Source organism: Pagrus pagrus (assembly GCF_965226575.1).
Source record: "Pagrus pagrus genome assembly, chromosome: 10".
Classification (NCBI taxonomy): Eukaryota; Metazoa; Chordata; class Actinopteri; order Spariformes; family Sparidae; genus Pagrus; species Pagrus pagrus.
This window is the reverse complement of record NC_140194.1, coordinates 29,199,487-29,257,755: the sequence shown is the minus strand read 5'-3', so window position 1 is coordinate 29,257,755 and position 58,269 is coordinate 29,199,487. Positions and strand designations below refer to the sequence as shown.

The following is a 58,269-nucleotide window of genomic DNA, read 5'->3' as shown; positions in this document are numbered from 1 at the left end:
TTCATTTGAATTGCATGTTAAGGAAGTGGCATGTGTTGCATTTTTCCATCTGAGAAGGATTGCAAAGATTCGCTCTATCCTGTCTTTTAAAGATGCTGAGGTCCTCATACACACCTTTGTAACATGGTTGGACTACTGTAATGTTCTTTTGTCAGGGTTGCCAAAGAAGTGTCTTCGAAGCCTGCAGATGGTGCAAAATACAGCAGCACGTATTTTGACCGGCTCATCTAGAGATGATCATATTAGTCCTGTGCTGGCCTCCCTTCACTGGCTTCCAGTGCAGGTCAGAGCTGATTTTAAGGTGTTGTTACTCACCTACAAAATAGTGAATGGTCTCGCACCAGCTTACTTGACCGATCAGGTTGACCTTTACGAGCCTGCATGCTCCTTACGCTCACTAGGGACCGGGCTTCTTAGTGTCCCGAAGGTGAAAAAGAAAAGCCTTGGTGAGCGGGCATTCTCCTTCCGTGCACCAATGCTATGGAACAGTCTTCCACAGGATATCAGACAGGCACACTCACTTGACATTTTTAAATCTAAACTGAAAACACATCTTTTCTTTATTGTTTATAATTCTTAAAACTGTTCGTTTAAATTGTTTTTATTTATTTTTTAATTGTATTTTTATCTTTTACATTGAAATTGTTTATCTTTTCTGTATTTGCTTGTGCTTTTTGCTTTTTAACCTCTGTAAAGCACTTTGATGGAAAGTGCTCCATAAATAAATGTATTATTATTATTATTATTATTATTATTATTATTATTATTATTATAAGTGCGTGTAGGGTTTGTTTTATTAATACAATCAGAAATGTTACCATAATCATTACATGAAGGGCCCTGCATACCCACAAGTGTTCTCAGTTAGATCTGGTGGATTAGTTAGGCTCAGGTTGAAGGTGGACAGAACTGTGCTGGTAATAGACACTTTTCACAGCAGACATTTTGTCTATCAAAGCAGGAAAAGCAAAGCACATTTGTTTATGTTACAGAATAAACAATCAAGAGAAACACTAAAATGTCCCGATATCCCTCACTAATTTTGAGTCGTGTATGTTCAAACGCAAGGTGACGCTGAATTGTCACCCATCCACAAGAGGGCGCTAGACTTGCTAAGAAGCGCCTCAGAATGCTACAGAAGAAATTGAGTAACCCGGAAGTGGGCGGGACTTCGGTTCTGTAGAAGAAGAAGCTAGCCGTTAGCCTCCCGGTGCTGCAGGCTCTGGTTCTGTCTCTAGCCGATCAACATGGTCCAACTGGTGGGTCCCCTCCGAAAAGAGCTGGCTGACTCCCTTTCCACCTGCAAGGTGCTGGTGGTGGGAGCGGGAGGGATCGGCTGCGAGCTGCTGAAGAACCTCGTCCTCACCGGCTTCAAAAACATCGAAGTGGTCCGTCACGCTTGTGTTTGTTTGTGTGTGTGTGTGTGTCTGTTAGCTAGCTAGCTAGCTAGCTAGCTGGCTTTGATGCTAGGTCTTTGTGCTGCCCAGACTGAGCCTAGAGGTGTGCGGGCTCGGGCTAATTCCTGAGACGTGGCATGCAAAGAAATAAAACAAGAGTGTCTGTGGCGGGTTGTTGTTATCCGCTCTGTCTCTGCGTGTATAGTTAAGGTCACAGGCCCGAGCACAAAGTAAGCCGGTAAAAATATGAGCAATGCCGCAGCAGTGTAGCTGGAGCATTTGGCGCCATTAACACAGCTAAGTTAGCTAGACAACTTCTTTGTAATGTAATGGCTAGCTAGCCAGTCGTCCGGCTAAATATTAGTACATACATCATTTTGACACCCCTGTGTTTAATTGTGTAAGGTTTTACTTTACTGCAAATATTATCACGGGTTATAAATAATGCTGGACATGTCTGAAATTTGCGTCTGAATGGGCAACACGAGTACACTTGTTATTAGTTGAGGATGTTATGCTTTCGAGGGTCAGCCGAGCCGTCAGCTGTTTGGAGGCGATTTCTGTCACTGATGGCAGAAAGAGGTTCGGGGACTTCTAGAGGTCCTTGAAGGGAACTGATCGATTGAATGTTTAATATCGACTATAACTTATTTTACAGGATTAGTAGAAAACGTAAGTTATGTATCAGATGGTGTCATTGAGGTATCCTTTACAAGAGAGCTGAGAACAAGAACCCTTCACAGACAACCAGTAATCAAGAACAACACATTTAAAGCCAGGCACATATCAATTAAGCAACAAGTGAAAATAATCAAAAACAATCACGGTAATTATAAAAATATGATAGTAAGATGATAAACTCTTAGAGGGCAATGAAAGACAGTAGCTGATGGTATGTAGATCAGTCATTTCCTTTTAAAATGTGCACAATACCTAGAACTAGTTTTGCCAAAATTTTCATGTATACTTGGAATATGTAAGTGTACACAAGTACCTGATTGTGTTAAATGAGAGCAGAGATGTGTGGTAGTTAGGAAGCTTTGGAGTTGGAGCTCCATACTTAACATCATTAGATGATTCCACCTTGTCAGAACTGCTGTTGGCTGTTGAAGTGAGATGTTTTTACATCTCTGTCATAATAAAAGTCACGAGGCTCCTTGAGAGAATATTGGAGTGAGCCCTCTGAAACTATATGATGAATCTTTAAAGAATTGATTGTGTAGATCAGTAAAACATGGCATGTCTTTGTTACTCACAATACAACTGTGTTTACTGGCAGATTGACTTGGACACCATCGATGTCAGCAACCTGAACCGTCAGTTCCTCTTCCAGAAGAAACATGTTGGCAAGTCTAAAGCACAGGTATGTAAACATCAGGAGATGAGCCTCCATCACTAGAACGTTTAGGATTGTTAATCGTGTTTGACCTGGTGCCCAAAAACATTTTTTCCCTGTTGTTTTGCAGGTGGCCAAGGAGAGCGCCTTGCAGTTTTGTCCCACTGCAAATATCACTGCCTACCATGACAGCATCATGAAGTGAGTTTCTTTCTATAACATGTTCCTTTTACTAATTAAAGAAATCGGTGAGTTGTATCACACTGAGACCCAGACTTGTCAGAAGGGGTAGATAAGGAAAACATGAAAAATAACCGCTGTATGCTTTGTTGATGGTTGTCTTTTTCAAGTTGGAACTGATTGTCTTTTTTTCTCTCCCTAACAGCCCTGACTACAATGTGGAGTTCTTCAGACAGTTTGTGCTGGTGATGAACGCTCTGGATAACAGAGGTATTCTCACGCCACCTCACTACTCTGATATTTTTATTACTCCTAAATGCCAACACATCTAAATGATGAGAAATTTTTTTTAAAAAACTTTCTTTCTCCATAGCGGCCCGTAACCATGTGAACAGGATGTGTTTGGCAGCAGACATCCCTCTGATAGAGAGTGGCACGGCTGGATACCTGGGACAAGTCACTGTCATCAAGAAGGTAGAACATGAACATCTAACCCCTAACCCTGTCCATTAAAAGACTGAAGGGCAGTGATTGACCCACTTCTCACTGTCTCTCTGTCGCCTCTTTTTCTTCCCTGTCCTTGGTCCCCAGGGAATGACAGAGTGCTACGAGTGCCAACCAAAGCCCACCCAGAAGACTTTCCCAGGATGCACCATAAGAAACACACCGTCTGAGCCTATTCACTGCATCGTCTGGGCCAAGTATCTCTTCAAGTAAGACTCAGCGTCATTATAACTAAGTACTTATATCACTCATGTGGACTTAAGTTGAAACATAGATCCATTGCACATTTAAAACTCTCAGCAGACTGAGAACACATGTTTTTTTTTAAAAACAGTAGTAATGTAGAATATATGTGATTATGTTGCAAAGGGGCTAAAACCCAAGTATGCAACTTCAGAATCGATAGAGGCCAATATTCTGTGTTCTAATGGTCATCTTGTATTGTTTGTTTCTTGCCTCTATAGTCAACTATTTGGAGAGGAGGATGCAGATCAAGAAGTGTCACCCGACACAGCAGACCCAGAGGCTGCATGTGAGTGAGAGCGTGACATTGCGTTTCTTTGGCTCTTATAGCTAATCATTTGTGACATTGTTTTTTAAAGGTCCAGTGTACAGTTGTCTCTCTCTCATGTTGCTGCTTTAGCATTTTGTTATGGACAGATCAGGGATTTCTCAAGATCCAGGTCACAGGTAATCAGAAAGCTATTGGGTGCACCTGTGATGTTCTCCCTCAGCTGGCTGCAGTCAGTCAGCTGGGAGACTATATAATGGGGTTGCAGTTCCTCTGCTCAGTTGGTTGTGTGTTTCAGGGAGTCAACACCATCACTTGGCTCTCTGCATTTACTGTTTGAAAATCTGGGTTGAGTGTTTGAGAATTATTTCTTTTGGCCACTGGCCAGTTTATATACATTTTGTTTCCCCCCTGATCAGTGACTCCCACTTCAGCTTTGGTTTTTGGGTCAATGTTTTTTTTTGTTGGTCTATCATTTTGATAGAACTGGGTGGCTGTGGGTTTTATTCCCACTGCCACCTTTTAGATATCAAGGGACCAGTTTGTTTTGACTCTTTTGTGTTTTGTGCAGAACTTTGTTAGTTTCCCAACCTGCGACCTCTGTCCTTCAGGTTTTGTTGTCTGGGGAAACGTAACAATTTATAGACTGTGTGTTTGTTTGTTTTTTTGCTGTTGTTGGACAAGCAGCTTGTTATTGTGCTAGATCTGTGTCACTTTTTCTTGTAGAAAAAGCTTAATAGTGACTCTGAACATGGCATTGCAGTTACTATCTAATCAGAGTGTTGCTTCTAAGATGACACAGCATGTTTTACGCATGATTTGTTAGCTCTTAGGTTTTAATTTTAATGGTAGCATTTTTAACTACAACGTTTTTGACTAAAGACTAAATCTGACAGTCTTTAGATTTGTCAAAATGAGCACTGCCCCTCTAAAGCCATTGTTTGGTTTGAATATTCTGGGCTGCTGTAGAAACATGGCAGTCCAACATGGCTGACCCTGGGGAAGAGGTCCCGCTCCCTCTGTAGATTGAATGTGCTCACTCTATGGTAGTAAAAACACGATTCTTAGTTTCAGGTGATGAAACATTATATAGAATATATTCCGTTTCTGTCAATGGATCCCCTCTAAATCCAACACACTGAACCTCAACTGTTAGTTTGTTTTGTGTATACAACAGAATAGTTGGTGATATAGACAGAAGTACACAACCATCCAACACTGAGGAATGTGTCTGCGTTCTGTAAACAGGGAACCCTGAAGATGCGGCAGCTCGCGCCACAGCCTCAGAAAAGGATGGAGACGTAAAGCGAGTCTCCACCAAGGAATGGGCCCGCTCCACAGGATACGACCCCGTCAAACTCTTCAACAAGGTACCAGTCAGACGAGTCGAACTTGAAGGGCTGTTTCAGAAATTCAGATTCAGACTTTGTAACATACTACAAGTGTGATGGATACAATACACAAACGCTCTGTTTACAGAGCAAATGTGCACAGAACAGCTAATTTGGGTCGCACCTGTCTTTGAAAATTATTGATCCATAGAGGCGTATTAGAGCTGATGTGATGCTTGACCATGAGATTTAAACTGTGCTAATGTATGCTTTATTTATTACATTCTCCATTGCTGCAAAATCAGAGCATTGAAGAGCATAGTTTGCATGTTCTTAACATCATTTTAAGTATGTAAGATGCAAAATTTGTACAGTTCAACCTTTTTAGCTGTAAAAAAGGTTTAGTTATTTATTTAATTTAGTTATTCTACTTCAGAAGATGACAAAGCAGCTGCAGTGTTGGAAGCTGTGTACTTAGACTCAAAAGAATTTGGTTTGTTCACAGGAAGAAAATGAGAGTTTCACACTGAAATAGGAGCACTGCATTTTGTGATGTTTGCTGTGCTGCGTACAGGCCGACCAGCTGAACGTGAAAAACATGCAGAGCTCAGGAGGGTTTCATGGCCTCTGCCCTCTGTCAAATACTTTTCCTTATTTGACCTGTTAAACTTATGTAGTTTATGGCTGTTTTTATTGTAGTCTGCTAGAGACCTGAAGCACCAAGTAGAACATGAATACCAGCTTACATGAATTAAAGACACACAACATAAATGAGATGACTGATTTAGGGAGTGAAAATCTCATTTCTGCTGTAACTCCACGGTACTAACATACAGATGGAAATGAAACTTCAGGCTACTGTTAAAATGTGCTTTACATTTGATGATGATGATACATTAAATGATGCTTGTTTTTTTTAACAAAACAATAGTTTGAGTTATTCAGCACAATATTAGTATTTTATGATAGTATCACTGCAGACATACAGTAACAAGCTTGGTTCTGATTGGCTTTCCCCCCCAGCTTTTCAAAGATGACATCATGTACCTGTTGACCATGGACAAGCTGTGGAAGAAGAGGAAAGCTCCTACACCTCTGGACTGGCTGCAGCTAGAGAACACTGGTAGGTCTGTTTTTAAATATTTATGTCAAAGACAACTTTAGCTTTTGCTAAAGTTGCCACCTTATTTCTTAACCACTCTGTCAAAATTGGCTCCAGCAACGGTCTTTGTAATGATGAGCAATAAACCCCAAATCTTAAAATCACAGCAGCATGACAAGAGGTGGAATGGCAGCTATGTGTTTGACATTTTTTGTCTGTACAATAGCTTAAAATGACAAACTACTTGTCTTTCTTGAAGATACTGAGCATGTATGTGAAATGCTAAACAGTTTAGCTTTAGGGGGAGCAGCAGGTGTGGTCAGTTCATGCACTAACAAACAGAATACAACCGGGTGTGTAACTATGTTTATAAACACGGAAAAGAGCAGTATGACAGAAAAATAAAATCACTGAAAAATATTTATCTTCTGAATTGTTCACAGATGATGTGAATAATTTTACTATGATGACATGGAGAAGACAGTCAAGTGTCACTGTCAGTTTTTCAGTGAAGACTGGAAGAACTTACTCAAGTTTTAAATGCAATATGAAACATAACTGCAGTTAGGCTAACTGATCTTCATTAATCTGTACAGAGGGCTGTACAGATTGTAAAGCCCTCTGAGGCAAACTGTGATTTGTGAATTTGGGCTATACAAATAAAATTTGATTTGATTTGATTAAAGTCTCTGTCTTGCTGTAATATAAGATGGGCAATATGTAAGAAGTTTAGTTGGAAACAAAAAAATAGCTAAAACTTTCAAAAGAATGTGAGTAAATAGCAGTTTTGACATGTTGCAGAGATATCTACTGGAGTAAGCATGCTAACCGGCTAGCCCTGTCCCAGTCTGAAGCTCCTATGCCAGTGGTGTTAACATTAACACCCCCCTGGTCCCCAAGCTCCCAGTCCGAACCGCTAACTAGTTAAGAGCAGCTGCAGTTAGCAGTTAATCTGGTGATATGCTATGAAGAAAATATAGGAAATTCACCAAGTTAGCAGAGCTTAATTAGCTTTTGTATAAACGGATTTAATCAACCAGATATAGGCATTCTCATTATTCTGCACCATTTGGTCAGTGGATCAGTTTAAAATACGACAGGGAGAAATGGCACAAACAGAGGGCCTTGTTGAGCTGCATGCAGCGAAGCTTCCTGTGATTTGTGACTAGCACACCTCCAGCATGTCATAAAGGTAAACAACTTTACCATGCGTTGCTGTGCAGTGGAAAAAACACTCCACTACTATTGAAACCCCCTCCAACTGTCAATAATTTTCATTTTATTTTATGCATGTAGGCAGCCATTGCGGGCCTGATTGAATGTCTTTTGGCTGTCTTAGGTGTTTGTGTGTCTAAATGTTCCTCCATACTTTTTGTGTATCCCAGCATGTCCACAGGAGGAAACTCCAGGTTCCGGTTTAAAGGACCAGCAGGTTTTAAGTGTTTGGGGTCACTGCCAGATGTTCCGGCACAGCGTGGAGACTCTCAGCTCACAGCTGCAGGAGAAGGGAGAAGGAGCCGAGCTAGTGTGGGACAAGGTGACGCGAACAAAATGATAGAGGACATGTTTGCATAGGTTCTGTAAAATCTGAGAAGAATAGGGGAAACAAATTATACATATATTGATGACCAAGGGGTTGTCTTCTATTGTAAGAACTAAAAGGAAAAGAAGCTTTGTTTTGTTTGTTGATTTTTGGTTTTTGGCTTGAGAATACACAGCCACAGTGAAATGTTAGTGATACACAGATACATGTAGTTGTGTGTTTTTATTGGCTCATTTGAGTTAAGTACCTTCCTCTTGTTGTCAGGATGACCCTCCAGCCATGGACTTTGTAACCTCAGCAGCCAACCTGCGTATGCACATCTTTAGCATGAACATGAAGAGTCGCTTCGATGTAAAATGTAAGTTGGTTGTCTCTATCATGCATAGGACTGTGTTTTATTTATTTTTGTACATGATCCAAATTAGTTTGGGATAATTCAATCATTCAGTTGTATTGCACATCCACATTCATATAAGTGGCCTTGGTATATTTGTTGTTTTGTTTGTTTCAGCCATGGCGGGTAACATCATTCCAGCTATTGCTACAACCAACGCTGTCATTGCTGGACTCATCGTACTGGAGGGGCTGAAGATCCTGTCTGGGGAACTGGAGTCCTGTCGCACGGTTAGTTCAACTACCAAGTGTCCATGATGGCTTAAATTAGTCCAGGGGTTGTCCCAACCTGGAAGTTGTCCATGGTTTAACAGCCACCAGTTAGCCCCGTTTTGACTGAGTAATAAGGACCATCATGCAGGGTAAAGAATTCCAATATTAAGCACTGGTAGCTTCCATGTTGTTTGCTGACATAGAAAACCTCCATATTGTCCATAATTGTGTGAAGAAAATGAAAGTTTTTGATATATTTCTATTCTTGGTTAAATATGGGTATAAACCAAGCAGCTGAACGTGTGTTGATATTGTTGCTTGCACCCTTTGATCACATATGTTCATACACATATCCTTCCTGCCAAGTCGTCTGTTTTCCAACCGTTTACATTTATCTTTGGTTGCCTCTTCTTCAGATCTTCCTGAACAAGTGTCCAAACCTCAGGAAGAAGCTTCTGGTCCCATGTGTCCTGGACCCGCCCAGCGCCAACTGCTACGTCTGCGTCAGCAAACCTGAAGTCACAGTCAAACTCAACGTCCACAAAACCATGGTCCTCTCTCTGCAGGACAGGGTAAAATGATCAGCTTGTTTTCTGCACCGACCTGCCACAATGAAAGAGCTGTTAATATTATGCATTCACAAAGATCCTCAGCACAACTTATCTGATCTTAACAACTCTTGAAATGGTTAAACATTGACAGACAGTAGCTTGTATTTCATGTACCATATGAACTACAATGCATACATTTTTGGTGGCAAGGGTTATTTCTGTTGGATTATAAATGTTGCGATGGGCTGGTGTCATGTAAGGCTGAGATGTTTACAGTTGCCCATTGAGTGGTTGTTGACTTGTTTTTGTTTTTTACCAGATCCTTAAGGAGAGGTTTGGCATGGTGGCTCCAGATGTTCAGATAGAAGATGGAAAAGGGACTATCCTCATCTCCTCAGAGGAAGGAGAAACAGAAAGTAAAGAAGAGGGGGGAATAATTGTAGTCATTCATCATTTGGACAGAAGAGGGCGCTATTAATATTAGAAATGTTGAGTGGTTTGCAGTCTTAAAAATCACCCTAACATACACAGCAAATGTGTAATAGTTGTAAATGAATGGATGTCTCTCACATGTGTAGTACTACAAACTCTTACTTGTTATCAGGTATGCCTATAACCATCTTATCTGCCCGTCCACAGCCAACAACAGCAAATTTCTTTCTGATTTTGGGATCCGTAACGGCAGCCGTCTCCAAGTTGATGACTTCCTCCAAGACTACACACTCCTCGTTAATGTCCTGCACACGTATGTACCTCTCTGTATATAAATGTATGAATGAATGAATTACACAGTTGAATGGGCCTTTTTAATTTCTTTGTTTTTTAAAGAAAATATTTTTAATGGTGATTTAAGCCAGCAAAACTATAAAGGCTGTATGTTTGTGTGTCTTCATTGGCAGCGAGGAACTAGAGCGGGATGTGGAGTTTGAGGTAGTAGGTGAGGCCCCAGACAAAGCTCCACCCCCTCAGACTAACCAGGAAGAGGTTAACAGCATCACTAACGGCAACAAGGACTCCGCCCAGCCTTCTACCTCTTCTAAAGGTCAGCTGGAGAGAAAAACTTATTTTCTGTAACGCCCCATCTTGATGTGAATCTTTGATCTAAACTGATCTTTAGCATGTTTTTGAACTAGTATCTGCTTCTCTTATCTGTGAACACCAGCAGCACCAGCAGATGATGATGACGACATCATGATCGTAGACTCTGATGAGGAGGAAATGGCTGCTTCTAGCTCCGCAGCAGCAGCGACCAGCGGCACCAAGAGGAAGCACTCCGACGCGGAAACTGGTGAGACATCCACCAAGCGCCCGCGGACGGACCAATCAAGTGCAGCAGCTGCCCCCACTGACAACGATGATGATGACGACATCATTGCTCTGGACTAACCCATCCTCCCTTGTCTCCTGAAGGACTGAACTCTTTGAACGTTTTTTGACTCGAGACTGACAGTAGGCTTAAATAAAACACCTCTTTTATGAAGAACAATTTCCTGCCCTGGTTCATCTTTGGTCAAATCCTCCCCTCAACGCTGTGTTTGTGCTTTCATACTCTTCTGACATGATGCTGTAAATAGACTCCACATTTTAAAAAGTTTTGAAAAAAACATAGAATTGCTTTTGTTATTTTTATTATTTCTGGTCCCTATAAAATGCTTCACTTGATGGTTTAAAAAAAAGTGCTTTTTTTGTATTTTTTATAAACGTACTGTATTTCTCATGCTACACAAGCCAGGGTGTTTTGTGCTTTGTGGTCAGGTTACAAAAGATTTAAAACCAAAACATTTTCTTGGGTTGTAATATTGATCTGGGTTATTTTGAAGGGACGGTAACAGACAGAGCCAGGAGACTACAGCTTGCGATACTCTAACCAGGGTGCCTGTCTGTAGGTGCTGTTGATGTCTGTGATGGGGTCGGTAAAGCACAGAGGCACTGACGGAGAGTTTGGCCACTTTGTGCCATGGGGTGTCAGTTTGCTACCTCTTTTCTAGAACTACCATGTTTTGGCTGCAAATGCGTAAACATGCCCTCCATAACACCGCCACAGTGAGGCGTCCAGCTCTTCAGATTATCAAGAAAAAAGTTACTAAGAAAGAGCCATGGAGCAGCACAGTGGTACTAACGTGGCTCCCTGTGAACTGCACTGTATCCTCAAAGCTCTGGCTAAGCACAAGCGGCTTAGATCCAGGCTAATAGTTTAATGTACACACGTTATGGTTGCTTTTTATTAGTATGACTTGGTTCTGTTTTAGCAGAGGTCACAGTTTGTTTAGACAGAACCAGAGATGTAGTAGTGGTTTGACCAGAACCAGTCATTCTTGTTCGTACTGCGGGGGTTAATCTGAAGGCAGCGGAGCCCTGCACTAAAACAACTAACGTGCAAGTGGAGCAGTTGAGCTCCTGCTGCCCTCACCAGTCTGACCCCTGTGCCAGTGTCACTGATTTCATACTTCATTGTGATCTGACTTGTTATTGAAAGCCTATGAGAGCCCTTTGGACCAATTTTGGTGAAGAAAATAAACTCAACCAATGCAGAGCTGTTTTTGTGTTATCTTGTTTATTTGTCTGTCCTTCATGTTGGTACAGAGTCCTCTGAAGTACTATAATTTCTGTATTTTTTTAATATATAACACATCTATCCCATTATTAAGACTGTATAGGGGAAATAACCTAAACAATGTTTTCTGGGCCTTTTTTAACAGTTGAGCAAGATATGAGACATCAATGTACAATACCACAGAGCTCATGAAATCATCCGACTGTTTTCTTGGTTTTTAATTATTTTAACTTGTTTATTCAAGTGTAAAAATCTTTAAAGCCTTTCTACAAATTCTTAAAGAAGTATTTCACTGCTGGACAGATGTCCCCTGCATAACACCGAGCTGTCTATGCAGAGCTGGCTCTTTTAAACCACTGCAGTACCCCTGAAACGGACCATGAACCTTGACACGTTAAGGAAGTTATAGCTCCACCAGGTGGCAGCAGCAGTCCACTGGTTTGAGCCAGGTGTTAAAGGGTAACTCTGAGGTGTCACTCACTGGCTAAGTGGCACTGTGGGTAATGAAGGTGCCAGGTTGTGATTAGGAAGAAGAATGTGTGCAATAAAAAAGGTGATATCTCTGGTTCTACTGTATCAGTTTTAATCACTTGTTTTTAAACTGTTAGACCAGTGGACTGCCTTTTAAAACCTGGAGCCTACATTACCCACAATGCAACTTAGCCTCCGAGTGACATCACTGGATGCAAATTTATCAGATTACATGCAGCTTCCTCTGGAGCCACGTAAGGCTTTACACTACTTTTTCACATATGCAGTAGTACTCCCCAAGACCTGTAAACACACTTTAATGTGTAAAATTGGTGGAGTAACCCTTTAATTACTGACAACTTGTTTTAAAGGAGGTCAGAAAGACATGAGGCATCAACATACAATAGCATAGAACTCGTGAAAATATCAGCAGGGTCAGAGAATGACCTAAAGTAAACACTAAAACTACATGCAGAGTCTGTTAGAGCCTGTTTTTGCCAAAGTGTGTGTGTTTTGTTGTTTGTTTGTTTTGTCATCCGGTAAATATTTTTAGTTTGATTCAGAGATTAAAGTCTGACAGTCATGTGGTCAGCTCTGTACAGAGTGTGACATTCTTGAGAAGAGTAACCATGATGCAACACTTACAACCCAACAAACACCACACACACACACACACACACACACACACACAGCACTTTACTATAAACACACGTAGTAAGATTAGAAGTAACGTCAAAGTCAGTTGGGGTCAGGACACGAGATAAACATCGAAGTTTTCAGGCAGAGGCCTGCCTTTGCAAAAGACCCTTTTCATAGCAGACACTCTTGACTTGGTATACTGTAGCAGGAAGGCAAGTTTATTTATATAGCACACATACACAAAGGGGATACCAAGAGAAATAGAAACATTTGACAGGAAATTAAAAGTTGAAAACAGACACATAAATACAGAATGGGTAAAGAAGAGGAAAAGCACAGGTGTAACATCAGTGATGACTCTGTTCTGTCTCCCATAAAGACATCAGTGTATTCACTCAAGTACCATACATATGTACAATTTTGACGAATGTGTACTTCATATGAATATTTTCCTTTTATGCTACTTTAATCTCTGGTCCATTATATTTAATATGATATATATTTATATTTTTTGACAGCTATAATTAGGATTATTCATACAAATCTTGTGATCATCTTATAAAATATGATGCATTATTATAAATCAAACTACCCAGCAGTCTATAAAGTAAATAGTATATAATTTGTTCCATCCAACCAGCTACAACATTAAATAAATATGTGTAATAATGCAACAGTATAGAATGGTTCATTCTGCATATGAGTACTTGAACTTGCTTAAATATCGCTGATTATGCAAAGGTGATTTTCTTACAGTAAAATTTTGTATGCAGGACTGCAGGAATAACTTGTCATGTAATGTAGTAGGGTATATTTGCAGATCTTTTACTTAATATGAGTAAAAACATAAATATAGTTGGTTTGTACACCGACACTTTGAGTTACAGTGCCTATAAAAAGTATGCACCCCTCTATACAATGGTTTAAAGACAACAAGGCGAATGTTCTGGAGCTGCCGAGTCAAAGTCCAGACCTCAATCCAATAGAGACTTTGTGGCTGGACTTGAAAAGGGCTGTTCACGCCTGATCAATGTGCAACCTGACAGAGCTTGAGCAGTTTTGCAGAGGAGAATGGTGAATGGCGTAAAATTGCAGTGTCCAGATGTGCAGGCTTGATTGAGCCCTATCCACACAGACTCAGATTGAGGCCAAAGGTGCATCTACTAAATACTGACCTGCGATCACTTATTTTACATCATATATTTTTTATTAATTAATTGAAATTACTTTGTAGATATCTGTTTTCACTTTGACTTAAAGGTTGTTGTTGTTCTTTTTAATTATTGTAAAAAAAAAAAGCCAAATTATACTGACCATGATTCCATTTATAAAAGCATTAAAGGGGAAACATCCAAAGGGGTGAATACTTTTTATAGGTACTGTATTTTTTTTTGACCACTTTTTAAAAGCAGAGTATATAAAATCACTCACAGGAAGAAAACTGAATTGCTTTAAGATCGTATAAACATATGGATAAAATGAATAGCTAAAGTAACACATTTGGCCTGATGGGGTAGGTCGGGATTATGATAAGGGACTGGTTATAGCTATTAGTTGTATCACTATTATCATATTTTGTATTATTATCATTACCTGAACGGTGTTATGATGACGACATGATTGTGATATAAAATACATACATTGTGTGTTAATGCCACAGGCCACCTGTCTGCCATACAAATCTGTCTGCCGTCATCATGGTCGCTGACGCCCCTCAGTGGAGGCCGCTGATTGGTCGGGACCGTCGCCCCCGTTCCCCTCCCGTCCTGCAGAGTAAACACTTTCCTAACAGCAGCTCTATCTAATCATTTATCGAGGCTTTGGGCCGATAAGGACGCCGTTAAACTGGGTTGTTTTGACGCCGTATGTTCAGAAGAAGCGGTTGTTGGCTTTTGCGGTCACATTTTGAATGTGTGTAACGCGTAAGCCTGCCCCTTCCCCCTCCTCCAGGAAAACGGTATGAGGGCAGAGCCAGAGAACAGCAGCCAGCCAGGAGATAGTTTTGTTTTGACCCGCGCTGCACTGACAGCTAACTTTTAGTGGAGTTAAATTACTTAGCTAAGTGTTAGCTTCAGACAAAGCAGCGCAACTGGAGGCGTTGTAGGACGTTAGAGCGCGCCGTGTAACCGCTTGTTGTTAGGCTGGTAACGTTAGCTCAATCAATATGGTGACTTTGTCATCCGTAATAAGACCTCTGGCTTCTCAGCTTCACCGAAAGCTCATCAGACACGCCAGGAGTCACCGGATAACGCCGGTCAGGAGATGCAACCTCACGGCGTGCTCAAGCAAATATGTGCTGTCACAGAGTAAGTACTGATGGGAAACGTGTGTTACATAGCTGTACAGGGTTGTCGTGTTTCCTCCACACAGCTGCTTATTATGGTACAGCTTCTGAAGGGAACATTTAATAGCAGCAGCAGCAGTGTGTGTGTGTGTGTGTGTGTGTGTGTGTGAGCATGGCAGTGGTTTGGTCTGTGGCTCATTGTGGATCTCATTGTAGGTCACACGGCATCAGTTAATGGTCACTTTTGTTGTCATCCGTGAAACGTGCACGGAGTCGAGTGTAAAGCTCGGACCGGACTTTCCTCATCACTGGATTTGGATCAAATACGGCTCTGTTGACTCAGCTGTGTTGGAAGCTGGCCTCTGGCTCCAGGTTTTCCAAACAAGTATTGATATCCCTGATCTTTGGGGCCCTTTGAAGCCCTTTGACCTACATAGGAGCCTGCATGTGATGGCACTACATATGTATAGTGTCATAGATGTTGTTTTCAAGAGCTCACTTTTATTATTTTGTGCCTTTATTGTCTTCATCACACCCCAACTGTATAGATCCCTATTGAGGTTTGTCATCCACATCTCTCAGCTTATAGCACTAAGGCAGATCCTGCGGTAGCGTTGCATTAAATGCCAAAATCCAAAAAATTAAAGTTAAAGGATGCACATGGGGTCATAATAAACATGTTGGATGCCACTTGATCAGCATTTATTTCCTTTGCGTGTTAGACCTCTGGTATGAGTCATTCCCCCTGGATTTTGCCAGTTAAGCTCGTCAGACAAGTTGCAACGACTTCCTCACCACACCCAATAACATAAGCCTTGTCTTGTTCACCATCTCATGCCGACTGGAACCACAGAGTCAATGACAGGCAAACAAACGTTTGGAAGTGGAAAAATAGTCCAGTGCAGCAGAGCTTTTATGTTCAACCATGACAATAAACAGAGTTCGAATTTAACTTTAACAAGCTTGTTTTGCTGGACCCTGTCTGTCCGACGCTTTATGAAAGGGCTTTTGGTTTGGCTTTGAAATAGTTCACTAGAAATAAGGTTTCTTGTCAGTGCATTGGCCTGCTTTTGATCTGTCCCGATGCTTTTTCTTCATAAAAAGACACTTCTGCTTTTCAAAAATCCTCAGGAAAAAAAAAAAACACCCATCTGACTTACAGGAAAGCGAGGCAGTCGGTGCTTCCATTAAGTAATTACCATCATTTCATCATAGAGGGGTTAAAAGATTAAGAGCTCAGTTCCCTGAGTTGAGCCTCCCAGGCATAACTTCAGAGAAGGTACAAATCACAACACCCTCAGTGGATTTGTTTGACCACAGATCTTAGCCCCAAACCTTAGCTCTAATGTACAGCCAAAGCTTATCAGTGTTGATACACACCGAGTGAAGAAGTGCTGCCTGAGAAGAATTTTCACTCAGAGAAGAAGGATCCCTTAAGGATAAAATAAAATATGAATGATTTATGTAATAAATTTCCACATGTCCGGTACATTATCTCAAATGTTTCCAACAATGTTCAAACCCACAGAGATCCACACGTATACTCAAGGTAACAGTCAATTCAAAGCGTGAGGAAGGAAGTCGGAAAATGATTAAAGTTGAAAACATTACCTTGTCCATAAATATTTGTTCTTGAATCACGACGGATAGATGCTCATCAGCAATGGTGGTAGTTTAATTGTGAGTTCACCAGTTTGGAAGTTTTAGCCATGCGAGTTTGCAAGTGTTTTTTTGGCCCAAAACATTTACTGTGCGTTAGCCGTTAGCTTGTGAGTATTAATAAAGAAGTGGTGCCCCATATTTACTGCTGAAGTCCTTTATAAGCTTGAAATATGGATGTATTACAGATTTTTTCTTAGAATAAGCCAGGATTATTTGAAACTGAAGATGTATTTGTTGTGAATTGTTGCATTCAACTTCAAGAGTAACGATGGATTATACTGTATATTATCTTGAAAGAAGTGTTAAAATGAATTATCATAATTTCGATGTTGTGGCATGGTTGTCAGAAAAAACAAATGACTGAGCAGCCATGAAAAGATTTCCAGTTAAAAATAATACTGATACATCTCAGCCCTTAACACATAGTGATAGACGATCAAAGAAATAAGATCTGATGGTTAATAGGCGATGCCCACTGTCCCACACCTGCTTTATCGTCTGTCTCCACTAGGTGCCAAAAAAAGTTACAATTTTCGCTATTTCAGCCCCTAATGGCAGTTCATGTTGCATGTTTTAAAACAAACTAAACAGGGTAAGGGTTGGACGACCGTTCTTATTTTCATATCGTCCAATGGTTGTTACTCAAGATAATTTTACTGTTTCAGTGCACCGATTTCATTTTGGACAATAAAGTTTATTGTTATATATAAGTGTTTGATAACCACATTTGCAGGATCATTACAAAAAAGGTGTGCTCATGTATATTCTATATATATAAGAATATCGGACAATATATTGAGGTCATATTTTTTTACTGCCTAATATCAGTATCAGCCCCACTGTCAGTCAGGCTCTAGTCTTAAAAAAATTTAACTAACGTCTTGTATCAGCCCTTTTTAAAAGTCTGTGTGTCTGTGCTTTGTATGACAGTATTGTGGTGTAATCAAAGTTATCCTTGATGTCATCAGGCCTCAGAGTCCAAGCGGAGTTAGGAGTTACACTAACCTGCTGCTAATGCTGTGTGGCATATGAAGATACAGGTTGTCAGATCCAAGGAATCTAATTGTTGTAAACTGTAATTAGGCTTTGAAGGCTCATTAAACCCCAGAAAACACAATACATATTTCTCTACTCCCCCTGCTGTTATCTAGTCATGCAGACAGTTTCAGTCTTATCTATCTAGGTTTTGAGATAACGAAACTTACTCTGGATAGCCCTCTACTGAATAACAATTTTTCCGTAAAAACAATGTTGGCGTCATTGTTATAAAGTACCTTAGATTTGCCTGGCATTTAAAGGTGCACTATGTAGTTTTGGGGAAAATACGTTTTAATCAGAAGAGAAAGACCTTTATTGACTGCTAATCAAACAATCATTTTCATGACTGGATATGCAGAAGAAACAAACAGACCTTTTAAAGAGAACACAATTTCAGTTTTATATTTGGCGGACCCTGCCACCTATCTAGCTTCACTGAGCTACTCTGAGAACAGCTTGTTTATTCAGTTATAGAAAAAAAAAATATTTCTGAGTTTGTATTATTTTTTTAATTTTTTTAAATTTTTTAAACATATGTTTATTGACATTTTCATTAAGTTATACAGAGTTTACATAAACATACAACACAAACTTCAAATACTCCACCCACCAAGGATCTCATCCATCTAGGTCCACAAAAAAAAGAAAAAGAGAGCAGGAAACCTAAATAAGCAAATGGGAAATAAGAAAGAATAAAGATACATAGAGCTATAAAATCAAACACACAGTGCAATGCCAACAAAGCAAAACAGACATCAGATATCAGAGCAGCAGCACAGACGATTACATAGTCAGTGTAGAGCAATAAGATTCAAGGGTCAAGGGCACATTGCAGATCCGCGCTTTCAAGAAAATGTAAGAAAAGGCCCCAGATTTTATAGAATTCACAAAGTCTATGTTTAATACTATAAGTCAGCTTCTCTAAAGCCAGACATGATGATAATTCCTTCAGCCAATGATTAATAGGGGGACATGATATATTTTTCCAATACAAGGCAATGAGACGTTTTGAATGGACAAGGCAGAGATTAATCAATGTAATTTCATGCGATTTTAAGGAGAGATTTTCAGGATAGAGGCCTAAAATACAGAATTTAGGGGAGATAGGAATGGGTTTGGAAATTATTTGGGAAATTATATGTATTACTTCCTTCCAAAATGTTTGCATCTTCTCACATTCCCAGATGCAATGGAAGAGGGTGCCTTTATGAGTTTGACATTTCACACATGTGTCTGGAAAATCTGGATTGAATTTATTCAGCTTTACTGGGGTAATGTAGGTCCTCATTATCCAATTACATTGTATTAATTTAAATCTAGAGTTAATGGAGAGGCTCTGGGCCTTTGAGCATATTTGACTCCACTCACTGTCCAGGACACATTCCTGTAAGTCCTCACTCCATAACCTCCTCTTTGAGTCAGATGACTCTTTAGAGTGAGTTGAGAATATATGTGTAGAGATCTGGCCTTTACTTTGCTGACGCTGGGTTGTAAACCGTTCTAATATTGTTAAAGGGGGACTGTTAGAAGAGTGATTTAACTTAGAGTGAATAAAGCTTCGCAGCTGTAGGTATTTAAAAAAGTGTGATTGTGGAATGTTGAATCTATCTTTGATTTCGTTAAAGGACATCAGTGTATCACCAATATAGAGGTCTATGATCCTTCTAATCCCTTTGTGTGACCAATGTTTGAATCCTAAGTCTTTTGCGCCAGGTTTGAACTCTGTGTTTCCCCAGATGGGTGTAAAGCAGGACAAGGGTGGGTTATCACCTACAGCACTATGAGCTTCATGCCATACCATCAAGGTGTTTCTAACAAATGGATTTAGTGTATTTTTCTTCAAATTCTTAAGAGAGTCAGAATACAAATATGAATCTAATGTTAGCCCTCTTGTAGATAATGCCTCCATTTTTACCCAAGGTAAGTCTGGATGTGAGAACCATAAGCGGGCAGCTCTATGTTGGGCTGCCCAGTAGTACCATAATAGGTTTGGTACTGAGTTTGTATTATTATCTCTTTAATATTGTAAATATTATAAAAAATATTAAAATTAAAAAGTTTTATTTTCTTCTCCAAAACTACATATTGCCCCTTTTTAATTTGTGCGATTTGCCAAACATGATGTTCACTTCTGTTTATTTTATCTACAAAAAGTTTCTCAATTATATTTTTCTTCAAATTTATTATTAAAGATGAATTAATCAGGGATGCGAATTTTAGGCAATTTCTATAACCGATAGTTGGCTGCTTAAACAATCAATAATCAGTTCATCATTAACAATATAAGAAATATGTTGGACGTTTTTTCCATTAGAAAACAATTTTAATCTCTGACTTGATCTATGTTCGATGCCAAATCAGAGCAGGCAACATCAGCAGCAACAAATTAAGTTAATAACAAGTTACCTGAGTGATTAACTACATCCTTGATTCTATTGTGGACAACAGCTTGCCCAACATAATCCAGCCCATATTGAGGGTACTAAATGGTTAAAATGTAATAATATCAGTTTGTATGAAATGTCAAATAACTTTGTTATACCAGTACTTTGTATTTTAGTGTCCTATATTTTATGAGCAAGGATTTTTAATAATTACCAAAAAACCTTCTGATGTATTTGTATCCATATCTAATTGTCTGTTAAAAGATTTTAATTGGTTTAATTAATGATTAATCATGGAAATCCCTAATATCAATACAGAAACCACATTCAGAAATTCAGAACATTGTAGCATCAAGTATACAAGATGTGAAGTAAATAGCCTAAAATGTGAAAAGAAACCTCTGATAGGTTACCTGGGGGAGAAAGGTTGGACACTGCCTTATTACAAAAAAAAAAAGAAGCTGTGTCAGCCTTTCTATGCTTGACAGGTCAGCATTCAGTGTTTGCTCAAGGACACCTCTGCAGGACAAATCTGTGTTGAGTTTTATGAGACCACTGTATTCACACTAGGCCTCTTACTAATATCGGTTCATGTTCACCATTTGTTGATGCAAAAGAATCGCCTGGTGTCTCAGAGCTTTTCATACACACTTCATCTGGCTGTCACATGACACTTTCAGGAGCACTGCAGAGTGACACTGTGGCACTGACACGCCACCAATCAGAAAAACCTCACAGCTTACAATTATGTAGTGAATGAGCATGAATGACTTTGCAAGCAGTTATTGTGTATCCGTGCAATCAACAGACTCAGGTGGCCAACTCCCCCAGGAGGAGCCGCTGAAATCCGATGAAGATGAAGGTCATCTCCCAGTCAGACCTGTTCAGCTCAGCTCTCAGCGGAAACCTTAAGCCCTGTGCTGGATGAATGGAGAGAAAAACAATTGACTGCGCTGCTTTTGTGCCCTCTGACAACAACACTTGACAGATTGTCTTCTGTAGCTCTGTGTCAATAGAAAGTTAGACACAATCTCTAAACTGCGGTTTTTGTAAGTGGAAGATTTACAAGTGGACAAATTTTGTTTTGTGGGAGGATTTCATGGATAAAGGAAAATAAGAAGGAGGGAGGTAGGCAAAGAGAGCTGAGTTTCGGGTAATTAGAAGTCAGGTCCGTTGACAGACGCTGGCCCGAGCTGGCAGTTTGACCGGCCAGAGGTCCTGGTCGGATTCCCCCGCTGTGGAGGAGAGCTGGGGGCGTGCCAGGACATTCCGCGTGTCACTTTCTGTACAGCCAGCCCACTTCTCTCTTATTTTGTAATTTCCTTTTAGGAAAAAAAATGTAAGAGGACAAGGAGGAAGTACTATTGCTCACTTGCTCCTTTTTCATTCAGTTCCTTCTGACAGCTCAAGGAAGAAGGAGTGTGTGTGTCTTTTTTGCACTGACACTGTAGTTTATGAATGATTTTATTTTAAGAGGTGCCTTTTTAATTATTTTGTTTCAACATGGACTGTCTAAAAATGAAGCAGGCAGCAGAGTACAACATGAAAAGTAGGTGTCAGCATTTTTCTGTCCAGTTTTTCTGTTTGCATGGGCAGCTGACGCTGTAAGTCCAGTCTGTTTTTAAAGTTTAAATTTCTTTGACTTTGTTTGATTTTGACTTCCGTCCTCTTCTTCTTCTTCTTCTCCTCTTCTCCAGTGCATCCCATGTGGCAGGGACCCCTCGCGGTACCAGGAGGTGATCGTCAGTCTCCCATTGACATCATCGTGCGAAAGAGCGTCTTCGACTCGGAGCTGAAGCCTCTGGTCACAGATTATGACCCGGAGACCTGCCAACAAATCTGGAACAACGGTTACTCCTTTCTGGTCGAGTATGATGACACTACAGACAAGTCCAGTGAGTAGTCTCGTGTGTCTTCTGTATATATTTTCTTTCTTAAGAAAGAAAGTCTTTCCATTCATTTGCTTACAGAAATCTTGAAAGTAAAACTATGATTTGTTCCATTTAAGTTCCTCTTTATTTACTACTAGACTGAGCTGTGGTTTCCCTTAAAATCTGAATGGATTTAAATCAAATCTCTGCAACAGGAATGTATGTTTTGATCTAGATGAGAGGATTATCTCCTTCATCTCCCCCTTAAAGAGCCCGCTGCCTGTTGGCAAATCCACTGATCAATGCTCCACTTTAAACCACAACTTCCACGTGGATCGGGTGATAGTCATGTGACTCACGTGTCTGTCTTGACCTCCACAACTACTATTTAGTTTGTCATTAAAGCACTGGTCATTTTGGTATAATTACTGGGCTACAACAACACACTATATAACTTTCCAAACCGTCAAATAAAACTTATTTTTGGTCAAATTACAAATGTCCTAAAGCTGCAAAACAAACCACTTTAGAGGTTTCACGTGCCCTCATTCTTTGTATTATGAGCTTAGTCTGGCTCTGAGAGAACAAAAACAGGTTTATAATAGTATTTTATTACCAGTAAGATAAATGGAGAAACAGTGCATGTCTGCAGATTCAGTCTTTAAATGGATGTTTTTGACCTCAGCAACATGTTATGCTGCAGTATCTCCTCCTTATCTGTTGGTAGTGTTACTGATAAAAACTTTACTGGTGTAATAAAAAGTAAACGCTTCATAGGTGATTGCTGTCTCACTATGATAATTCCTGGATGTTTCTGGGTCAGTGTAACGGCCTGAACAACCTGTTCCTCAGCAGACGTCCTGTGTGGGATCATTTCCTCCTTTTAGAGGAGGAAGCAAATACTATTCAATACTTTCAGTTAGAGATGAGATCTGATTCCCCTGGAGGACAAGTATTTCATTCTTTTAAAAGGACTTTAAAATGTGATGCACTGATTTACATGTCCTTTTACTTTCTGGTGCAGCACTTAAAGGGGGCCCCCTGCAAGACCAATTCAGACTGTGCCAGTTCCACTTCCACTGGGGTGAGAGCAACGCCTGGGGGTCAGAGCACACGGTGGACAGGAGGCTGTTCCCTGCAGAGGTACTGTAGAGAACATGAAACATGAATGATTCCTGCCAGGACATCAGGATGCCTTTTTCTCTAAAATTGTCACGAACATGAGGGAAGTGAGGTAGGAAGGGACATTTGACATAAAACCAGTTGATTAAAAAACAAGACAGACAGGGAGAAGGATATCTCTTTCTCTTAAGAATATTCTTATACAACACTTCTTGGGCAACACCGAAGTAGTTACGATTCACGTCCTGACAATCATCAAGGTATAATTAAAACCTTCAAAATGGCACTAAAACATACTGGACTTCAATTTACATTTTGTTTAGAAAAAAATATTTTTATTGCATATCGGTGTCGGTATATATGTCTGCCCATAAGTAACATTAAATAGCAGTAAAGTAATTAGAGTTTAAGAACGATGTCTCCTTTGCACAGTTTGACAATGAGGGAACACAGACAAGTTGATTTTTCAGCTCAGCTGGTCACTACTCTAGAAATAACCAATAAACAGATCTGTCTCAGGATTGCTTGTTTATAAGGATGTCCCGATCAGGTTTTTTTACCCCGATCCCGATCCGATACTTAGCCCTAACTAACATTTTCCTAGATAATACAGCTGCATTAAGAAAAAAATTACCTGCATCCAAGCTGTTCCTTAATAGGTTTTTTTTATTTTGTTGAAACAAAGTAAATACTTTCATATGGATATTTCTTATTCTGCATTTCCTATTGCAACATTGGTTTATATTTATATGATTGATTGGATATTTTCCTCAGTCCCTATAATGGTAGTGTCAATATAGCTGTTTGTATAAACCCAGATTGGCCTCACACACACACACACACACACACACACACACACACACACGCACACACGCACACACGCACACACGCACACACAGAAAGCTGTATAATGCTCTGTGCAAACAGGAACAACATTGTGCTGAGCAATATCCCATTAATTTCTGAAGCGACTGTAGCCACAGGGCTAGACCGATGCTGGTGTACAAGTGCCTCATTACCTGTAACAGCAGTATCTTTAGCTGTGTTGTACACACCCTCTGTTGTTGCTTTAAAAAAACCTGACATGCCTCCTACTGCAGTAATGGAGCATGTTAAGTACAGAGGCGCTGCAGTCACATGTATGGCAGGTGTTTGTGTTGTCATGTGACCCGGCCATTGAATGGAAAAAGTCAGTCATGTTGTGCTCAAGAGAGCGATACACAGTTTGCCCTCCGCACTTACTTTCCACGTGACTAAATGGTTTCTTGAGGATCAAAAGAAGAAAGGAGGACTGGAAGAAAAGCAATCTGCGCTGTTTAAACAGTAAATGTTGACTCACTTTGCAGACCCATTTCTGTTTTTGATCATGTATCCCTTTTGAGATGCCTGGAAAAGTACTGGGAGTATCAATGGCATGACGTTTGGTGCAGGACAATATTTATCATGCTCTGTCTACATGAGAATTAACCCTCCTCTCTTGTATCAGGCATACTGCCAGATTCTTTGACCCAGCTGTGGATCCCTTTAGATAAAAAAAGCCACATTCAAACATCTCTGTGTTGGGATTTGACTCAAGTTTGACCACAGAACATCTATTTTCATGTTGTTCCATTAACTTCAGCACACTTATGTAATGGCAGGTTCCACTGACACTGTGTGTGTGTGTGTGTGTGTGTGTCTGTCTGTCTGTCTGTCTGTCTGTCTGTCTGTCCTCGGTCAGTCCTCGGCCAGTCCTCGGCCAAGCCCTTGTTGGTGGTGTTGGGAATGTGTTCATGTCATTGTTCTCATCACTCAGCAGTCTATGTATGTGAGCGTGCCGAGTCAAGTTACAGTCCTGACTGACATCTTTTTTCTATCTTTGCATATACATTAAATGGATGGCTTTTTGTCTAGGTTTGTTTGTTGCTGCCAGTGACAATGTGTTAGAGCTTTCGTTTTGTTAAATGTAGTTGTGTTAACATTAGTGTATTGTCCATTCCTGATCCATTCCTGTTCATAGATAATGACTTGAATGTATATTTTCACCACACACACACACACACACACACACACACACACACACACACACACACACACACACACACACTCATTTTGTGTGTTTGTTTTGTGTGTTCTCAGCTCCACTTGGTCCACTGGAACTCCGACAAGTACAGTTTGTTCGAGGAGGCAGTGATTGAAGACAACGGACTGGCTGTTATTGGAGTCTTTCTCAAGGTATACAACACACACACTTGTGCACGCACTGATGCTGTGTTTCAATCTACGGTATTGCAAATGACTGTGCACATGCAGATAATGCTGTATACATGACCTAGTATGTGTTGTATATGCAGCTTCAGGCTGTGACTACAATCCAGATTAATGTCTAATCCTTGTGTAGGTGGGAAAGAGACACGAGGGGCTGCAGAAACTGGTCGACGCTCTGCCTGCTATCAGACACAAGGTAAAATCACACACACACACACACACACACACACACACACAAGAACACATGAACACTACATTTTTGCTTTATTAACATGAAGGGAGGATCTCTGAAATTGTACTCTCATCAGTCTAATGACCAAATGTATTTCAAATCTTGGTATGAACTGCAACAGCACCTCACTGGAAGAGAGATACTGATGCCCTCTTGTGGTTCAGTAGAGACACTGCAGGACTGATCAAGCCTCTGGCAGCAATCAGATTATACTGATACTACAAAGTGCTGATGAGCTTTTTTCTCTCAAAAACTAAATTCAGGATAAAAATCTGGGAATAAAAAAGCTTTTAACAACTTCATGTTTGCACACTCCACACACAAATTAGATCAACCATGGACTAAAAAACCTGTGTTTGAGATGTCATTTCTTTATTCGACGAGACAACTGCTCACAGTCAGCTGTTGAAGTTCTGGAAAGTTAAGTGCAAAAAAGAAAAAAGTATAACCGACATATATTAGTTCACAACCTATTTAACTGTTACCGATAGAAGTTAAATAAAGATAGTCCTTAATGAAACCTTGTAGGTGTACTTTTCTGAGGTGACTGACTGGAGGTCATAGTTCTGCATTCTAGGCTGCATTATTTCACGTCATTGATACTACACTGCTTATCACTTATAATGTCTGATAAGGTTGGTGTTTGTTCAATAAGACAAAAATGTCTCAGTTGTAAAACACTCATTGTGTAATACTTATTTAACATTTAAATTGTGGATAATGATTAGATAGTGACAGTTGTAGTATTGCGATAACAGTTTCAGTCTGCTGTCATTATATTAGTCTGTGGTGGACTGATACTGAACCTCCTCTGGGACTTTAACACATGTTTGGTATAATTATATACATATTTTAAACATTAGAATGTTTTTTTATTGCTTCTTGAATATTGAAATGTTTGTGTGAGCAATGCAGCAAAGTTCAGTTTTTTGTCCTGTGTCTCTCTGGCCGTCTGTAGGACAGTGTAGTCGAGTTTAACAAGTTCGACCCTGCCTGTCTGTTACCCACCAACACTGACGACTACTGGACGTACCACGGCTCTCTGACAACGCCCCCTCTGACAGAGGCCGTCACCTGGATTGTCATGAAGCAGCACATAGAAGTCAGCCACGACCAGGTATGTGTGTGTGGAAATATTTTTTTCCCGCAGATCAACATGATCTGTAATTTAGCTTTTAACGTTTAGAGTTTTGTTATATTGAGCCACACCATTAAAGGCATAATGTGCAACAATCATCGTTTGCTGTTTGAAAACAAACTATTCAAAGTTGGCCCCTCCTCCCCGTCTTAACTAGACTGAGTGAGGAGTGGTAGTCAAGTGAGCCAGAATGTGAATGAAGAGATGGAGCAGTGTTAGCACTCATAGACATGCCCACATGTCCTCCCATCTCTGCACAAAAGACAGCTAATATAAAAACTGGAGCTCTTCTCTCCTCAGCCTTGTCTTTAGGCACAGCAGGCAGCTGTTTTCAGCAAAGATAATCTGATAAACCCACTGTACATGACCTGACCAGCACCAAATGTGAGAAAAATGAGGGTAGTGATTAGCTGCTGAACATAGTGGAGCATTTGGAGTTGTGTATTTTTCGCAAGAGTGGATATAAGACTATTACAGAGCTAAAAGGAAAGTGAATATTGAACTGGTACACAAAGAGTATAGTTAGATTGAGAGAGAGAGCTGCATCTCTTTCTCTCTGTTGGATTGAGTAAGGGACGTCTCACCAAATTTCCATCAAACACTCAAAACATATTTAGCATACTGTTAAGTTGCAGTAGAGAAAGATCATGAACTGGAAGTGGCGCAATATTGTTTCTGTATTGTGAAAGGGGAGGCTGAAAAAAACACACTGTACAACTGGGCAGTGCTGATAAACAATGAACACAGTTTTATGCAAGGGCTATCTTTCCATCTGTGAAAAACTTCTCAAATGCAACTTTAAGCTGAGCTGAAGATGAAACCAGCCACCAGAGGGCTCCTGTTGTCCTTCATAGCAAACGCAGCAGCAGCATTTATACTTCCAAAGTGATCAGATCAGTGAGAGTAATAATTTTTACGTGTGTCAGCTGCAATACAACAATCCTAATGTGGAGGTGTGTCCAACTACTTGAGCTTGCTCTCAACCAAACTTGCATGACAGCATTTTTCTTGCCTCAGATATGTGACCTAACACTATCACACAGATGATAACGTGAATCAGCTGTTTTTTGAGCCTGTTTAACACTCATTATCTCTTTTTTTCTCATTGTCTCGTTTGCCTTCAGCTGGCAGTCTTCCGGAGTCTTCTTTTCACCTCAGCCGAAGAGGAGGTACAGAAGAGTATGGTGAACAACTTCCGTGTGCAGCAGCCTCTCTGTGGTCGCACCGTACGCTCTTCCTTCACTCCTTTCCTGCAGGAGGCGCCGTCAGCTGAAGGCGACAAGCACCACCACTGATGCTGCTGGACTCAGTACAGACGTCCTCTCACACAGTAACACACACCATGGCCACCTTACAAAAACTGTGTGAACTCTCTTTTCTTTTTACTCTGCCAAAGCAACAAGTTTCTCATCAACATTTGAAGCAGAAAACAATTTAACTTTTAACTATGACACATTCCTCATAGTAATTGTAAACCATTTTACATGGAGGATGTAGGGATAAATCTGTCTGTGGGGAGTTGAGATTTTTATTTCTTTAGATTTTTCAAAATCTGGTTTGACTACCAGTGACAAATAAGGGATGATTGCTGTGGGGAAGATATGTAGTTTTATTGATTTTATTAACATGAATCGTATTTATTACACATTTACCATTCATCCAGTTACTGTACATGAGTGCTGTTCTCTTCACTGAGCACTAACTACAGTCGGTCCTCGAGCTGAGGCTGCTCTGACTTTTCTCCATATAAGGAGGCTGCAGCTGCTGCTAGTTTACAGCAGAAAGCCCAGGAGATTTTTAATGACCTGAGTTATCACCTTGGGAGCGTCTCTCGTGTAGAGAACATAATATATCATCAAGGCCTTTGTACCACAGTGTCACTTTTTTAAATCCTGTTTGGTGGTTTGTTGGGTTTATCATTGATTTGATCATTTTTGCATTAATAAGATGAATAGAATGTATGTTTAATTAATCTGTTACAAAGAGATTATACTGTATACAGTACATCTGACATTCAGAAACATTCTTTTTTACACGATGTGACATTAAACATCCATCGCATATAGTAGAGTTTTAAGGAACTCCACTGAGCCTTGGTTCTTCTGCACAGAACTGTTGTTACCAATGCGCACAAAAATGCCAGGTTACACTAGCACATACATGCATTTAAGGAATATTCAGATTGATATAAGCAGTATATCATTCATTATTTTAGTTTCATATTTTCAGTAGTTCATTTCCGCAGTGCCTAAATGTTTTTTTGTGTGAATCACTGCTATTGGCAGAGATTCACTCATTACATCTTTGAGCATGAAAAGTATCCCCGTTCCACACTTGCTCCATTAAGTTATGGCTCAAGTAGAGTGGTAAGTGGTTGCTCACAGTAACGGTCAACGCTCAGGTGACATTTACTATGATCCTCACCTCATTTATCTGTCATTTAAGTGACATGGAATCAGCAGAGCTTCAACAACACACCGCTGTGCTTTAGCCAATGAGGAACATAGTAGAAGAATTTTGTAAACCTGGAAATGACTCTCAGGTCGACTGATTGAAACAACTCTGCATCTGGAGGGAACTGCAGTCTTCATTCGCCTTTCTGATTTAGTTAGTTTCCTGATGTCTGTCATGTATCGGTAATTTTTGTGGTTGAAGATTAATTAAACATGATTGGACAAATCTAGTTTTACTTGAAAGGGCTGAAAGAGTTAACATGTTGTTGTATTGTAATGTAGAATCACTGAACTGACCTGAACTACTACTTTGTTTTTGGAAATGTATTATCAAAGCATACTACCATGAACAGCTGTGGTAGACACATGCATAAAATACAGTAGGGGAAACTTTCTAAGGAAACTGGTTAGACAGATGAGAACAGTGGGACCAACGGATGTACAGCCTCGTTTATCAGCCTGCTTGTCTGGCAGTCGCTGACAGATATGTTTAAACTTTCACTGTCAAGATCCAAAATCATGTAATCAAATCTTGTCTAGCCTCTGTTCCACCAGCTTCTGTAATTCAATGCACACTATCATTCAGCATTTTTTTCCATTGGTCTAAAGCTGGAGCCTGTTCGTGAGGTTTACTTTTTATATTCTTAAAGAAACACAGCACGTTAAGCAACAGTTACTCTGCGACTAGAGTAAAAACTACAGCTTCCATGACAGAAACTACAAACGCGGTCTGTGCTGTCTAAACATGTCTACAGCCTCCAATCCTCTATCTCCACCTTTTATTAAAGACACGTCTTAGCTAGCCGTGACACCTCAATTCACCCGCTACTTTTGTTAAGGCGTGGTTTTCAGTCCACAAAAATCTCGGGATTGTGGGAAACAATATGCCTTTAAACACAATGTTCCAAGGCTGTATTTTGATTTACTGGTGTGTTACAGACATCAGTGGCAATTTTAAAGAGATGTTCTTACTTCTGGATCAGAACTCAGGCTGGTTTCATTACAGCTCTCTATTTGAGCTACCTAAGGTACACGTTGGACTTTAGCCGAAGCTTTTAAAGCTATAAATGAAGACAACTCAAACTGTCTTCGGTTTTTTTTTTTTTTTTTACTTATGACTCCAACAAGCAGGCACAGTTCAGATGAGGAACTGTTTTTGAAATTAAGAGTCAGCTTGTGCAACCTTGCATCATCTGAAGAGGTCTGGCAATCTGCCTGCTCTGGCTCATGTCCTTCAGTTATAATACACTGTGTGAATTGTACTTAGCACTATCAGGAAGAGAAGGAGAGGTTTGAGGTAAAGACGGGGAAGCGAGAGAAGAGATGGAAAGTTAGAAGCAGAACGATGGTTTTGAATCGGAAACAAAACACATCTTTTACTTCAGGACAGGAAACTATAATTGCACTACAAACCAGAAAACCACAATTTAGTGTATTTGGCATCTTCTAACATCCACATGTGAAAGTTTCTTCCTTTGACATACATTTGAGTTGAGGCAGGGGTGAGAGGTTACGGTTGTCTTTATAATCCCTGAGTAACAATGCAACTGTCCAAACTGGCTCTCCATTTCTTTTGAAACAGCCATTCCTCTCCCTCCTGCACGATCACTCACATGAGGCGCACACACCCTGCTTCATCTCCCCAGTAGGTCCTCCACTGGCTCCCTTTGAGGGCTAGCATGAGGCCACAAGCTGCTCAGACTAACTGGACATGTATTGAAAAGATTGGACGCTATGTGATGTTAACTCGTCGTGAAGGCTGCTGATTTGCTAGATAAACGGTGAAGGGCCTGCAGGGGGCATGTGGCAGAATGTTTTAGAAAAGGTTTTAGGATGTGTGGAGTTGAGTGTTGCACATCAGTAACACTTTTAGGAATGCTGCATGGTTTCTTTTCCTTCCTTTAGAAATGATGCAATACAGAATCTATGTTCAATGTGTTCTACTATCATGGAGACAAGGGACCCAGTACTGCCTTCATCTTGTACAGCTGTGTTTTATTATTGTATTTGACTTGTACACCATGACCTGCCTTCATGTTTCATGGCATTTTACTCATGTTACATTACTTTTTTATGCCTTTTTTTTTTTTCTTAAAAAAAGAAGAACTGCAATGCAATGAATATCAATTTATTACAGTACAAATGTTCAGTCTGTGGAAAATGTTTGTCTAAATGGCCCTTTCTGTCCAAGCTGGAGTCACTGATATGGCATCAGAAATCAATTTTAAAATGATTTTGTTCATAAATGGTTACAGTTAAGACAATAGTTGGATCTTTGGGGGTTTAAACCTCCCTGTTCTTACAACTTTCCTGACTTGTGTCGCTGTCTGCCTTTCTTAACATTAATGTAATACAGAGTGCTGTCTTCATGCTGTCTTCTCTTCATGATGTTTCACACTTTTGGTACATGTTTCCTTGCCTCCTGTAGCTCAGTGTGATGTTTTAGCAGGTGTGTTGTGTATGTTGTGTATGCTATACACTGTATGCAGTACATATTTGAGCTGTTTATTTGTCCAGTGGGCAGCCAACATTCCTGCCCTGTAGGGCTTCACTAGGCCCCTCTCCCCTCCCAGTATGCTCTGCTCCACCTGGATGCCTCCTTACAGGACTCCATTCAGCTGTGCAACCAGGAAGAGTTTTGCTCCCAGAGACCCTGCTCCTCAGGGGGGGATGTTGGAAACCACCCAACAATGTAACATGATACGGATGTAAAGATTATTTTAGAGAAACTGACATATTAATAAATGATGTATAACAATAAAGTAATGTATGATGTACAAAGGATGTGTAATTCTTTGCGTGGTTGTGGCCCCATGACAGAAGTAGAGATGAAGTGGCGGTTTTCATGTCATCTGTTTAAACTTACAGCCAAACCTGAAACGGTAGAAAACACCGAACTGAAGTCTGAAACCTTCAGAGGTGCTGCTACATAAACTGTCTTTCTAAGAAATTCATACATCCCCACTGTTCCTCCTGAAGACACACCTGACCCAACTTCGAAAACATTTGAAAATAAGAAAACGTTGGCCACTGGCTCTCTGCCTCAACCCCCACCCTATCCCCTTTGAAGCCCCCTGACACGGAGAGGGGATGTTTGGTGGCCCCCACCCAGACGCCTGGGGTCCTGAGGGTGGGTTGTTTACACTCTTTTACAGGCTGTTACCACGGCTGGGTGTGATTTGGGTCTCCACCTGATTCAAACCAAAGAAATGGCGATTGAAGCCGACCTCTCTGGGTGTTTATTGTACTTGGCTGCAGGGGAGAGGAGCCTGAGTGTACAGGGACACACCAGTCAGTCTGAGCTGGGCTTCCCTTGATTGTATGAATGGACAGACTGACTGGAGACCCCAAAGCTTTGAACTGTACAGTGTATGCAATTCTAAGGATGCACATGTGTCTTTGTAGTAGTTTAATGAGAAAACATTTCATATCCGCTGAATGAAACGTGACTTACACTGTGACTTTACAAGCACATACACTATGTTTTTTTTCTCTGTGATGTAAATGATATCAGAGAGAGAACTGAAACGTTGCTGAACTCATCAGAAAACCGGTTGACCAGCTTGGACAAATATTTGTTTGTGGTCCTGTTTGGGGTGACCACATCTCTTTATAATGGCTAACAAGGCAGGTTTCAATCTATCCCAACTTCCTCTTTTCATGACATGCTTTGGTAGCCGGAAATTTGGTCATCATTATATAGGAGCAAAATCCCTTCAATGTCAACACATAATAAACTCAGTAGAGTACATACCTCCACTAAGGCCCAAAGGTTCCCTATAATTCAGTCAAGCCTATATTAAATCTGCTAGATCCAGATTTTTATTTGGATCCATATTAAATTGTACTCAATCATAGATACCAGTGGCCTTAATACACCTCTTTTTTTTTTTTCATTATTCCCTGAGAAATTTACAAAAATGTTGAAAAATTCACTATTTCTTTGATGTTAGAAAAAGTGAGAAAGAAAAATCCTGCATCCATCCCTACATCTGGATCTGCACCAAAAGTTAATGGGGGTCTATTCTGGGTCGAGACCTATCCCCCATCCACGTTTTATGGAAATCTGTGCAGTAATTCAACCAATATATTCTTTTCTATGTTTTTCTAGTGACATCATCCAGTTAAAACCCTAATTTGTCCAATGCTTTGGTTGATGATCAAATACCTGCACACCTGATGATGTCTAATTACTATTTTGTTTTATCTCATATGTGGGAAAACTATCTGCAGTTTTAGATACCACTGTTTTTACTTGGATCAGCTGACCCTTACATGAGTAAATGGCAAATCCTTGGTTGTATATAAACCTACATAATTTAGAATAAAACTTGATGGCTGACTATAAAAACAGGTAAATTGTACTAATGTTATGTGATTTCTAAAAAAAAATGTACATCCATTGACATACAAGTGTGCCTTTTCTTCTGCACCATAGTGACCTTGTTCCTGGCCATCAATGAAGCAGAAAGATGAAAAGAAGATGAAGAAAGCGGGTTCTAATTAGAGAGCTTGTCTTCCTGCTGTCCTTCTGTTCTCTGTTTGAGGGGAATTGTTTTACGAACCCCTTCAGTTCTCCATGCAGGCAGAGATATAAACAGGAACATACAAGAGAGGCCCTTTTCTCTCAGAACTCCAGGCCAGCTGCTCTTCCTCCTCATCTTCCTCCTGTTTGACTTATCTTTGTGCTCTTCAGCTTCTCTGATGTGTTTGTTTGGTGCTTCAGATATTTCAGACAAAGGACTTCCATCCATGTGATCCCTGGTTTGACTTTGATGCCGAATTGAAACTAAGTTCGATAAATGTCCACAGTTAAAATGGAAACATGCTTTAAGCAATTTAATTTCTAGCAATCAAAAGTATATCACAGCGCCAACCATTCTTATTACATGACAAAAATACAAGTTTAGCAAAGGGTTGATCTACTTTAACTTCAAACTAGCTGACATTCTGCCATTTCGGAGCTTTTTTCACAGCTGCAGTAGAGAGATTACAGGAAATGAGGGGAGAGAGACGACATGCAACATATTAAGGCCCCCAGCCAGAGACAAACCAGCAACGCTGCGGCTCATGATCAGTGCTTTAACCCTGAGGCCACCAGCGTACCACTTTTTTGGAAAAAAACAAACAAAAACTAATACCTTGTTTACTGGAGTAAAACAAATTCTGAATACATTTAAGAGCAATTCAAAAAATGAATAAATGGGCTGATGGTTAACTCTTCTACAGCTTTAACAGAGTCATGCTGATCTTAAAATCAAACATACGTACTCAGCTGCTCATAAATGAATGAAACCCACTATTAAAGGTGCTATGTGTAAGAATTTTAGTTGAAAATAATTTAAAAAATCACTTAAAATATCAACAGAATGTGAAGAAATAACAGTTTTGAAGTCATGATGTCTTTGTACAGTGTTGCAAAAATATCTACTGAAGCATGCTAACATGCTAACCAGCTAGCCACGGCCTGTACCAGTCCAAAGCTCCTGCGGTAGCAGTGTAAACACCAACACTCATCTGGTGCTCAAACTCCCAGTCCGGACCGCTAGCTGCGCGGCTAACTGAGCTTACAAGCTAACGGCAGCTACAGTTGGCAGCAGTTAGACTTTACTCTGGTGATATGTCGCCCCCTATTTTTGGGTATGAATTCAACAGGTAGCTTTTGGCTACTTTCTGGTTTCCAACACCTCCTGAGGGAAATATTAAGGGTTATTTAGGTTGTTATGTAGGAGTTTTTGATTTTAGGTTTTGATTAATCCAGCTTTAAATCACTCACTGCTAAGAAAAAGCCTGTTAAACTAGTTTAAAAAAGAAATGGATTTATCCGCAGCAGCACCATAATCTTCTACAATATGAACAACAAGAGGACTCCTCAATGAAAGCAATACACACACGGTGTATTCAATGCTACTGTTTCTACTTGTTCATCTCCCCAGGCCTCTCCTGACACATCTTACTTTATTGCAGGTTGAGGACAATGTTGGGTGGATAGATTTTTTATATGTTTGTACATTTGATAGTTTCAGCCTACATACAGATTCCTGGGAGAGAAGCTGGTAACAGTGGATGTTACTACAGCTGCCAGGACAGGACCTCTCCCACACCCACACCCACACCGCAGTGTCACAACTTTGTTTACGAATATTTCCCATCAGTGTAGCGTTCCCCCTCATATCTGCAGCTCCACGCCCTTTGGTAAAAAAAAAACACAAAACATCTCTCTCCGATCACAGTGGGAGGTTAGGAATCTGTTCTCATTCATGTAATGTGTGGTCAGGCACTAAACCAAATCAATAAAACAAGAAGCAGTATTGTTTAAGGTGCCACGTGAAGAATTTGCGCACACTGTTACATTCATATTGAGACATTAGCACCATAGAGGACCAGGACTGAGAACACAGTCAGCCTACAGCCTGTTCACCGCAATTCACTTTGAGCCAGCAGGTCAGACTTTGTGGGAAACGTGCTGAACTTTTTGTGACCCGTTATCTGCAGCTCTCTGTAAAATTGAGTTTTTCACACATTCACATAAGAGTAAAAATCTGCAGAAAAAACAAAAACTAAAGCCTGAAAGAAACATCTGTCCTGAATCATGAAGCAACAAATAAAATGCAAAATGTGGTCTTAATTTTGACAAACCCTCGTACTTAAAGTAGTGCCAGTATTGCAGCATGTATTGCAGCATCACAACTGCTGAAAATTTCCTGTGAAGTCTAACAATACCAAACATTACATTAAAGGAATAGTTCACTCTAGAATGAAATTCAGTAATTATCGACTCACCCTCATGCTGATGAGAAGTCTGGTGTAGTTTTTTATTCCTCAAGGTGCAGCTGGAGACCCGCAGGGGTACTCTCCTGTACAGGGGCGCCGCTAGGGATTTTGGGCCCCATGAAAAGAATCTTTACAGGGCCCCCCAACACAGCGGCGAAATTTTTTGATGCTGTTTTAGCATATAATTTCATCATCATTAGGGGCCTCTCTGGGCCCCCCTCAATCATGGGCCCCTAGAATCCGTCTCCTTTACCCCCCCTTTTCGGCGCCCCTGCTCCTGTACACTGTACAGGCGGCTGTGAGGGAGACTTGCGTGCATGTGGGAGTGTGCCTCCAGGCAAACATAGCATAGTGACTGTTTAGGCTAGAAAAATGTTCTAAATGACGTTGTTTCAAGTAAACTCTGGATGTCGCCAATTCAGGACACTTGGATTGCAGCGGACGAGCAGTATGGATTTTTATTATTATTATTTTATTATTATTTTATTATTACAAAGTTTTTGTGTCGTTTTATGGACCTTTTCGTCTGGGGCACCATTGATGCCGCTATATGGATTTTTGCTGCAGGATGGTGAACTAGAGAGAATAGAGTGAACTATTCCTTTATTGTTTGAGTGACGTTAGCAGCCTTTTTAAGCACATCCTTGCACATATAAATGCTTACTTGAATACACACTGATACATGAATCTCCCATTACAAAATATAGCCTGTAAACATTAGGTATTGATTGAAGATTACAGATGTTGCTTCATGATCTGTCCTCATCTAAAAATGAGACTGTTTAAAGAAAATGAACAGAAAAAGAATTTGTCGAATCATTAAGACGAGCAAAATATCAGCAAGTTGTATATGTAAAGATAGTCAAATAAAAAACAAACATCCTACATGTAGGCCTACATCTGTCAGACAACTAGATTAGACATGTTGAACTGTGTATTCTTTCAATAAAAATAAAGGAAATATGGTCTGTGTGTACTAAAAGTATACAACTGTGGATTTACACCCATGTGAAATGACATGTGCAACACTATTTCACACGTGACATATTCACATACATGCACCTTTGGTTTGACATAAAAAGACCAAAACCACCACTCTGTTGGTCCGCTTTTCAATAGTTTCTGACTGTCTGTGGCACTCAGCCTCAATTCCATTAGTTACTACTGATACTAATCTTTAGCCTATAGGCTACAAATATATGGCTTCATTCATAAAAAAGGCTTAATAATTTCCTTAAACAGCTTGGCATTGTAGCTTTTAGCAAGGTTACTTCAACTTGAGTACATAGTGCATTTGTTAAGGACTCATTTCATCTGTGGATTAATACATATTTGGTGCTTTTGTGAACTTTTACAGAAAAGGGAAGGTGTGTGTGTTCAGAGAAACAGTGCTCAGTGATGTGTTTTATAGTGTTTGGAGGAGCCTGATGAAATACTACAAACTGTTTACTATGACTGCTGTGAGCTGATCCAGTCATTCTAGGTCAAACAATGACTCACAACAATGCTGATCTTTTCCAATGCTGAAAATGATGGAGACAACAACAAACTGGCTGTATGAAATATTATAGACAACTGAAAAAACAGAAATCTTTCCTGATCCATACTGTAGCGGACTAAGGTAGTATTTTTAAAGTTAGAGGGGCCGTCCAGCCTTCGAGTTTCATTCATTTCAAGAAAGAATCCCACAGAAACGAGTCAAGATAAGTGTTACATTACACCCATGCAGGTGAACCGGTTGGTAGAGGAAATTGACCGAAACATATGGTAGGTGCAGTAAAACATCAAACTTTTTAAAAATTAAAGCAGGCTTTATTTAGATTCTATGTTGCATATGAAATTGTATTTAGAAATCAGACGCTCGCAGTGAACAAAAAATTGCTCCTTCATTTGTTCTCGTGTCTCTTGGGGGCCTGTGGGAGCTGTTGTACAAGTTTACAGAGACAGACAGACATGGATTAAGGTATATTTGTGTCTCCTGATCTGTGGCTCAACCTGAGATGAAGGTCCTGCATTCTTTAGGCTTTGCGCAGACGGACAGAGACAATATCAGGACGCACCTTTAGGCTGGATTTGGCCAATAAATGTTGACCGTGTCCACCTCGTCTCAGCAAAGGAAATTGTCTGTTTGTGGCTTGTGTGTGTGTCAGTGGATGTGTTCGTTTGAAAAGTTTTAGGAACAAGGCTCAGACTTGTGTGTATGTCTTTTACAGTACATCTCTACGGGGGTATCAGACTTCTCGTCCATGTATGTGTGTGTCTCATTGTGATGTGAGACAGGATACAACAGTGGCCTGTGTTGTTTAGCGGATGTTTATTGTGTGTGCCTGTTACTGAGCTGCTGGGTCTGGCTCAGATATGGTGAGAGGGTCAGCTGTCAGAGTCATCTTGCAGTGAGCGTGTTGTCTGGTGTGTGTCTGTCCAGGATGTGCGCCCAGTGCACTCATTTCAAGTCATCCAGGACATTGACTTTGCGCACTTGCAACACCATCACGTCAAATCCACCAGTTCCTCTTCTCAAATTAAAACGCTGGCACTGAAGACGAGGCTGGGCTCCAGCGTCACACTCAAAACTTTACCACTGACACTGCCACTCCTTTTCCCCTGAAGCCTTTTCTGTGGCATAGTTAAAATCCTGGGGTGTCATAAGGGTGGAGTCGGTTAGGCAGCATTCACCTCACCTAACTACTAACTCGAAAAACACGATGACCTAAAATTCTTGAAATAAATTAAGATAATTCCTCAGGCTTCAATTTGCACGTTTGTATTTGTTAAAGAAAAACTTAAAATACAATAGTTTTAACAGGAAGTCTATCCTGACAGCCACTGCACCAGAAAGTGCGCTCAAAGACTAAATATGATTTTTTAGGTTTAAGGTGCTTCTGAGGGCAAAACACAGAGAAGAGCGAGCTTTCTCCTAAACAACTGAAGTAGATGGAGACTTGTTGGGGAACAAAAAGAAAAATAACTCCTCTCTGTAGCAGCTAAAAGCCTGAAGTGGTTGCATGAGCCCGACCGCGCATCGATCGTGTAAATAACATCTTTCAAATCAAATTAGGATCTAAGTGCTTCCAGACACCTAGATTACGCAGAATGAGCTGCAGGGAGACATACTGGCTTTTTTTTCAGTTGTTTTTTAACGTTTAAAAACTAGTCTCCATCTACTTCAGTTTAGGAGAATGCTGCAACGCTGTTTTGCTGTGAAGCTCCAGAAATGTTTTTTGAATGCACTTTTGAACAGAAAAACAGAAATATTCTAAATATATATATATATATATATAAGTATGAAAGCATAAAGTTGAACTGAACCCGATGTTTCATCTCTTGCTGTACCTTTCCATGGTCTTTGATTGTGTTCTAACATTTGCAGAATTGCTGGATTCAGGGAGGAGCTGGATTCTTGTGTGCAGTGTTGGGGAGACTTAAACTACATGTAGTTGAACTACATAGCTTAACTACAATTTGCTGTAACTTGCTGGAAGTTAAACTACATTCATATTTTGTGCTGTGTCAAGTATTTCAACTACTTTTTGGGTTATTTGTTGTAGTTTAACTACTCAATTTACAAACTACAATTTTGGCCAATAACATGACTTTTTTTTTTTTATAAAATCAAGACCTATATAATATACAAATTTTATTTAATTTTTCTCTGAAAAAAGGCATGAAACATGTCATGACATGCTAAGCCAACGCTGCCTGTGATTGGCTTGCCCTGGCAGCACTCAAACGCTTCACAGAGTGGGTGGGTCTTTATGCCAAGGAAGGCAGTGCTCATATGGCACAAGCACGTCATGGACAACCCTCCCGCTACCCCCGATGCGCCCCGAACGCTCCAGCCCAACGATGGCCATATTTGAGCATGTACATGTTGGATATAGATGCATCTAAAAACTTTGAGAGACAAAGTGTGTGTGTCATGTGTCGTGTCAAAGAGCGATTCTGCCCTGGCATCTAGTTCTAGTGCCTAAGTGTTAGTGCCTCTGAAGTTCCTGTGATGTTGACCAAAAATGTCAGCTTTTGTTCTTTAAAAAATAAAACTTGAGTTGAGAGGCATATTTCTGCTGGCATGTGAATTTTTTGCAGGCTATTATACTTTGTTTCATATACACCATATGTTGATTTATTTAACACTGAGTTAAATGAGTATAATGAGTATAAGTAGTTGCTAAAGCTACTTTTTTTAGCAGTAGTTTTATAAACTACATTTCTCCAGGGGTAGAAATGTAGTTTGTTCAAACTACTGCCAGGCTGAACTACATGTAGTTTTACAAGCTACGCTTGCAAAGTAGCTTCCCCAACACTGCTTGTGTGTATGTGTGTACATGTCCGCAGCATTACATATTTGGTGTAAACTTCCTTAATGTGGTTTATACAATCACCTTTTTGAGTTTGCATTTACTCATTGTGTCTGCCCTCAGTTATAAGACAGAATGGTTAGGTTAGGTGAATTGGTGACACCATTGTGCATTTTGGTGTGGGTGTGATCATGGTTGTTGGTCTGCATAAATAAGTTAGATCTGATACTGACTGACGACCTGTCCAGTGTGTACCCTGCCTCTAACTCAGTGATGGTAGATATATGCTTCAGCCCCTTGAAGGCATGGGACAATATGACATTTTATTGCAGGTCGTGATAAAAACACTCAGGATTTGTTGATTTCCTGATTTATTTTGAACTGCAAATAGGGGGAGCCCATATCTTTGCAGTCATGCCAAAATCTCTAAACCATGGCTGAAGGCTTGGCTTGCCCATTGTACCCTCCAAAAAGGTTAATCCAATGTGTGGAAATACTCTGGATCCAAACTGAAGGACAGGGAGATGAGGTGCCCATGTGAGGAACCTGCAGGAGGAAAGTGTCTGCTCTGCACTCCAACACCTCTTTATTTTTCACTAAAAAATTATGTCCTGTGAGGCAATGTAAATATTTGTTTCTTGACTAAATGAAAGGTAAAATCAATGCATACTGTATGTTTTTTGCCATTTTAAAATAGTTAAACATCTTATGACATGAAATTCTCTATAATGTCCCATGCCTAACATGCCTGTGAGCCTGATTAGCATAACAGGTTTGTCTAGTGTGTTTTGTCCCCCAGGGCCACCGTAGAACTGGTTTGGGAACTGTGTATGCCAGTCACAAAGTATGTGACTTGTGAACATGCCAAATATTTATTCTGGAAAATGCATGTGAACTGATTTGCTCTCTTGCTTCAAGCACCCAAATGACAGATCATTTCAATACATCACAAAACCCAACTTGAATTTGGCAACTCTCAAAACCAATAGATACATTTACCAGCTAAAAAAAAGTGTATGAATAAATACTGGATGTCCTGTAATAACAGGCTGATATTTCTATCAATTTCAATCCAGGATGTATTGTCTCAGCAACTTACAGGACTTTACATTCATTAAATCAGTGTGACATCCTTATTTTTACTCATGAGTCAAAGGTTTCTAAACTCCAGGCTACAGTTGGTGCTTTGAAGAGGATGGGCCAGATCCGTAAATGACATAAGTTGTTGTAAATCCCAATTCCTGGGGGCCTCACTTCCCCCCCCACGCTATTTTCAGACTCTCTCCTTGAGATTCCAACACCATGAAACCAGTCCAGCTGTTATGAGCGCTTGGCTGGAAAATGACATAGGTTGAACATTGAGTTCTTCCTGCTCCTGTGCGGTATCATTGGTATTTCCCTGTCATTTAATGCAGAGGTGCGGCATTGTAGACCTGGCTGAGGTCCGATATGTGGTCCCTCGACCCCAGAGCCGATGGGAGATGTGGGATGAGGAAGTGCGTGCCGAAGAGAAGCGCCGCCGCTAGAGGGCGACAAAGACAACTGATGCGGGCATTAGTAGGGAGACGCCGGTGTGAAAGCAGGGGCTGGCCTTGACGGAGGAGGGCCATCATGCCAATTTCCAGTTTCTTTGTAAGGGGATAGAGTAGAGAAACGAGAAAGCACGCTGCTCTGACTCAGACCAACAGACACACCGCTCCTCGTGGCTGAGTCCGGCCGGCACCAGACCACAGCGGACACAGAGAGGAAGAACGGACCGGCGACTGAGGGAGAGAGGCGGCAAAGTGGGAAGCTCCGAGTCCCCCGAGTGAGGAAGAAGAAAGAGGAAACTAAGCCAACGATGTCGGGGTTAAAAAAGAGAAACTCAAATTCCTCCGCAGACAGAGAGGAGGACAAGCAAGTCACGGAAAGGATGCTGAACCCGGGCAGCGGCGGGGAGAAGGGGGACCCCAACCAGACTGGAGCACTGGTAGGTGACGGCAAGAGCGCCAACAACGCCGCCGGAGGAGAGGACGGGGTCGCCCTGAAGAGGACCATCACCCTGATGAACGGCGTGGCCATCATCGTGGGCACCATCATTGGCTCGGGCATCTTCGTTACACCCACCGGCGTGGTGAAGGAGGCCGGCTCGGTGGGTCTGTCCCTGATAGTGTGGGCGGTGTGTGGGGTGTTCTCCACGGTGGGAGCCCTCTGCTACGCGGAGCTGGGGACCACCATCACCAAGTCCGGCGGAGACTATGCCTACATCCTGGAGGTGTACGGCTCCCTGCCGGCCTTCCTCAAACTCTGGATCGAGTTGCTCATCATCCGGCCGTCCTCGCAGTACATCGTCGCCTACGTGTTTGCCACCTACCTCCTCAAACCAATTTTCCCCGTGTGCCCGGTGCCGGAGGAAGGGGCCAAGCTCGTGGCCTGCCTCTGTATCCGTGAGTATCCGAGCCGGGCCATGCTGCCCGGGATGATGCAACTTTAGGCGTCGTAGTGCTGTTGTTGTGTGCTGAGGTGTGCGTGCTAGCGGCAGACATGTGAATGAATTATGATTCGCTTCCTGTGTGTGTGTGTGTGTGTGTATGTGTGTCAGCCTGTCAGAATTAGTGCACACCTGTGTGGCTGACGTGACTCAGACAGGTGGGATGACCCACCGACTCAGCTCGCACTCGGTGGGTCAGTTTCCATGAACAGTGTCGGTGCGACATGTAAATGACCACGTGTGATGCCGGTGTGAGCCACACGCACATAACGACATACTCATCCACGCGCTCAGCCTCAAACAGTGGTGAAAAGTGTCGCGATATTACATCAGCTCAGGGATGAGGGAGGATGCTCGCGCGCATCACCAGCTTGTCTCATTCAGTGAGGCCTTAAGAAACACTGTGGACATTTAATGTAGACTCTTTAAACGCCTATTCCCATTTAGATATTGAATAAAATATAAAGAACTGAGTAAAATGTAGAGATAAATAAGTAAAATCTTCAAAACTAAACAAAGAAACAGCCTCACCCCTTTAATTCTTTATTTAATTATCATAAGCAGTTGTTTCCATTAGCCTGCCTGACACCACATACTGTAGGCTACCAAACTGTCGTACTAAGTCATTCTTAATTTGAGCTTGAATTTAGAGTGAGAGATAATACCAGGCTATGAATTGAGATATTAATAAAAATGAAAGAAAATTATGAATAATGTTTTGTATTGGTTGCTGTCCAGTCAAAACCACTTATCTCCAAAATGGCAAATTTCATGAGCTTAGAAAAACGGTCGTGTTTTCAGCTTTGTGTCGGTGCATTTATCACATGATGCAGTAACTTTGTAAATGGTTTGTTTGGCTTAAGAAATAGGAATATTGTCTTGGCTCATAAAGGAGCACTCCCTCCTTCAATTTTATCAAAAATTTAAAAAAACACCAAATTTAGAGATACGTGGTTTTCAATGGTCAGGGCCATATTGTGTAAAATATTAAAATGCCAAAAATGTATAAGTTATAAATTGGGCTGAATGTGATGACAGGGTAACTAACATTTAGAATTCTGCTCAAAGTAGCCAGTTAAACCTCTACTATAATGCTGTATTTAGGGTCAGTAAATGTATTTAGCCTGTTGATGTTAGCTTCACTGTTCAGTGTTAATTAAAAATGCCAATTTGAGTGCGTTTCACTTGACACACTGCCTTGTTTTGTATGGAGTCTTAACCAGATTAACTCTGGATTATTAGCTGCTTTAGCCTACTGGCACCAGTCGCTGACTGTGCTGTTTGCTTTAGACGCCACTCACAACAGGTAGTTATTCCCCCATTTACTCCACGAACTCCTTCCCTATCTGACTACATGATTACACATGACATTGTGTATGCATATATATTAATATGTGCGTGTGTGATTGTACGCGTAGCTCTAGCAGCACCTAATCTTCAGACTGTCTGAAGGCTTAAATCCCGACTGAGACCACATGACAAAGCCGTGGACTGTGAGCCTCGCTTATGTGTGTGTGTATGTGTGTGCGTGTCTTTCACTTGCTTAGGTGTGTGTGTGCATGCCGGTGGTGTAGGCAGTGGGGTGGTCAGGGTCACTGTGGGGCTGAAAGCCAAATCTCCACACACACACGCACTAACTTACAAATACATCGCACACACATTTGGATGTGAGATATTGTTTTACCAAACCCGTTTCTGTGGGAATTTGTGGAATTGGGATCAGTATATTTCTATGCGAGTTTGTCAGCTCACGTGCGTAAGTTTGTGCGTACATGTACACACGTATTTGCTGTAGTATTAGCCAGTTTTGTGTGTGCATGCCTGTGTGAATTTTGATGCCAGTGTGTGCTTGTGTCTACGTTGGTGTGTGTCCACCCTCTACTGTACTCAGACTCCCTCTCTTTGTCCTGGTCTCTTTAACACAGAGCCTCATTGTGCTCAGTCTTGTCTTTCTGTTGTGGCCCCGACCTGATTTAGGAGCTCTAAAGGGACCTGCTGCTTTAGTTAATCACTCTTAATGGGGTCCAGGGTTATGGGCCGCTTTAACAAACCTATGTGTGTGTGTGTGTGCAGGAGGGGGTGGCTACCAGCACCAGAAAGAGGGAAAGGGTTCTTATTCTCTAAAGAACTTGTTTACCATCTCTGAATTCTTCTCCAGCAGTTCTTAAATGATGAAAATATTTGCGGCACAGTACCCAGCAGACAGAGTGAAGATTGAGGGGGTGCATACAGCATGTATTGTAATTCTGTGTGTACATTTTGAGTCAAGTGGAGTAGGGGACGATTCATGTGGTTAACGACAGGAAACAGTGAACCTCATCAAAGAGCTCATAAGTGTGCGGTCTCTCTCTCTTACTCTCCGTCGTTGTCTCTGTCTCTCTCTGCAGTCTTGTTGACGTTTGTGAACTGCTACAGTGTGAAGGCGGCCACCAGAGTGCAGGACTTCTTCGCAGCGGCCAAGCTCCTGGCACTCATTCTCATCATCATCATCGGCTTCATCAAGATAGGCCAAGGTACTTTGCACAAGCACCAATACCCTGACAGTAAATACACAGAAATACACAAACGCACACATTCACAAGGTTCCTGTTAGTGGGGGTGTTTCAGTTTCCCCATCCAAGGATCATGAATGTCTTTAATGTCTGCTTCCCTCAATACAAGTGACACACCTTCCAGCAGTTAAAAACCATATGACCTACAGGATTTGTACATCAGCACTACAATCAGATAAATTAATTAACAACTTGAGTAGAATCAGAGCCAGAATAAAAACTACTCACCTGCAGAATGATATTGTGATTATATATGAGTGAAAAAATATATAATTCTATAAGTTTTTGTTGTCTAAATTAATGATTTAGAAGAAAGCAAACAAATTAAAAATTAACAAAAAAATAATATTTGCATTTTTTTTTACACCTATATGATAAGTTTAGTAATAATACACTCATTGTTTTTGAGTCAGTTTCATTATTTCATATGTAACTTTGCATTGCATTGTGATACATACCAATATAGGAAATATTATTATCAAACCTAAATATAATTTATTTTCTTTAGTGCAGATTTCTGATGCACTGGCAACATAATTAACCAGTTAATTAAATTAGTCAGTTATCAGCGTTTTATCATAAAATCCTTACATTGAGTCTTGTATTGCATTGAATGAACAGACAGACCAAACCCTAGCTCTGCATAGGGCTTTTTTTCTTGTTTTTAGCGTCCACTATAGTTTCTCCTATACACTTGGTGACGTGAGGTATATTCAGTTGGTTGCAATCTGCAACCTCGCTGTAGAAGCCACTAAATCCTACACATAAAATTCTGTTAAAAGAAATGTATAGTTTACTATTTTAATCTAAAAACAATTGAGAATCAGGTCACACAAGTCATTACAATTTGAATCCAGATCACTTCAGTAGTTAAGTTAATGACATGTTGAAGGAATCAAAAAATCCCATTTGACAGCAGTTTGTAAAAAAAAGCACAATGAAAGCTTTGGATTTGACATTAGCTTTTGGGAATTCTTACTCTTGACATGTCCAGTTTGGAAAACACACCCTGAAGGGTAAGTGCTCCCTGCAGGTTGTTTGTTTATGTAACTTCCAGTTGAACAACAGTTGGCTTAAAATACACGAGGTAGCACAGCACACTCTGTACAGGTTCAGATATGCCACATGCCATCTTTAATGGTCCACTGTGTGCCACACGACCTGAAACAGGAAATGGTTACTTTATTTGAGCAGTTCTGTTCAGAACAGACAAGCACACCCATGCTCTAATGGGGAAACCTTAACTGAAATGTTTTCATTTCATCAGTTGCTCACTTACATAATAAGGATATCTGTTGGATTTTTTTGTTTTGCATGTGTTTCTGTAAATCTTATTTAACCATGACAACAATAATCCCATACATTAAATTAAGGGCAATTGTTTTTTACGTATAAAACAACAATTTTTTTTATAAAAAAGAATCCTGGATTCAAAGACAAATTAGCTCCAATTGAGGAGATTTTGTGTAATAGATGAGGCTTTGATGACATTTTCTTTCTCTGTTTGAAGCCTTGAAACCTCAAGTTTATGTTGCGCAGTGTTCTGTTGTGTCTGATCAAATTCCAGCATTGTAATCCCACTCTGTCTAAAGTTAATCTCAGCCAGCACTCACTGTTGTCTTTGTCCCATCCAAGCAGTGAATTTGTGGAAGCAGATTAGCCGGTGTTTTGCTTCCTGGAGTTGGGCCGAGGCCTCATTAAAGCCACAGGATGTTGTGAAGTGTAGCCAAAGACGGTAGGATGGCACACAAAAACCTGACAATGGCTCTTGAGAAGAAGGCAGCTCATTTTCTTTGGAAATGTACTCATTAGTTACATGACGTCCGAGTCATGCAGTCTGTTTGAACAAGCAAGAACTTGTATCCCATTCATTAAATGACACCCTTCCTATCTGTCTTAGCTTAATAATGTGCCTTCAGTAAACACTGCCCCCTAGAGGAAGACAGTGCAACCCTGAATTGAGACTTTAGGGCTCAGCGGGTTCATGTCATATAAATTAGACCACTATGGTTTGTAGTCCTTACTATTAAAGGTGGCATAATACATTTTCCGCTTCCTTTCCAATGAAAAAAACACTTCCACCAGGTAACTGCAGGCTTTATACCCCACTGCTGGCTGTATCTGTGTTTGTGTGTGTTTGTGTGTGTTTGTGTGTGTGCCTGTGTGTGTCTGCTGCCAAGTCCTGCTGTGCACCTATGGCTGCCTCTCTTCCTGTCTGTAGTGAAGCTGTTGGCTGCCTGTTATCCTCTGAGAGAGACATAGGGGCGAACTGAAATCCGTGGTACAGTAGATCAGTATTCGATGAGAGTGAATCTGTGCTCTGTTAGGAGAAGAATAATCGAGGGGGAAACCCACTTAAAAGAAAGTCAGCAAGCATGTGTGTTGCATGTGAATGAGTCAGTTTGAGACACAGACCGAGTCTTGCAGACTGAATATAATCACACAGCAAATAGTTACAGATTAGTAGATGGATGCTGAGAGAGGGGCTCGTTTTGTCAGTGTTTTACTCAGTAAAGTGTTTAACAATTTGAGAGATGCTTTGATTAAAAAAAGTGAAATGTGAGTTTAAACTGAAGTGGAGCTCACACAGACTAAGGGGTGATTGTGGAAAGCAGCTGAGCACAGCAGTTACCTGTCTGCTCCCTCCAGCTATGCCTCCAGCTATGTCTGCTGCGCTGAGCTCACCCATAACCCCTTTGACCTTACACCTGACATTAACCCTTGCTAAGCTTTGAAGCTCAGCTGTCTGGATAGTCTCAGTTTAACTCAAGCTGCAACACCAAACCTCCAGTTTTTAAGTTGGATGCATCTTAAACAGATGGAGCTGCATAGTATGCATACATGTATAGTGGGTGAACTGACAGACTGCTTGTTTGTGTGGAGGTCGGAGGTCACAGGTCTCAGATCAGCTGACTGGTGGGCAAACAAGACCTCAACAACACTGACTGGAATTGTTCAATAGTGGAGCAGAAAGAGCTGGAACTGGGGGAGGAGGTCAGGAGCTGGGTTAGAGCGAGGGAAGGTGGGGATTAAAGAGATCGAGAAAAGGAAAGAGTGCAGTTTCTCCAGACTTTTTTTTTTTTTACTGGCAGAGATCAGTAGCAGGTTCCTCAGGGAGCAAAGAGAAAATTTAGCTTTGAGACAGACCTGCTTAAGAATACAGTATGTATGGAGCATTGCCCCATCAAATAAACTTTGACCTCTTGATAAAGGCAGGCTGATGACGCAGTAGTGTCTGTAGAGTCAGTTGGTAGTTGTTTCTATAACAAGTTAGTTCCTTGGGAAAGACAAAGTCGTCACGATGTCAGACAGAAAGGCCTATGGGTGGTATGGTGGGTGTGTGGATCTAATGATGATATCAAGCTCTTAGTACACACTCTGTAATTCAGCAGTGTAACACGAGCTGCTGGTGATTGGACTAGAATAGAAAGTTGGACAAAATAATGAACCCTGAATTCATAGTCTTGTCTCCAAATATTAATGCAACAAATAGTAAAGTAACAGTGAAGTATTTAAGGAAAAAGTAAAAATTTCTTCTTTTATTGAAAACATTTAAATGTACCTCATAGTTAAGGTCAGATGCCTTAGTACACCATTACAGTGGACAAATCTCATCGAGTGGCACAATAAGGATTAGTGCTGATTAGGTTTCTCAAGATCGCATTTGATTTACAAGCAGATTCACAGACCAGTGTGCTCAAGTTTGATCAGTTTAAGAAGTCCTGAGCTTTGGCCAGATTCACTATAAAGAAAGTGACTTTTTGTTGATTTTCCTTAAATTGAATCCATCATTTTTCAAAATAGGTGCCTACACGGTATGAAAAACAATCCTATTGCGTTCATTTTGGCAGATATTGCGATTGCAATACATTTCCCGATTAGTGCAAATGATAATTTTTGGTTCACAATTTTCATTTATACTGAAAGACTATTTAAATCATGATGATGTGACACTTTGCGGTCTGTGGCCAAACAAACATGTTTTCTTACATCTTGAGAACAAGATTTGTAGACCAGGGCATCTCTGCAGCACCAGAGTTGTCCATTATAACACTGTTTTGCCACACATTTTACCTTTAGCAAAAACTAGCGGCTTCTTGTGATTTAAATGTTGCATTTAGCCATATCGCAATTTCAATTATATTTCAATTAATTGCGCAGCCCTGTGCATCACTGTCCGTCCCAAATCTGTAAGAGGACCACACTTTATTCCTGTATGTCTAAACCCCAGAGTTACTGATAATTATGTCATGATGCTTTGCTAGTGTCATAACCTGGCTCATGACAAATATGGGAAACACACCATTTTCTAGGTTTAAATTAAGTAATTTGTTTAACAAAGATGACTGAAATGTATAGGCAACCAGGGTTCACGAAACAATGGAATGTGAATGTCAGCAACATAGGGTGTACCTGCAATATAAGTGTGGGCCCAGATTAACAAACCATCCCGCTATTAACAAGTTACCCACACGGACAGTACTGGCTGGCAACAAGGGTCGTCACATTAGTAACTTTGGTTTTCAAAAATGTTCTTTTGTTTGTCTGTACTCAATCCTGACTGAATAACAAGCATGAGTCCTAACTGATCCCAGCTCTTTGTTCAGTAGAAGCAGGAAGTGTGTCGGTGTCTCATTTTTCAAGCAAACTTAATCCACATAAATTGAATGCAAACCCTGCCTGTCTAATACCTGTTTAGGTTTGAGTGTAGCTGGAGCATGAACAGTAATTCTACTCATTTGTAATTCTAGTCCTTAACTAAGTGCTGTTTGAAAAGGGAGCTTTTCTAACATCATGTGTCGTCTCGTGGCATTCTTAAATCTTTAACACCAATCTATCCCTCATCGTGCTTCTAATAACTGTTTATCTTAGACAAGTCTGATTATATGGATTCAGACAAAGATGTGGCTGTGATTACATCAACAAACTCACCTGACAGGCTGTCTTCACTGCAGTTGGAGTGGATGTTGCTGATTATTTGGTCTGTTTTTAGATAACATACTTTTTATTCTTTAAACAGCCATGTGATCAAAGACAGGAGAGAGAGAGGAGAAGGAACAATGTGACACAGGCTATATACCTGAGCTAAATAAATCATTTGGAGACTGGAGAAGTTGGGGAGTTAGATCAATCGGTCATCTTTTGTTTTTTTTTTGCAAAGATTCTAGCAAGACAGCAGAAATGGAGATTTCAATTGCTGGGAGGCACCGTGATTAAGTTACTTGACATATAATAGAAAAGAGCTGACGCTTAATAGCAGTGTCATAGAAGGGATCCTTGTATGAGTTATGTAAAACTGAGCATGTGAGCGTAAACATCCAGTCTCTCATTTGATATGATCATGGAGAGATCTGTCTATTCTAGTCACCATGGTGATGTGAGTTTAGTAAAGATAAACCAAACTGACACCAGACACACTCTACTCTGCTCATCCTGATCCATCATACACTAGTGTTTTTATACTGTATTCACTGTGTGTGTGCGTGTGCATGGAGCTCTGTGGCTCATAAGGTCAAAGTCTGCTGGAGTCTCAGATTAGAGGACAATGTAATCTGATTAGCTGCAGTAAACCCTGCTTTCTCAATCTGACACCTGCCCACACTGTTTGGAGGTGAAGCGCTCACACAGACTGATCTCTTACTGACCGGCGGCCACGTAAACTTACCTCTGATTTACTTCAGTCTCATCTTGTCACAGTACAAGGATTTTCTTCTCTCCTTCTTAGTCTTTATCTATCCCATACTAACATGATTTATTTAAGAAAACATACGCAGTTGCACATTTTCTGACCTCATTTAAAAGTCCTGGTTGACATCTTGAATGGTTTTGCTCTGCTGTTTCACACACCGCTCTGCCTGAGGTTTTCATGAGTAAAAGGTGTGTGTTTATGCAGTGGGAGGGTTTCACAACAGAGGTCTTAACAAATAGCCCAAAACATGGTGAATTCCCTTCATGCCAGTCTTAGAGTGCTGCTAATCCATGTAATTCCTTTGCCTTTACCTGATCCACGGCCTCTTTAAATCTAACGTAAACTCAGTCACTGCACCCTCATAGCCAAAGATCTGTTGTTAAATTGAGTTTAATCACAAGAAAACCAGTTTCAAATTCACCATGTATGCCCTGACTGTTCTGATGAGAAGAAACATGGAGACTAACCCCTTTGTTACAGCTAGTATGAACTGGGGCCACAGGTAATCCTTTAAATGGTTTCGTTAGCTCAGCCCAACCAATTACCATCTGTGTGCAGTGTGCCAGACAGCTTAAGTTTGACAGTCACTTTTGTTATCCTTAAAACTGTATGCGTCATTTTCATTTATGTTCAGCTCTCTCCACATTTCTGCAATATTATTTCCTCCATGGTATTCTCACTTTATTTCAGGGATAAATGTGACTGACAACTAAAAACAAAAGAGGGATATCATGAGGAGAACTTTGGTTTTGGGAGATGGTTTAAAAGTAATGTTATTCTGTGAGGCACCCTGGTGGCTCGCCTGGCCTGGGCCCTTTGCTTCATGTCTTCCCTGGCTCCTGTCTAAGTCTCATAAAGACCAAAAATAATCTTTTAAAAAGTATCATTTAAAAATCGTTGTGAAATATGCTGATTAATTTCTCACAGAGAGTAAGGTGAGAAGACTGATACCACTCTGCACTCCGCATGAAGGTACAGCTGTGAGCTGATTGGCAAAGCTGAGCACAAGGGCTGGAAGCAGTGGGAAACGGCTAGCCTGGCTCACTCAGTGGTTAAAAAAAAAATTTGGTTTTCTAATCAAATTGTAGTTGTGTCTTAAACTTGTGAACAAACAGAATTTACAAATGGCAATTGTAGTTTTAGGTTAGGCTTCTGGGCGGGGGATAAAAATTGTTGTTTGTCAGGACATAGTTGCGCCAGATATCTTGGCCTAAAACCAATCGTTTTTTACATTTTACATTTCTATCCAGAAATGTTTAAACAGAGGTTTAAAGGTGTTAGCAGCTAGCAGTTTCCCCCTGCTTCCACTCTTTATGCTAAGATAGGCTAATCAGCTCGTGGGCGTAGCTTCAAATGTATTGCTTATGGTATTGATATTCTTATCTGACTCTTGCATTTTTCCCAAAATGTTGAACTATTTCTCAAAGGTATACGTTTTGTGGAATAAGAGGATATCAGACCAAACTAATTAGTAATTGCAGTACTTTCTCATGCAAAAGTGTCCATTTAGTGCTTAAAATCCTTTTAATTCCAACCATTAAACCAGGTCTAATTGAAACTCACTAACTAGAAGTAGGAGCTCAGGTTGTCTGTCATTCAGTCTTTGTGCACCTTTGAATGTGTGTGTTGCATGCATATTTTATTCTATGTGTGTTTGTGTGTCTCACTTTCACTGCCTGGCACTGGAACCATGTGACCAGCTGATTGCAACTTAGAGGGTTTCCTGACCAGTGAGGTGGAAAGTAATGGGGGGTAACAGGAGAATAAATAAAGCAGAGTGTACGAGCAAATTTGACACTAAGTGGATTGAACGAAAGATCTAAGTTTTGAGTCCTTGTCCTACAAAACAAGAGCTGGTTAGATTGAAGAAGGAAAAATAATAGCAGAAGTCAGGGATGACTCAGAATTTCACCATAAGAAGCTGTAAAGGTAAAGAATGAGTCAGGCGTTCCACTGAGCTGTAAGGTGAGCTGTAGGTTTGAAGGTAGACGGCCCTGAGATGTGATTGTGTGTATCTGTGTGTAAAGAAATGGGCAACCAAGACCTGGGGTATATGACAATCACATGAGGTCCTAGTCTGTTTATATATTCTCAGCTTGTTCAAAAGAGACTCCTTTGCAGATACATCTAAGAGCAGGAAACAACTTGTTCAATGTTTGAATGGAACAGTCATTGAGTCAAAAATGACTACTTCCAGTAAAAAGACATCCGTTAGAGGTGCATGGCTGTATACAAGCTATGGTTCTGGGCAGAACATGCCAGCTAATTGGTATGCCAAAGATCACAATGCGATTGGATCCAGCTATGGCAGTTTCGCATTTCCTGTGATAATCGTGGGATATATAAGAATGACTGAAAAAAAGGAAGGAATAATGGTTTGGGTTTAAATAGCTTAGCTTCATACGGGAAACAAACCCTGTTCTCCCATGTGAAAGTCCTGTGTTTGACCCATCCATCTATCTACCCTGACATCCCCTCCCCACAAAGACTTTGTCTTTATACTACATTCATTGTTAGTTTACAACTCACGATCTTATTTGAACCCTAACCGAGGAGTTTTGATGCCTAAACCTGACCAAAGTGTGACCATTTCACAACGTTCATGTAAACACATCAATATGCAGGCACAAACGGTGCACCACTGAGCAAACTCCATTCTTAACATGTTCTTGGTGCCTGACACACCTCCTGTATGTCAGATATTTCTCATCTGAACTCAACTCAGCTCAGCTTTCAGCTACTTTAGAAGGAGTAGCGCTGAAAAAATTAGTTGGTTTTTAAAACAACAGCTGTTTTGATAAAAATAATTGCATTTATTTTTATTTTTCAAAAATAATTTTGTTCAGTAGTTGCAGTTTTTCAGCTTTTCTGTGGTTAATATCATCACAAATTGATTAAGGTGGGTTTTAGACTTATTATCCTAACTGATTTTGTTGCTTTTATGAGCAAGTTAAAAGAACCATAAGGAATCTCAGCTATAGACATGAGTTTAAACATGCTATAGACCAGGATCCAGAGACCCCCGGCACAGCTACCATCTCAGGCTGGTATACAGAGCAGGACTAACCAGGCAGGGTAACAGGGATGCTGTAGTCACATATCTGTCTGTTTGTTATGAGTCCAGTAATCGGGTGTTTCCCACGCTGCACAGCAGCTTAGGGCTTACCCTCCCAGTACCAACACTGCCCAGGGCTGTTGGTTTAGCAACCGTCGCTGTGTCTGAGAATGTGTGCCTGTTGTGGGGAGGAATGTGGTACAGATCCCCTCAAACCAGCATCAACCCGAAGGTCTGAAGAGGGGCTGTGACCAAAATGTTATAAATCCTCACGATGACTGGTCGATTCAATTACCAGTAGTCCCTCAACTACTGGTTACCTCCTCTTGAGCAAGGCAATAAACCACCAACTTGCCTCTGAGTGTCTCTTCTTGTAGCCCCCCCGACTGTCTGTTGTGTGATCCGTCCCTACCTCGGGTAAATCCACAGGACCGTGCCACAGTCAGGTTCACTTATTGAACATCTCAGCCTGTCTCAACTCCATTACATTCTGCAGTCCTTCACTGATCCACATACTGAGAAAGATTTAAGCTTTCCCCCCTCCAAAGGCTTTCTGTTGTGTGTTGGGCACATACACATCATTGTTTCATTTATTGTTCCACATTTCAGGGTCATCAGACTGGCTGGTACTTGCCTCCAGAGCTGTAATTCAGACAGACGGATTTGGCCTTTTTTTTTTTTTTCTCTCTCATTTTAACCTAATTTTTTCCTCTTGTTCTCCAGGTGACACAGATGGTCTTCTTCCAGAAAATTCTTTCAAGGGGTCCAAATATGAGTTTGGCAGCATTGGCCTGGCGCTCTACAGCGGTCTGTTTGCCTACGGTGGCTGGTGAGTTAATACATCCACCTACCTGTGTGATCAGGTGGCAAGCCACTGTGCTGCCTGTTCATTATACAGTTTATCATTTCGGATCATCAGACAATATATACATTGTATAGTTTTTAAGTGACCCCTCACGGTTGAGGGATGGAAATGAACCCATGGAACCATGCAGGGCTGGTTCCATGGGCCCTGGGCCATTTTGGTGCCCTAGGCAAGGTTGGGATTTGGAGCAGGCTGCGTTTCACTGGAGGTAGGTGGCATTCTGGATGTGGTGGTGCTGCTGCTTGTTGCCTGACCTGCAGCTGTATTCAAACATACAGTACATCCATACTGTTACACCACTGCAGTGAGTCTGTTCTGTCATATTTACTTCATATAAAGTAGACACTGTACAAATAAGCTTAATTTAATTGACATTTAATTACTAACAAGGTTTAACCATTACATTCAGTAATAATAGAAATAACAACAATTAAAATAATAACACAGCAGTGTATCAGAGACCATAAATCATTTTCTGAACTTACAGTACATACTGTGGTGTAGATTGTAGATTGTAGATTAGAAGGCCCTTCTCTAGCAGCTACTGGAGGCTTCTGCAAAAAGTTCTTGAGTGCATCTGGACTGTTATAGAGTAAACTATTACCGTACAAGCAAAAACATGTAGCTGCAGCCTGCACACTACTACTGGCACCAACTTGTGATTATGCATTAGTAGAATAAAAGAGGTTGCACTACATTTAAATAGTTACACATGGAACACCCTGGTACCATGGATTATTACTTTGGACTAAAACATTATGTTAATCAGTTACATTACCTTATCATCAAGATAAGACTCCACCTAATGTCCATTAATTATGATATTGAGTTGTCACCAAGCCTACTTCCTAGATTCTAACTAGATTGTGAATTCATCCCTGGAGATCAATAACATCACTGTGTTTCTTTTCTTTTCACTGTAACAAATTGCAGTCTATGTCGAAATAAAGTAGAATTTCTTTGTGTTTGGGAAATTCACCTTACAGTTATCCTTTTCCATTTAGAGATTAACACATGACAGTTTTAATTGTACAGTAAGCATGATATATGTTTTGCTACAAAACGTTATATATAATTGTTCATATTCTCTTCTGCTTACAGGAATTACTTGAACTTTGTCACTGAGGAGATGATTGAGCCTTACAAGTGAGTATGACTGAGTGACTTGTATGATTTTATGATAAAATACAAAGGATTGATTGAAAATCTGTGGTTGTAACTGAGAATGTTTGTGTATCTTCCTCAGAAACCTTCCTCGTGCCATCATCATCTCTCTGCCCATAGTGACAGCAGTGTATGTTCTGACCAACCTGGCTTATTTCACCACCCTATCCCCTGAGAAGATGCTGGGCTCGGAGGCTGTGGCTGTGGTGAGTACACACACTTTGAGCTACTTTCTTTGTATGAACAGTGACACATTAATTTTGTGTAAATGGCAAGATAAAGAGTTCAAAATGCAGGAAGCTGTTGTAGCTTATCACACCATCTACTTGTATTTATCCCTCCCTTGTCAGAGGCCAAAGTACTCTACAGAAGAGCAATATTTTGCACACAGTGGTACAAATGTGTCTTTTGAATAAACTGTGTAAGCTTATTTCCTATTTGTGACTGAGCTTAAAAGCTTGTCACACTAACTGACAGCTAGCTCGGAAATTTCGTAACTCATTATTGAGTAAGATGGCACACAATCTTGATGACAAAATGCAAGGTGCAGAAAATAGCCAGTACAACGTGGCCCTGCCAGTAGTCCCCACTCCACCAAGCCCCTTGCACCACCTGTTTAGTATCACTGAATTTCTCCATCACTTTTGATGTGACTGGACCTAACTACTACTACTTTACTTGAGTTCTTATCACGTCTGTACTCTCTGTGTGTGATTTTCCTGCAGGATTTTGGTAACGTTCACCTGGGTCCAATGGCATGGATCATCCCCGTGTTTGTAGGTCTGTCCTGCTTTGGATCAGTCAATGGCTCTCTGTTCACATCATCCAGGTAATACACTGACACACACTGCAAATTTAAAACATGTCCAGAAACATTTAAACACATGTAGACTAACCAGGTTTAGAGAAACAGTGAGCGCTGCACAAACATCTAGAATCTTGTCATGAGAACATAATACATTCGTTGGAATCATTTATCTGTTCATGCTCAGCATCATGTCTGTACTTCCCTTTCAGGTTATTCTTTGTGGGTTCCCGGGAGGGTCACCTTCCCAGTCTGCTGTCAATGATCCACCCCAGCCTGCTTACCCCACTGCCTTCACTAATATTCACTGTATGTACCCTTATTGTCTAATTCATTGCACACTAAAGCAGACAGTATGTTGAGCTTCAGTATGTGTAACGCCACAACAATTGCACGCCTAATTGCTTCTGTCTCACTCTCTACAGTGCTTCATGACACTACTCTACGCCTTCTCCAATGACATCTTCTCCGTCATAAACTTCTTCAGCTTCTTCAACTGGCTCTGCATCGCCATGGCGATCGTCGGGATGATGTGGCTCCGCTATAAGAAGCCAGAGCTGGAGCGGCCAATCAAGGTGAGCCGAGCCTAATGCACTCAGCCAATCTGAACCAGAAACCAGAGAAAAGTCAGTACAGGTACATGGATAAGGCTCGCTGTTTTTGTTTGTTTTGTTCTCCCTGACTTTTGTGATCATGGACAGACGAACACAGAAGGCTAAAGACGACTGGACATGAAAGTCTCACTTGGACTTTGTCACCATCTACTCCTACTTGAGTTAGCTTTGGCAGCAGGAAATGTTTCTTTTTTGTCTCATGCGACCAACAAAGATCCATTCAGCAGAGCTCAGATGAATAGAGACTGATCGCAGATTAACGGACAGAAGAGAAGCTGGATGCTTGTCAGCTGGTGTCCAGGCCTGTGGGGTAATAGTTAGTGTGTGTGTGTGTGTGTGCGTGTGTGTGTGTGTGTACAAGAGGAAGAGTACTATTCTTTCTGAAACCAGTTGCTGCAGGACTCCCCAGCACACAGAAGTCCATTGTGCAGTGTTTGCACTTTGTCTGAATGTGAGTGTGTGAACTTTCACGTGTGATGCTGTACATGTGTGAATCCCTGATTAGAGCCTGATGGCCGCCCTGACTACTCATCCGCCCGCTGGAAGGCGTTGTGTACTGGTCAGAGGCGGAGTCTATTGGGTCGGTGAAGTGAAAGAGGCAGATAGATCTGTTAGCCCAGCACTCTGTGTGTGCGTGTGTGCGACTAAGTGAAGGGACAGTGGTGGCACTGTCTGTCTGCTGACCTCCATTTCTCTCTCTCACTCCCCTACTCTATTTCTCTCTCCTTTCTTTGTCTGTCACATTCCTGCTGTTCAACAGATTTGGAGCAGAACTGCCAGTGAATCACACAATTACTAATGAATCTTTTTGAAGAGATGCTGTACAT

The 58,269-nt window shown here is 40.8% G+C and overlaps 3 protein-coding genes across 4 annotated transcripts in view; all 3 read left to right on the top strand.

Moving 5' to 3' along the window:
• Positions 1-1,167: 1,167 nt before the first annotated feature.
• uba2 (ubiquitin-like modifier activating enzyme 2) lies at positions 1,168-11,594 on the top strand. Of its 2 annotated transcripts, none has more exons than XM_084364108.1 (17): positions 1,168-1,388; positions 2,677-2,760; positions 2,864-2,934; positions 3,119-3,183; positions 3,287-3,387; positions 3,505-3,626; positions 3,882-3,949; positions 5,177-5,298; positions 6,283-6,382; positions 7,747-7,898; positions 8,169-8,262; positions 8,416-8,528; positions 8,927-9,082; positions 9,381-9,477; positions 9,701-9,806; positions 9,961-10,103; positions 10,227-11,594. In XM_084364108.1, exons 1-17 carry the CDS (start codon positions 1,248-1,250, stop codon positions 10,445-10,447), a joined length of 1,956 nt encoding a protein of 651 aa, XP_084220234.1. In that variant the 5' UTR covers positions 1,168-1,247; the 3' UTR covers positions 10,448-11,594. The 2 variants fall into 2 exon arrangements, with proteins under 2 accessions (XP_084220234.1, XP_084220233.1); XM_084364107.1 differs by having other exon boundaries at positions 1,169-1,388; positions 10,224-11,594.
• Positions 11,595-14,458: 2,864 nt separating this feature from the next.
• Positions 14,459-31,526, top strand: ca5a (carbonic anhydrase Va). The gene is made up of 7 exons (XM_084363897.1): positions 14,459-15,031; positions 21,791-21,988; positions 22,989-23,107; positions 25,205-25,300; positions 25,467-25,529; positions 26,524-26,682; positions 27,828-31,526. Exons 1-7 carry the CDS (start codon positions 14,890-14,892, stop codon positions 27,996-27,998), a joined length of 948 nt encoding a protein of 315 aa, XP_084220023.1. The 5' UTR covers positions 14,459-14,889; the 3' UTR covers positions 27,999-31,526.
• A 10,124-nt stretch (positions 31,527-41,650) lies between these two features.
• Positions 41,651-58,269, top strand: part of slc7a5 (solute carrier family 7 member 5) — a 21,311-nt gene continuing 4,692 nt past the window's right edge. The window contains exons 1-8 of the mRNA XM_084364863.1: positions 41,651-42,654; positions 45,086-45,211; positions 54,718-54,823; positions 55,961-56,005; positions 56,106-56,229; positions 56,749-56,852; positions 57,041-57,137; positions 57,254-57,403. Coding sequence (XP_084220989.1) covers positions 42,069-42,654; positions 45,086-45,211; positions 54,718-54,823; positions 55,961-56,005; positions 56,106-56,229; positions 56,749-56,852; positions 57,041-57,137; positions 57,254-57,403 — 1,338 coding nt within the window. The 5' untranslated portion in view covers positions 41,651-42,068. The remainder of the gene's footprint in view (positions 42,655-45,085; positions 45,212-54,717; positions 54,824-55,960; positions 56,006-56,105; positions 56,230-56,748; positions 56,853-57,040; positions 57,138-57,253; positions 57,404-58,269) is intronic.

Excerpts from the sequence above, each read along its gene's own strand:
- uba2 (XM_084364107.1), top strand. The coding sequence starts at position 1,248 with ATGGTCCAACTGGTGGGTCCCCTCCGAAAAGAGCTGGCTGACTCCCTT. Across the intron at positions 5,299-6,282 it reads CCGTCAAACTCTTCAACAAG|CTTTTCAAAGATGACATCAT; the intron begins GTACCAGTCAGA and ends TTTCCCCCCCAG. Across the intron at positions 8,529-8,926 it reads AACTGGAGTCCTGTCGCACG|ATCTTCCTGAACAAGTGTCC; the intron begins GTTAGTTCAACT and ends CCTCTTCTTCAG.
- ca5a (XM_084363897.1), top strand. The coding sequence starts at position 14,890 with ATGGTGACTTTGTCATCCGTAATAAGACCTCTGGCTTCTCAGCTTCAC. Across the intron at positions 23,108-25,204 it reads GGAGGCTGTTCCCTGCAGAG|CTCCACTTGGTCCACTGGAA; the intron begins GTACTGTAGAGA and ends GTGTGTTCTCAG. Across the intron at positions 26,683-27,827 it reads TAGAAGTCAGCCACGACCAG|CTGGCAGTCTTCCGGAGTCT; the intron begins GTATGTGTGTGT and ends GTTTGCCTTCAG.